Source organism: Martes martes, assembly GCF_963455335.1.
Source record: "Martes martes genome assembly, chromosome: 9".
Taxonomy (NCBI): domain Eukaryota; kingdom Metazoa; phylum Chordata; class Mammalia; order Carnivora; family Mustelidae; genus Martes; species Martes martes.
Window position 1 is genome coordinate 57,679,001 of NC_137896.1, and position 72,089 is coordinate 57,751,089.

Consider the following 72,089-nt stretch of genomic DNA (forward strand, 5'->3'; position numbering starts at 1 on the left):
ATTCAGAGGTATTTTATTTTGTTAAATAAAATGACTATGTGGAACCTCAAACTCGAAATGGATAAAAGACCTCAACGTGAGACAGGAATCCATCAGAATCCTAGAGGAGAACATACGCAGTAACCTCTTCAATATCAGCCACAGCAACTTCTTTCAAGATTTGTCTCCAAAGGCAAAGGAAACAAAAGTGAAAATGAACTTTTGGGACTTCATCAAGATCAAAAGCTTTGGCACAGCAAAGGAAACAGTCAACAAAACAAAGAGGCAACCCACGGAATGGGACAAGATATTTGCAAATGACAGTATAGACAAAAGGTTGATATCCAGGATCTATAAAGAACTCCTCAAATGCAACACATACAAAACAGATAATCACATCAAAAAATGGGCAGAAGATATGAACAGACACTTCTCCAATGAAGACATACAAACGGCTACCAGACACATGAAAAAATGTTCATCATCACTAGCCATCAGGGAGATTTAAATTAAAACCACATTGAGATACCACCTTACACCAGTTAGAATGGCCAAAATTAGCAAGATAGGAAACAACGCGTGTTGGAGAGGATGTGGAGAAAGGGGAACCCTCTTACACTGTTGGTGGGAATGCAAGTTGGTGCAGCCACTTTGGAGAACAGTGTGGAGATTCCTCAAGAAATTAAAAATAGAGCTTCCCTATGACCCTGCAATTGCACTGCTGGGTATTTACCCCAAAGATACACATGTAGTGAAAAGAAGGGCCATCTGTACCCCAATGTTTATAGCAGCAATGGCCATGGTCGCCAAACTGTGGAAAGAACCAAGATGCCCTTCAACGGACGAATGGATAAGGAAGATGTGGTCCATATACACTATGGAATATTATGCCTCCATCAGAAAGGATGAATACCCAACTTTTGTATCAACATGGACGGGACTGGAAGAGATTATGCTGAGTGAAATAAGTCAATCAGAGAGAGTCAAGTATCATATGGTTTCACTTATTTGTGGAGCATAAAAAATAACATGGAGGACAAGGGGAGATGGAGAGGAGAAGGGAGTTGAGGGAAATTGGAAGTGGCGGTGAACCATGAGAGACTATGGACTCTGAAAAACAACCTGAGGGTTTTGAAGGGGCAGGGGGTGGGAGGTTGGGGGAACCAGGTGGTGGGTATTAGGGAGGACATGTATTGCATGGAGCACTGGGTGTGGTGCAAAAACAATGAATACTGTTATGCTGAAAAGAAATTAAAAAAAAAAGAATTTTAACAAGCCTAAAAAAAAAAAATGGGTACAAGCAGTGTTGGTCTAGTTGAGGTATCTGGAAGGAATGAGCACTGGGGAGAAGACTGAACCCAGTTCCCATATTCCCCCTCACGTCACCTCACTGCCCAGGATGGTCCCTAAGGCACCATGAGGATCCCTAGAACTCCCAAAACACAATCTGGAACTCTATTCTTAACATGTTCACCATTGATTATTAAGCACACACATCAAGTTGTATGCCTTGATGTATAAATGGCGATAACATAAATCACATTCATGGGGTGTGTATGAGAAACCACAAGATGGACTGTAGAGATAAAACCTTGTTGTCACAAGCCTCACACAGAAATATACATGTTGGTCTCAGAGCCCCCACCTGGACTGTGGTTATTACTGGTGTAGCATGCAGGAAGGACCATGTACCCTGCCCGCAGTGTGCACGCACGCACGCACACACACACACACACACACACCCCATTTCCTGTTAGATCTGTGGCTTGCTCACCCTTTGAAGAGCCCTCCATTACTCCTAAACCCACTTCTCAGAGTAGCTTCTACTCAAAAAGATGGCTTCCCCCAGACACTGGGTCTCCTCCCTCAGAATGGCACTTCACTATTTCCTCCTAGAATTTAAAGCTACAATTCGACTTGGCCTTGGGCACTGGTTTTGCCATTGTCCCTGCTTTAGACAAGTATGTTGATAACTGCAGGGAAGCTCCTCCTCTCTGTGCCTCGCTGACCATCCTGGCCAACCATCAGCATCAACACAGCGTGAGCTCCTAGTACCTGTCAGAGGTCTAACTCCCTGTATCTTGGCAGATGCCACAGCAGACATGCTCTAGTCAAGTGTACATCTTCATCCTACATAGGACTGAGTGCTATTTCCCCCCTTTATCCTTATCCTAGTAGCCTAGAAGAAAGGCTGAAGATCCTTTATACTCTTTGATCCTCCTCTGAGCTAGTTCCTAAGTAGCCATGCTTCTACTGTGCAGGTTCTAGGGCAGAACCTAGACCCCCTTTGTGTAAGGTGCCCCCCCCAAGGAAAGTGTCAGCACCCTCCAAAAACTTGTTTCAAGACTCACTATCCAAAGGCTTTCAACAACTCTAGGAGTAAGATGGCAGAGTAGTCAAATACTTAAATATCCTCAGGTCCCAGGAGGTCAGCTAGATAGTTATCAAGCCATTCTGAGCACCTACGAACTCAACAGGAGATAGAAGAGAAGAGCTGCAATTCTAGGAACAGAAAAGCAACCACTTTCTGGAAGGTAGGACATGTGGAGAAGTGAATCTGAGGCGATACACGGGAAGATAGACCACTGGGGGAGGGGCTGGCTCCTGGCAAGTGAGAGAGCAGCAGAGCACAACATCAAAACTTTCAGAAGTCTGCTCCACTGAGGGACGTCACTCCAGAGGCTAAGCAGGGCAAGGAGTTGTGTGGAGCCCTCACAGGAACAGTGTGGTCTCAGGGCCCTCAGGGTCACAAAAAGACCAGGGGTGTCTGAGTGTGGCAGAGGTGCCAGGTACCAGATGGGGAGGCCAGCTGTAGAGATGGAGCTGAGGAGTAGGTTCTCAGGTCAGGGTTACCTTAAACCATGATCCAAGGCACAGTCAGAACACTGTTCTTCAAGTAGGGACCCCACAAGTGGCAGATCTGGGGAGACTCACCTTCCTCCTCTGGGAGGAGTGGCATGGGAGCACACTGCAGGAATCTGCTAGGTTTGGAGACTCCAAACGGGCTGTGCCCCAGAGACAGAAATGTTCAGTCACAGGTCAGGTGAGCTTGGAGTGCGGCTGGAGGCCAGGGAGACAGGAAGGATTGACCCCTTTTCTCTGAGGGTGCAATGAGGAGTGGGCCCAGAGCTCTTGGCTCCTCTGGGTCAGAGACTGGGAGACTGCCAGTTTCACTTCCCTTCTCCAAAGCTATAGGGAAACCATTCAGGGAACAAAAAAAAAGCTCCTAGCATGAACCCAAGCAGATTAATTAGCCTGGCCCCTGGCAAGGGCAGTGCAAGTCTGCCTCAGGCAAAGACATTTGAGAATCACTGCAACAGGCCCCTCCCCCAGAAGATCAGCAAGAACATCCAGCCAAGACCAAGTTCACTGATCAATGAGAACCACGGAACTCCAGAGTTAGGGAAAAGCAACACATAGAATTCGTGGCTATTTTCCCATGATTCTTTAGTCTTTTGAACTTAAATTTTTTTCAATTTTATTTTTTTTCTTATTCTATTTTTTAAACTTTTCCTCTTTTGTATTTTAACCTTTTTAAACTCTCTTATCAGTACCTTTTTAAAAATCTTTTTAAAATTTTCATTGTTATAGTCATATTCTATCCCTCCATTGTATTTAACCTTATTTTTTGTATACATATAGGTTTTTCTTTCTTCAAAATTTAGGGATACAGTTTCTTATAACAGATAAAAATATACCCTAAATCTAGTGCATGACTTTGTTCTAGTCTTCAACCTGATCACATTCTTTCCTCTTTTTTTCTTTTTCTTTTTCAACCAACTTCTTATCAACTCTTTTAAATTTTCATCTTTACAGTCATATTCCATCTCTTCATTGGGTTTACCCAATATATATATACATATATATATATATGTTTTTCTTTCTTTAAAATTCTGGGAGGGAGTTTCTTCTAACAGACCAAAATACACCCAAAATCAAGTGTGTGGATCTTTTCTGTTCACCAGTCTAATATATATATATATATATATATATATATATATAAAATTTTTTTTCTTCTTTCTTCTCCCCCTGATTTCATATCTCTTCTGATTTGGTTAGTGTATATTTTACTGGGGTCATTGCAACTCTTTTAGTATTTTGTTATCTCAGTTATCAGTTCTTATCTGGATAAAATGGCAAGGAAAAAACTCACCTAAAAAAAAAAAAAAAAAAAGAACAAGAGGCAGTACCAACAGCTAGGGTCCTAATCAATACGGACATTAGTAAGATGTCCAAACTAGACTTCAGAATGATTATCAAGGTGCTTGCTGGGCTCAAAGAAAGCATGGAAGATACTAGAGAATCCCTTTCTGGAGAAATAAAAGCCCTTTCTGGAGAATTAAAAGAACAAAAATCTAACCAAGCTGAAATCAAAAAAGCTATTAATGAGATGAAATAAAAAATGGAGGCTCTTACTGCTAGGATAAATGAGGCAGAAGAGAGAATTGGTGATATAGAAGACTGACAATGGACAGAATGGGAGAAGATATTTGCAAATGACATAACAGATAAAGGGCTAGTATCCAAAATCTATAAAGAACTTATCAAACTCAACACCCAAAGAACAAAGAATACAATCAAGAATTGGGCAGAAGACATGAACAGACATTTCTGCAAAGAAGACATCCAAATAGCCAACAGAAACATGAAAAAGTGCTCAACATCACTCGACATCAGGGAAATACAAATCAAAACCACTGTGAGATGCCACCTCACCCCAGTCAGAATGGCTAAAATTAACCAGTCAGGAAATGATAGGTGTTGGCAAGGATGCAGAGAAAGGGGAATCCTCCTACACTGTTGGTGGGAATGCAAGCTGGCACAGCCACTCAGGAAAACAGTGTGGAGGTTCCTCAAAAAGTTGAAAATAGAGCTACCTATGATCCAGCAATTGCACTATTGGATATTTACCCTAAAGATACAATGTAGTGATCCAAAGGGGCACGTTTATAGCAGCAAAGTTCACAATAACCAAACTATGGAAAGAATCTAGATGTCCATCAACAGATGAATGGATAAAGAAGAAATGGTGTGTGTATGTGTATATATATGTATATATGCGTGTGTGTGTGTGTGTGTGTGTGTGTGTGTGTGTATATATATATATATATATATATATATAAATGGAATATTATGCAGCCATCAAAAATGAAATCTTGCCATTTGCAATGATGTGGATTGAAACTGAGGGCATTATGCTAAGCAAAATAATTCTATCAGAGAAAGACAAATATCATGTACTTTCTCTGATATGAGGAATTTGAGAGGCAGGGTGGGGGCTATGGAGGGGAGGGAGGGAAAAAAAAATGAAACATGATGGGACCAGGGAGGGAGACAAACCATAAGAGACTCTTAATCTCAGGAAACAATCTGAGGGTTGCTGGAGGGGAGGGGAGGGATGGGGTGGTTGAGTGATGGACACTAGGGAGGGTATGTGCTATGGTGTGTGCTGTGAATAGTGTAAAACTGATGATCCACAGACCTGTGCCCCTCAGGCACATAATACATTATGTGTTAATTTAAAAAAAAAAAAAGACTCATAGTCCCAACAGGCAACTCCAAAGAGAAGAGACAACACCTCTCTCTGCCCCCAGCTGCCACACTAGCCAGTGGTGTGACCTGGGCCAACTCCCTGTACTTAGCCCGTTTCAGCCACCTGGGTTTGGACTATGTGGCTAATAAGCTCTCTCTTTAAGGGAATACAACTTTATTTTAATAAATGTTTCCAGTACATAATAGAGATGTACTGGCTGGCTATTGATGGATTCTCTGAAATGGCCTCCACAGTTTAAGGACACCTGTATCCCCAGAAAAGAATGCCATTATTCTATCAATAATAGTTGTTTATTGGTTCTAGTTGAAAGTGTTTGCACTTAAACATAAAAATATGCACATGAATTAACTGGCATGTGCAGAGCTAGTACTTGTGCTGTGTACTGAGTGTCTTCATAGCTTTGGAGAAAGGAATTCTCCTTTTGCTCGGGAAGGAAGGTGCAACAAAGAACATAGGTACAATTTAATTTGACATTAAAAAAGGCAGAAGAAGATAGATATAGGAGTCCATTTTGAATGACCCATATCTTATTAAAACAGGTGGGAATATAGAGAATGAGGAAGTGGAATCTTCATGTGAGTGAAAAAGGTTATCAAGAGGCATTCCAAAATTAAGACCACTAGACCAATGGTTTATTACTTTTATTTTTTTATTTTTTCAAAGATCTTACGTATTTATTTGACAGAGAGAGATCACAAGTAGGCAGAGAAGCAGGCAGAGAGAGAGGGGGGAGCAGGCTCCCAGCTGAGCAGAGCCCGATGCAGGGCTCGATCCCAGGACCTTGGGATCATGACCCGAGCCGAAGGCAGAGGCTCTAACCCACTGAACCACCCAGGTGCCCCTACTACTGTCTTTTAAAGCATATATTTATTATATGTATTTAACACACAATACAAAATACACTTAATGTATTTTACAGCACACACAATAAAAGAGAAGAGCAAAATCAGTCTATGTATTAGAGATTCTGATGATAGCAATAACATTTCTCTAGACCATATGTTTTCACACATAAAACATTAAGTTAGCAATCAAATCCTTTTACTTTTTTTAGCTACCTAAGTAGCACACAAAATTTTAAGCTCTAAAAAAGTAAATCAGTTTCTCACACCAAAAATCTAGTAAAATCTCAATTTGTTAATTTTCAGCAATATCTACTACAGCTGTTTTTAACCATCTCTGCTTTAAAACTCTCTGGATCTTTCACTCTGCACCCATACATTCTATCCAGGCTTCCAGATTTACTAAACCTTTTCTTTCTGTGTAAGATGGCTATCTGTCACTCACTCAGTGATTTGGGCAGCCATGACTGCTGACCCACCAAGAAGGCCTACAGTGCTGGACTCACCTTAGGGCGACAGACACATGACTGCCAAAGTCAAAAGTTTCACGCATCTAATGGAGAAATATCTACCGCCCTATTGATATGCTTCTCTCATATGCTTCCTTCTATATACAAATGTCCTCAAGTCAAAACTGCCCTCCTTCCGGATCTCTTTCCCTTTCCTGCTCTCTGCCTTCCAACTTAGTTCACTGCTAAATAACCCATCTAACAATTAATAATTACAATTAATACTAACAATTAAAATAATAGCAGTAATAGCCACACGTAGATTATTTAGTCTGTGACAAAAACTGTTGTAAGTACTTCCTTTGTATCTATTCATTTAGTTCCCCTATGAAGTAGGTACTGTTACTATAAATTCTAACTTTACAGATGAGGAAATGGAGAAGCGGATTGGTTCAAAAGGCTCCAGGGGTCCCCAAAGTGAGTAGCAAGCCCAGGATTCGAGCTCAAGTGCCTTGACTGCATGGCTCATGCTCAACCCCATGCCGTGCTGCCTCCACCTTAAAGGTATTTTTTTTTTTTTTACAAATCAAGCCAGTAACTATCATATTTTGCTGTGGCTAATGTATAATACTGACTATTGGCTAATATGGAAGATATGATCTGACATTGGGTCCATAAACATTCTTGTTAAATCAACAAATGTTTTAAATATTTTTATTTATTTATTTATTTGACAGAGAGAGATCACAAGTAGACAGAGAGGCAGGCAGAGAGAGAGAGGAGGAAGCAGGCTCACTGCTGAGCAGAGAGCCCAATGCAGGGCTCGATCCCAGGACCCTGGGATCATGACCTGAGCTGAAGGCAGAGGCTTTAACCCACTGAGCCACCCAGGCGCCCCAATCAACAAATGTTTTAGACCATTTTTGAAAAACCCAAAGAATTATCTTAATTCAGATGTGTGCCTTTCATGAAAGATAAAACAGTTTGGGGAAGTTCCCTCCAAACAGGCCCAAATAAGCAAGCCCTGAGCAGTGCTTCAGGGGGTGCTGATAATGGTGGGTCTGCAGCTGTGCCCAGAACACATTAAACATGTCCTGAGGCTAAGGCCCTGTCACACCTGGGTCCCTGGTGCACACACAGCCCCACCAGCTCTCTGCCATGTCTCAGGCACTGTCTGTGGTGCTTAGCTGTAGGCTGCACTGTGGGAGGGTGAAGGCACCATTCCCGCTATTATGTCACCTACTGGATCCTAGAAAATGCTTACAATCCGTTAATTCAAGCATTAGCATTAAAAACATAAAGATAGGCCCTTTTCATAAGGGCCTAAGGTATTCTGCTTCATGCCCTGCCTCACAGTTGCTGAACATGAATTGAGAATGAGCACCTATAGCCAGTTATCGAGGAGGGAGAAAGACGAGATGCTTTGCTTTGGAAGTCCAGGTTCCTCCGGGAGCACATGCGCACAGCTCAGTGTTCAGTCTTATCCCCGGCAACCTAATGACGACTGTCGTCTTCAAACTCTAAGTAGGATTTTCAGAGAGGTCAATATTTTCAATAGTGCCTTTGTTAAAAACAGGCCCAGCCACCCAGGCCCAGAGCGTCAACAGTTCTTCCCTCTGTTCAGCTTTCCTAAAGCTCAGGACCGTGAAAGAACAGGTAGGACTTCCGATTCAGCTCCATGGGTCTTGACCGTTTTTGCAGGCATCAGATAAAGAAGATTTTTCCAGAACCTTGAGTTATACGATGGAGGTTTATCAGCATTCCACTTCAGAACTCGGTGAGATTTCAAAAGCTGTAGTGATTGGGGGAAGAACGCGAAGTCTCTCACAGGTGTAAACTCAATTAAGATGACTTTAATTTTCCTTTCCACCAGCGCTTCATGAAGTCCGCTTTCAAGTTCGTACCTGACTTCATTAGACATGTAGCTTTTACTTAGGACAATGATCAGTCTTCGACTTTTTTCTATCAATGAGTGGATTTCATCAACAACAGCTGAAAATGCAAGATGTGGCATAGTAATTAAAGAGAACTAAAAAGGCAGACAGGAGATGAAGGTCTAATTTTGTATTATTTAACTCTACTTCACTAATAAGTTTTTCAAGACAAACCACTTATTCTCAACTTTTATACACTGTTAAAAACAATCATCCAGGTAACAGCAATAATGAACACTTGGCTCTTACTCTGTGCCAAACCCTCTTCTAGATGTTTTATGTATATCAACCCATTACACCATCACAATGACCCTACAAAGACAGTGTTGTTATCACCACCATTTTACCAGTGAGGAAGCCGAAGTACAGAATGGTTAAGCAACTAGACCAGAGTCCGATAGTCAGCAAATTCTAGAATCAGAATCAGGACCTAGGCGGTCTGCTTCTGGAGTCCTGTGATGCTATCTCACCTCTCGGCAGGCAGGGAGGAACACACTGAAATTTGAATTTAAAGATAAAAATATATATATCCCACCATGATTCTCGACCAGAAGTTGACAAACTTTCTGTAAAGGGCCAGAGAGTGACTATTTCTGGTTTTACATTACCCATCTCTGCTATTTAGCTCAAAGGCAGCCTGCAGACCACACACGAACAGCTCTTTGCTGCGTTTTAACAAGGCTGATGGCCTGGATTTGACCCATGGGTGATCGACTGTCAACTTCTGGGCTAGATCTCTACCCCTTCTCCAATAGAGGTTTTGACCCAAGCTATTTATAATTAAATATACATACAGTCTTTATTTTCATTTGAAAACTAAGAAGAAACCTATTTTATCTATCTGGGTGGCTCAGTGGGTTAAAGCCTCTGCCTTGGGCTCAGGTCATGATCTCAGGCTCCTGGGACCCAGCCCCGCATCAGGCTCTCTGCTCAGCAGGGAGCCTGCTTCCTCCTCTCTCTCTGCCTGCCTCTCTGCCTACCTGTGATCTCTGTCAAATAAATACATAAAATCTTAAAAAAAGAAAAGTAGTATGTTTTCTCCTTCTAACTGGTAGTATTTTCCCTTTCTCAGTTGTAATCTAGGAGGGGGAAAAACACAGCTATGTCTTATTTACTGCCATGTCTTCAATGCCCAGCTCAGAATTTGCCACGAGTATACGTTGGCTGACTGAGTGATGGCGGCAATAGAAATACTTATATCGCATCCTTGGTAATGCACCAGCACCTAAAGTATTCTGACACCAGATTTCAAATACTTGCTCTGGAAGACCTCAGAGAAAATACAGACATGTTACTTAATTTCTTGCCTTCGAACTGGAATTTGCTTCAATATATGTTTTATGGTCATTTGTATTCAGATACTAATAAAAAAACTGACCTGCGTAACTAAAATCCGACATGAATCCCCAATCGCCCTTTATTTATCCTTTTCCAACTCCCCTATCCACTACTATAATTTCCACACCAGTGTCAACCCAATAAGGAATGAGTATTTTCTGGTAAGAATGAATGGTGTTTATAGTCCAGAGGGTCACGTGTTAAGTCAGGAACCGATCCTGTTGTATAAAATATTACCAAGAGGGGTATTCCTACTGTGGGGCATTTCTAGATAAATGCCTCAGGACAATGCCAGTTCTGGGTCTGGTCCTGAAAGTGGAATGCCCACTCCCCAAAGGTTCAGAGAGCTAGGAAGCACAGTAAAGAGCCCGGGCCCCAGAGAAGCCACTCTCAGAAGCAGTGTATTTGGCTTGTCTTCTCACTATTGACTATATTGATTTAGCTGATTATTTCTGGTTTACAGGATCGTGTTTATTCCTTTGTTTTTAAGCAAAACAGGATTGCCTTTCATAAGGCTACACTATTCAGCTTTTAAAAAGAAAATCTTCCCACTGGTTTTCTACATGGTATTACTTTCTTACCTCCTCCAGGTACCACATCCCTTTCAAATATGCATAATTTATACCCAAAGTGTTTCTCTAACACCTCGGGCAGAATCTCCACAGCAAAGGTGTGCTCCTCTCCATTCTCGGGTCCACATTCTTTCAGGTAAGACACAAAAGCATCATATGTTTTTCCATCTAGGAAATAAGGTTTACTCTTTTAATTACAGTGCAAATAAAATTTGAGTGAAAGTTGTGAAAAATGGGAGTGGAACCATTGTAAAGGAAAAAAATTAAATAGAGTATCCTCATGTCCAAACTCATTAAATTGTACCCATTAAATATGTGCAGTTCCTTGTACATCAATTAGAACTCAATGAAGCCATTCAGCAAAAGGAAACAGAAAATATTTTTTTTTTGCCAGAAAACCAATTAAAAAACAAAACAAGCATGTTTAAATTATGTAACTCATAAAATCCACCAAATGTTTTTTGGTTCTATGATTCTTTTTAGGCATTATTCGCTCTCTCTGATTTTTTAACTTGTCAAAAACAAGAAATAAATTCAATTATTATTAAAGACACACAAAAAAATAACCTCCATGAACCTCAAATGCTAATCAAGCAACCAATTAGCAAATTGTTTTTTTAAGCATGTAGATTAAGATTCTCGCTGTTTGACACCATAGAGTGATGGAGAGAAATATAAGATATAAATCCAGGAATTAAAGTAATTTAAAGGCAACAAAAGGCCAAGGAGCCCAGCTATGTCCTTATTCCAGGAATAGAAAGCAAATCTCACCTCAGCTTTCTCTTATTACCTAATCCTACCAGCATCTTAATTTGTCTATACTCAAAATGACCCACTGGAAAGTGAAGACAGAAACAAAGCAGAGCGTTTACACTGGCAAGCAGGAAGAAACAATAGAGGTGATTTAAACACTGGGCTATCACAACACGTGCTGTGATATTTAAAAGTAAATATGGTCCTAGATGCCAATATGAAAACTTCTGGTCTATTGAAAGATTTTCATGGATAATAACATTGGTTCCTATTAAATTCCTGATAATAAAGCAATGTTCAGCAGGCTAATGGGACAAAGTCAAGATGAAAGTGTTACCTAAATAACAAAGACCACTGTACTAACTGGGAAACCACAAAATTATATACATGTCCTTCTTCTACCTTCTATATACATGTCCTTCTTCTACCTTCATCCAACCTATCTCAGAAGACAAAGCAAGCAAATGCAACAGCTTGAAGAAGTTTACAAATAACAAATTAGCAGGTGCAAGGCAGTGTAACAAAACCAGCAAAACAAACAGAATCAATGTGGTCAGAGACTAAAGAGGGATCTCTAGGGGACCTGCTTTATGAGAAAAGGAAATTTTGAGTCAGGTCCTAAATGACGCAATTGATGCTAACTGGGATTGGTAGAGGAAGAAGGGGAAGTGGGAGGGAAATGGTCTATCCCTGGTATGGTACAGGGGTTGAAGTACAGCTTTACTCTTACTCATGAAAGATGAAAAATGGTTTTTCAACTGTTGATTGCTTTGAAATGCTCAATTTCAAGCAATTCTCTTTTTGGTTTGGCAAAGCTTGTAACATATATTACAATTTATTTTAAACCCACGTAATTGAATGACTTGCTGGCTTTGATAACTGACAAAGTGAAGTGTTTAAGATAAGGTATTTAGAAACTAATAATAATTATTTTGGGTTCTGTATAAACAAAACCCTCATGTGAATGTATATTTGGGGCTTTAAGGAGTCAGGCTAGTGCTTCTCAAACTGTGTTGGGCGAATGAACATGCTTTCATTGAGTTTGACTGATTTGGGTTGTTTGGTTTCTTTCATTTCCAGTCCTTCAAAAACTAATACTTAAAACGTTCTTGGATATTGCAGCAATATCAAATTGCTATGAAAGTTTTAGTTTTTTTACTTATGTCTCTATTTCTGGCTTTTTCACGACTGATCACTATCACAGGTCACACTTGAAATAGAGCTGATGTAGAGCCCATCTGTAAATGTTTCTATGCACTGCCATGTTGGGAAGCAGGAAGTGTGAACTGAAAAAAATTATCTGTGAATTGGGTCAAACACAACAGAGGGGGGAAAAAAAATCTTCGTTGAAGATCAGAAAGGTATTAGTGAATGCCCATTTTGAGATATGTTCAGGTCCATGCAAGTAGAAACCTGTTCAAAAAGGTACCAAAAATAGACCTCTCAGTTATAGTGTTTCTCTCCATCCCCCAAAATGCATACACATAATTAAGCTCAAAGCTTAATTAATTAGCTTTGTTAATTTGATATTATTAACTAAAAGCTGTAAATGTGAATCATGAATCTAGAAAAATCCCACAGGAACAACATGAGACTTCTTTCGTAACTTGTGGTCAAGAAGATCTTTCTACTTGTGACCACAAATCTAGAAACCATAAGAGGATAAACTTGAGTACATTAAAAAAATCTTCCATAATGATAAAAATGTGTACCTGAAACTAATATAACACCGTGTCAATTATACTTTAATAATAAAAAAATCTTCCACATATTACACTAATATAAGCAAAATCAAAAGACAAATTACAATCTGAGAACAATATTTTCATTTCACAGTATAGATAACCGTAAGTTAACCTCCTTAAAACCTAAATAGCTCTTAGAAATACACAAGAGGGAAAAAAGGCCAAGTTTTTGGTCTAACTTTCTACTACCTGCATAGTATAGATAATAGTTAGTTAAGCTCCTTAAAATATAAATAGCTCTTTTTATTGGCAAAGGATATGAATGAGTACTTTGAGAATGTAAATACAAATGAGCCTTAAAAAAATGAAAAATTACACTCTTGCATAGTAAGTGAAATACAAATGAAAACTACACTGAGATATAACTTTACCTATCAGATTGGCACATAGCCAAAAGGTTGTGGGTAAGGCCATACAGAAAAAGTAACCCCCATTCTTTGAAGGTGGTAGGAGTACAATAGAAGGGAGGTCAAATTGGCTATGTCTATCCAATGAACAACTGTATCTACCCTTCAATATCACCAGCAATTCCACTTTGGGAAGTTTTTCCTTCAGTTACACTGCACACAGATGAAACGATGACTCTACGAAACTCTCTGTCACATCATTTCTGTAATAACAAAAGGTTGTGAATAACTCAAAAGTGACCAAACAAACAGGGATACATCTTCAGACATAAAACACTATACAAGTCTAATAAGAAGCTTTATAAACTGATATGGAAGGGCATCCAAGGCATAGCAAAACAAAGAAGTTCAGAAGAGTGTACATGATTGGCCAAGATTTGTTTTTAGCACAGGAGTGGAATTTGATCTCATATCCATATTCATTTGGATATATATACTATCAGTGGCAGATGATGTGAGAAACAGAGACATGGGAAAGGCTAACAGGTGACTTTCTACTCTTAGACTTTCTGTGTTTTGAACGGTGTCTTACACACTCTTACACACACACACACACACACACACACAGAGCAAGTGCAATGGATTAGACTGATTTGTTTCAATTCATGAATTATCTTTTTTTACTTAAGTATAGTTGACATAATTCAGTAATTATCTTGAAACTTGAGGACTTCTTCAAATTACCTTTAAAAATAGAGAAACCAGATAGAAAAACAGGGTCCTCAGATAGAAACAGCTGTAGAGAAAAACACAGATCTAGGAAGCTAGAACCCAGGTCATTTTGCTTCTAGTTCAGGGTTCTTATGTATCTATAAGATAGATAAGATACATACAAGATCCTTTGTCAGGTTAAAATAATGAACTACAATATAATTCAATTCTATTTAAATGAAGTTTATTGAATGTACACATTATATAAGATGCCCAGATCGTGTGTGAATAATGACAGTCCCTGGGCACAAGCATTTCACGGGGCATTTAGGAGGATATGACATACATATATAAAACAATTAACAATTGCTTGGCAAACAATTTTTGGCAACATACAAGTAAGCACAAAAAGATATGAGACAATGTTCATGATGGATGATCTGTTCAAACCAGTCTTTCCTGAGGAAAATCTCTCCCACACAGTAAGACAACAATATAATCAAAATGAAAGGAAGATTAATGTTTCTTTATCCAGTTTCTTAATGAAGCCATAAGATAAGAAATCCCAGTATTAGGATATCCATTACCTGTTAATGTTTCATCTTTTCCCATGAAATTTCTATAAAATAGGGCCAGGTCAACTCTATAAATGACACCCGTAATTACCAGGCACACAACCACCACTGAGATCAGAACAGCTATGATCATTCCTCTGGTGAAGACATAGCCTGGGATGTCAACCATATCTTCTAGAAAGAAAAAGAAAACAGGAATAACTAGTAAAAGACAGTTTACCAGTGTCCTCCAACATCACACCACAGTTGTCAGTTTTTACACTGAACATGAATCCAAGTGTCTTTCTAATACATCCCATCGACTTCGTCCACATGCCAGCCTTTGGTCCGGAGTACTGATCATTCCACTCCAGTTTGTTAAAGAATAAAAGTGTGTACAAGGACATTCAGAGACCTGAACTGAAATCATTGTGATATAGCCTATTCCTACCTGGAGAAGGCGAGTCTCTAGGGTGGTAAGATACCAGGGTGAAATGCAGAGGGACCCAAACCAACGTCTTAGCTAGTATATTGCGAACGTAAAAGGAACCGGATAGTTTTGAGAAAGCAGGTGCTGAACTGAGGTCATCTGGGCTCCCACCTGGCTCTATCACTTAGTCTGTGTCCTAGGGAAAGTCACTGATACCCTTAACTCTTAGTGTCTTTGCCATAGTATGAAGCCACTTCTGAGCAGCTACTGGGCCAATGGCCCTGGGTTGTACTGTACTGGCAGGGGACGGAGAGGGATGGCTCTGGAATGCTCCATCAGTCAGGCAGTGCAAAATTTTAGGAGTCCACTGATGTGACCCATCAACTGTCCACCCGCCAGGTCCAGAGACTGGAAGGGAGGCCTCGGTCAATCTTTGTTGAATGAATGACCACACCCAACGGTCCCCCTGTGCCCTGTGCCCAGCTAAGGTAGGCTGGAGGCAATAGTACAATTATTATCATTGACCTCACCCTACGCTGAGCTGCAAGCTTGCCTCCCATCGTCGTAGGCAAGCCAGAGCTGCCCTGCCTGCCTCCCCTTGACACCCAGCCACACATCTCTGCCTCCAGGCTGCGTCTGCTTCCCTGTTCAGGCCTCTGGTTTCTACCTGGGTCTGCAATATGATTGAAGGCGAAAGAATACTGTTTTCATTCTCTGCACAAAATCAATGCACAGGGGACTGAGCCCCAGTTTAGCCTAAATGCCTGTGACACAAGGTAGACCATTTCATCTCTCGGGATCTTGCTTCCTGGGGTGTAAAGTGAGAGAGTGGTGATCTTCAAGAGGTCTCTCGGCTGCAACATTCCGAGCTTCCACGACAAAACTTTCCCATACCTTTTTTCAACAAGACAAAGCTTATGGTGTCTGTGCCTCCCTCGCTGGTCACAGAACAATTATATGAAAAGTTTAGATTTTTTTCATTAATATTCTCAATTCTCAATATTCTTGATGCATACAATTTGCCATCTGGAGTCCTGTAAAAGAGGAAATAATTCTGTGATAGGCTTTGGTCATTGCCAGCAACATTACCCATGAGAGTGGAGTTCTCATGTGAAAATACTCAAAAGCAGTGGATCTGTTGGCTCCATGGAACCTTCCTTTTCTGATGGGGACTCAGGGTGTGGGCAACCATGAACCTCGACTCCTCCGGAGAGTGTCAGGTCAGACAGAAACAGCCCTCCTGAGACCACCTAGGGAATGATGCCATGCACTGTCCAGAATGAAAATGCTAGAAGGTAATGATGCTGAGTTGAAAACACAAGAAAATCATCTCTCAACTATTTCCCCTATTTCTCTTCTCCTAACCACTTAGCGTTCCTCCCACAGGGAGGTCTCCATGGATTGTGACAAGGCGGCAAATGGTTTGGCATAAATACAGATTCCTATCAAATTTCTCCATGCAATCCTGAAGATCACTTTTATTTTGTTCAGCATTGAAAATAAACTTTTGAATGACACTATTTGGGGCACCTGGGTGGCTCAGTCAATTAAGCATCTGCCTCTTGATTTCGGCTCAGGTCCCGGGATAGAGCCTTGTGTCGGGCTCTGAGCTCAGTGTGGAGTCTGCTTGAGATTCCCTCCCTCTCTGTCTGCCCCTCCCCCTCCTTGCATTCTCTCTCTCTCTCTCTCTAATAAATAAATATTTAAAAAAAATTAAAAAAGAATGACACTATTCTCAGACGCACCCACAGGCACATGAGAAATACCAATTAAGCTGTTCAGGGAGTGTCAGAAAATGACTTAGACAAACACCAGCAGCAAGTCGTCTTTCTCTTCTCAAAAGATCCATGTTGTGCTGTCGTTGATGCAAGACAACTGCTCATGACATCTGCTTCCCCGCCAGTGACAAGTGGGGAAAGCCCTCCCTGGGTGGCTCACTCACCTGCCACCTGCCTGGCAGCAGGTGTTTCCAGTACACAGGACATGGCACCCACCTTAGCCTTCAACTGTCTCAAACACAGGTTAGAACATACTTCTGTGCAGAAGTCACCAATCCAGGAATATCAACCATCTAACATCAGTGAAAGACCCCGAAAGTAAGGCATGAAAGGCCAGTGGCAGAATAAAGCTCATCACCTAACCCTAAAGAAAGACCACCTGGCTCCCCTAGCTTAGCTTAAGCTCCATTTCAAATAGTTTGGTGAGTTGGTCTTCTATCCCTCCAAAGATTAGCGATAGATCACTAGAAGGGGGACCTGCAGAACTCCAGTGAGGGTCCAATGCTGAGGAGAAGACACAATGGCAAGGCATCCATGCCATTCAGCGGGACCGACGTTTACACGTCTGCTGTCGGGCGAGGCCACACACCTGACACTGTTAGGAGCTCACCGACAAGTGTCAGCAAGAATTGACAGCTGTCAGCATGATGACAAAGAAAGTTCTAAAGTATAAAAGGGAGGAAAAAACCTCAAGATTGCAGCCAAGGTGACAGACACCTTGGGATCACGACTCACTAAAACCTGAGTGTATCAGTACATTATTAACTAGAGTAATGACCCGAAGTCATTCAGAAACACTTAAATGACCACAGGCTGAGCATGTTTTGTTTTAATAAGAGTGACCATTCCTTCCTGGAAGAACATAGGCAATGGAAGTACTAATACACAACAATTTGAAACTGTTTGAACCAAAGCTACCTTCTAGATATTTATATCTAACAATGCCCTCTTTGTTTTTTTTTTAATTTCTTTTACCTGTTCTTAATGTGTTTCTAATTTTCATTAATGGACTCCTGACAGCAAAATGTTACAGTAATAACTATGTTCAATGTCAATCTGCCAACAATAAATGCCACAATGTAGGTGATGGGGACATTAGCGTTTCCTTGAGACAAAACTTCCATCTGACAAGATTGGAGTCTCTTATATGATTACTAACCTTATCAGATACTTAAGTAAAACCCCCATCCCCATCATATCCTGACTGACCAAAAGCTACTTTTGTAAGCTGATGTGAAACAGCCTCACTGAACTTCTTTTTCTAGCTTAGATCTTGGGATTAGATTTCTGCATAATCCATCAACCTAGAGCATGGTGAAAGTATAAAATATGTAAATTATAATTAAAATGTAAACATACCTCAAACATCCGATCAGCCATTCAGGATTCTGGGGTTTGTGTTTGTTTTTTGTCTTTGTAATTGCACTACAGGTATTTACCCAAAGGGTTCAAACATACTGATTCAAAGGGGCATCTGCACCCCAATGTTTATGCAATAACGTCCACAATAGCCAAACTATGGAAAGAGCCCAGATGCCCAGCATGCTGATGTTTTTATATCATATATCTAAACACAATGTGATCTGTATATGTAGTGATAAATAATATATCACATATACATACCTAATTCTTGTTATGTTCTCTTCATGTACATTAGGTTCCTTTCCATTTTCTTCCCACACATTCCAATAAACCGCATCTTTTTCATTTGCCAAAGCAGAGCAGTTGAGTTCTATGTCTTTGCCTATGTGAAAGTTGACAACCAATGTTCTGATCTTAGAAACTCAGATTTCCCAAAGGTTTAAAATGAATATAATCAATACATGTTAATCTAATATGTAAAGCTAATACAGTGCTACATTCCAGAAACAGAACAGATATGCCTTGTTTTTAAATTTTAAAAAATGATACAGATGTAGTGAAAAGAAGGGCCATCTGTATCCCAATGTTCATAGCAGCAGTGGCCACAATTGCCAAACTGTGCAAAGAGCCAAGATGCCCTTCAACAGACAAATGGATAAAGACAATATGACCCATATATACAATGGACTATTACGCCTCCATCAGAAAGGATGAATACCCAACTTTTGTATCAACATGGACGGGACTGGAGGAGATTATGCTGAGTGAAATAAGTCAAGCAGAGAGAGTCAATTATCATATGGTTTCACTTATTTGTGGAGCATAAGGAATAATACGGAGGACATTGGGAGTTGGAGAGGAAAAGTGAGTTGGGGGAAATCAGAGGGGGATATGAACCATGAGAGACTGTGGACTCTGAGAAACAAACTGAGGGCTTTGGAGGGGCAGGGGTGGGGGGTTGGGTGAGCCTGGTGGTGGGTATTATGGAGGGCATGTATTGCCTGGAGCACTGGGTGTGGTGCATAAAAAATGAATCCTGGAACACTGGAAAAAATAAACTAAAAAAATGTTTTTTAAATTTATAAAGCAGAGAAATTAGTAGCAATTATAAGTCACCACCAAAATATGAATTGGTTTCTCTTCAAATGTTTACGTTTAAGTCAATTATTAAAAATGAGAGTGGCCAGTGGACTTTCTTTTCAACATACAATTTAGGAGGGAGTGTCAGACCAACACTCCCATGGCAATTTCTAGAAAAACAAAATGGATAAATCACACGTAAAAAAAAATGAAATTAGCTAAAAATTAAAGACCTCCGAGTGCACAGAAAACAAAGAAAAACAGAACAGCTGGAAACGCAGTCAGGAAAAAGCCCTTCTGCGGGGCGCTGAGATAGCCAGCTATCTTATTCTTGGGAGAAATTTGTTTTGGTTTGTACAGTGTAGAGGGAATCTCATAGAGAAAAGAGAGCCTAGTGGAAATTCTAACAGCCATATGGGCTTGTAGGATGCCTGCTGGGGAGGCTGCAAAGGCTGAGCGGTTTCTCCTGCAATCTCATAAGACTTAAAAGAGAAAGTTCCCCAGAGAGAAAGTGATGGAAAAGAAACACAGGACTGAGGTCCCACGCCCCTCCCCCACCCCCGCATAACCACACTTGGAGAAATCCCAAAGGAAGTTTTCAGACTCCTGAAAAATTATCCCAGATGAAAGCAAGGAACTACAGGAACAAATGAGGGCAAAAGGAAATACAAATATTTGCGTAAATATAAAAGACTGAGGATTACTTAAAGCACTGTTAATGCTGATCTATTGTGAATTTTAGCACATATGCTGGAGAGAAATATGTAACAGCACAACGGGAGATAGGAGGGACAAATGCAATGAACTGTTTGCAAGGTCCTCGCATGCTGTGAAGTTATAAATGTGCTGAGATTACGTCTGTCTGTTGCAGTCAGACAAGGATACACATTGTAATCTCTAGATCTACTAAGGAAGGATAATTAAGTATAACTAAAAAGAAAACAAAGCAGTTTAAATAAAAGAAAGAAAAATACTTTATGAATCCACAAGGAAGGGAGGAACAGCAGAAAGGAAGGACACATAAGCTAACTAAAACACAGGTAGCGAGAGGAGAGGTTGCACACCATCTCCATGGGTAATTCATAAAATGTAAATGGAAGACACACTATACAGACTGGGTTTCAAAAAAAGATCCAAATATATGCTGTTTATGTGAAACACATTTAATGTGCATTTGATTTACAAAGAAATGTTAAAAGCAAAAAGATGTGAAAAAGGTAGAGCCTGCCAACCTCAAACAAAAGAAAAGTGATATGTCTATTATCCGAGAAAGTAGGCACTCAGGAAGGAAGCATGATAGATAAAGAGAGAAATTTTATAATGATGAAGTATCAAGTCAACAGGCATCAATTTGTATGTGCCCATAAGGTAACCTCAGCATAGACAAAGCAAAGATTGATGGAACTAAAGGATAAATTGACCATCGTAGTTGGAGATGTTAACATCTCTTGATAACAGATAAAGAAAACACACAAAACTTGGTTAAAATATAGATGATCTGGGGGCGCTTGGGTTAAAGCGTCTGCCTTTGGCTCAGGTCATGATCCCAGGGTCCTGGGATCGAGCCCCACATTGGGCTTTCTGCTCAGCGGAGAGCCTGCTTCTTCCTCTCTCTCTGCCTGCCTCTCTGCCTACTTGTGATCTCTCTCTGTCAAATAAATAAATAAATAAATAAATAAATAAAATCTTTTAAAATATATATATATATATAGATGATCTGAACAATACCATTGGCTAACTTCACATAAGTGATATTTACGGAATGATAAAACCAAAACCTGCAGAATGCCTATTTGTTTTACATGTATTTGGAACATTCATCAAGACACACCACATTCTGATCCTAAAGCAAGTTACTACAAACTTCATGAGACTGAAATGATACAGTGTCTAATCTTGGACCAGAATGGAACTTAACTGGATATCGATATCAATATCAGCCACAATAAAACAACTAGAAAATCTTCCAAAGATCTGGAAAGTAAGAACTACAAATAATCAATAGAATAAAGAGAAATCACAAGGGAAGTTTTTTTTTCTAATGTTTGAACCAAATAGTAATGAAAATACAGCATACGTGTATTTCTTGGAAATAGCTCAAGTCGTGATTAGAGGGAACTTTGGAGCTTAAAATGCATGTGCTACAAGAGAGAATAACTGAATCTAATTCTGTCTCCAAAAGTGAGGTGCAAATTAAGCCCAAAACGAGAAGAAAGAAATAATAGAGCTAAGTTTGGAAATCAATAAAAAGCGGGCAAACCACAGTTGCAAATGGCAAATTATCCAAGCGACGCTTGGCAGATCCAGTCCCACAAATGATTGTGACAGGTGTTGGTCCTAAGGTGTGAGCTTAGGAAACAGTTAACAGCAACTTGAATCTCAGCTTTGCCACTTTTTACTGGTTTAACTTTAGACAAATTACTGAACCCTTCTGGACTTTGGTCATTTAATCTACCAGATGGGAATAATACCACTCGGAGTTGTTTGGAGGATGTAATTCAAGAACATATTTCAATCACCTTATACAAAACATGGTTTAGCATATGGGAATTTCTTCTTTTCCTTCCTTCTTTCCTTTTTGGAAAGGAATTAAGCACCTGGACACATTGATTTCATTAAGCCCTGTCTAGACAAATCTTAAATGTACAGTCAACTAAGTCCAATGACTCAAAGCCCATTGATTCATCAATCAAATGTTCAGACCACAGAACAAGTCTGAATCATTCCTCCAAAGCGTTCTCTCACAGTTTCATATTTAAAAGTGACCGTAAAGACTATTAGAGGAAAGCCACCACAGGGCGACCAAAACCCTATCTAAAAACCACAAACGGTTCTATAATGTTTTCAACAGACTGTTCGTTTTCATCAGCCAAAAAATGGCAACATTCAAACAATGACAGGCTTTTCTTCCCTTTGTAACGTTCTTCACTAAATCTGGCATGCGTGAGGCACACGCAATTGGGTTGATCATGAGTCAGATTTAGCCTTGGAAGACTCAGTGATACCCGCCTTCCTAAATGCAGAATATATGTACGTCAAAATATACCTAATTCCACCTTCACATGGTTCAGCTTTGGTCCAAGAAGAACAGGAATTATTTTGCTGCGATCTGAAAGTGAAAGAAGAAAAGAGGAATGTGTCAGCATGGCACTGAGCTCCTCTAAGAAAAGTATTTGCAGGAACGTAATATTACCCAATGTAACAAAGATTCTAATAGTCATCACTTTACACTTACTTCTGTCATATTTTCAGTGACTAATGGTTGAGGCTAACAGTGTTTGTCATTTGCCTTTCCGTCAACTCAAAGCTAACGTAATGGGAGAAAACATCCTGAATTGGGTTTCCCTCGGCTCAAATCTGTAGTTTCTGCAACTACAAGCCAGAGGAAGATATTCCTCCTGGCAGACAAACCCACCTGCAGGACTTAGATGTCAAGTCTCGGGGAACTGCCTCCTTTCTGCTCTGCCTTTATTCCTCCAGTCGCCATGCCCCAACTCCTCAGACAGGTGTACTGGGGACAGGGTCTCTACTCCTTGGGGTAGGCAAAGCACTCATTCTCAGGTGTCAACCCTTCCCGAGCAGGCACTCAGGGGAACACCCTTTCAATTTTGTGTTCCGGATGCCTCCCTTGCCTCAGTGCTGGCAGACCCTGTGGGGCTGTCCACACCTCCGGGATCAGCTCTGCTTCTATTCCTGAATGACTTCTGACCCTGACTAGAGGAACCCAATTCTGTCTGCCTCAGCCTCCTTCTGAATGCTGTCATAGAAAACCAAGGGCCGCTCGTAATTGCAGAACACTGAGAGCACACATTGAACCTGCTGTGTTGTCAAGTTCTTGTTAGTCCAATGATCAGCACTGGCAACTTTCTCCATGACTTAGACTCTACTTTTTGGTACAGCTGGTGCTTCTGGGGCATTTACAAATAATGTACAAAGCAGTCATTACTGGTGCTCAGCAAACTTCTGGGACTTACTGGTGCTCAGCAAACACAAGGCCTGAGCAAAAGGAGTGATGGGAGACTGGGGAGCTCTCCTGAACCAGCACCCCGACCTACCTAAGCCCTCTTAGGAAGTGTGGTGCTACAGAGTGAAGGGTAGAGAACGGATTGGTGAGTGTGTGGGTAAATCTGGAGGATGAAACTTGCAAAGTTGAAACTCCAGCCAAGTCAGGTTTGATTCTTCTGGGATTCAGACTCTCTGGGCAAGCCTGGAATACCGACAGGGAGACAGGAGAACCTGGATGCCTCCAGAGAAAGAAGGAACTCTCAAGTCTTGAGAATACTGACGGACATGAGTTGACTCAAGGACAAAGGGGTGGTTTTATGGAAAATTGCTATTGCTTGAGGGAGGAGTCAAGATGGCGGAGAAGTAGCAAGCTGAGATGACATCGGGTAGCAGGAGATCAGCTAGATAGCTTATCTAACCATTGTGAACACCTACAAATCCAATGGGAAATCGAAGAGAAGAAGAGCAACAATTCTAGAAACAGAAAATTGATCACTTTCCGAAAGGTAGGACCTGCGGAGAAGTGAATCCAAAGCGACGGGAAGATAGACCCCGGGGGGAGGGGCCGGCTCCCGGCAAACGGCGGAGCAACGGAGCACAAAATCGGGACTTTTAAAAGTCTGCTCCACTGGGAGACATCACTCCAGGAGCTAAACCTGGGGGGAAACCCAGGCGGGGTCAGCATAACCCCAGGTCCCGCGGGTCACGGAAGGACCGGGGGTGTCTGAGGGCCGCAGAGCGGGGAAGCTGGCTACAGCGACAGAGCCGAGGACTGAGCTCTCAGCCCGGGGTTACCTTGTGCCGGTTGCAGGCTGGGTGGGCTCGGAGCGTGGCCGGAGGCTGCGGAGAAGGAAGCGACCGGGCGCTTTTCTCCAGGTTCCAGCAATTGACTGCTTTCCTCAAGGTGCGACCGCAGGCCAGGGAGGCGGGGCGGTTGGGCGCTTTTCTCTGGGGGTGCACTGAGGAGCGGAACCCCAAGCTCTCAGCTCCTCTGGGCCGAGAGATTGGGAGGCCACCATCTTCATTCCCGTCCTCCGGAACTCTACGGAAAGCTCTCAGGAACAAAAGCTCCCGAAAGCAAACCCGAGCGGATTACTTAGCCCAGCCCCTGGCAAGGGCGGTGCAATTCTGCCTGCGGCAAAGACACTTGAGAATCACTACAACAGGCCCCTCCCCCAGAAGATCAACAAGAAACCCATCCAAAACCAACTTCAGTCACCAAGAACAGCGGAATTCCACAGCAGGAGAAAGCAAATCTTATCTGGACAAAAGGACAAGGCGGAAAAACTCACCTCAAAAAAAAGAACAAGAGGCCTTACCGAAGGCTGGAGACCTAATCAATACGGACATTGGTAACATGACAGATCTAGAGTTCAGAATGACAATTCTCAAGGTTCTAGCCGGGCTCGAAAAAGGCATAGAAGATATTAGAGAAACCCTCTCCGGAGAGATAAAAGCCCTTTCTGGAGAAATAAAAGAACTAAAATCTAACCAAGTTGAAATCAAAAAAGCTATTCATGAGGTGCAATAAAAAATGGGAGCTCTCACTGCTAGGATAAATGAGGCAGAAGAAAGAATTAGTGACATAGAAGACCAAATGACAGAGAATAAAGAAGCTGAGCAAAAGAGAGACAAACAAATACCGGACCACGAGGAGAGAATTCGAGAGATAAGCGACACCATATGATGACACAACATTAGAATAATTGGGATTCCAGAAGAAGAAGAAAGAGAGAGGGGAGCAGAAGGTATATTGGAGACAATTATTGTAGAGAATTTCCCTAATATGGCAAAGGGAACAAACATCAAAATCCAGGAGATGCTAAGAACGCCCCTCAAAATCAATAAAAATAGGTCCACACCTCGTCACCTGATAGTAAAATTTACAAGTCTTAGTGACAAAGAGAAAATCCTGAAAGCAGCCCGGGAAAAGAAGTCTGTAACATACAAGGGTAAAAACATTAGATTGGCAGCGGACCTATCCACAGAGACCTGGCAGGCCAGAAAGAACTGGCATGATATATTCAGAGCACTAAACGAGAAAAACATGCAGCCAAGAATACTATATCTGGCTAGGCTATCATTGAAAATAGAAGGAGAGATAAAGAGCTTCCAGGACAAACAAAAGCTGAAAGAATTTGCAAACACCAAACCAGCTCTACAGGAAATATTGAAAGGGGTCCTCTAAGCAAAGAGAGACCCTAAAAGTAGTAGATCAGAAAGGAACAGAGACAATATACAGTAACAGTCACCTTACAGGCAATACAATGGCACTAAATTCATATCTCTCAATAGTTAACCCTGAATGTTAATGGGCTAAATGCCCCAATCAAAAGACACAGGGTATCAGAATGGATAAAAAAACAAAACCCATCCATATGCTGCCTACAAGAAACTCATTTTAGACCCGAAGACACCTCCAGATTTAAAGTGAAGGAGTGGAAAACAATGTACCGTGCTAATGGACATCAGAAGAAAGCTGGGGTGGCAATCCTTATATCAGATCAATTAGATTTTAAGCCAAAGACTATAATAAGAGATGAGGAAGGACACTATATCATACTCAAAGGGTCTGTCCAACAAGAAGACCTAACAATCTTAAATATCTATGCCCCTAACATGGGAGCAGCCAACTATATAAACCAATTAATAACAAAATCAAAGAAATACATAGACAGTAATACAATAATAGCAGGGGACTTTAACACTCCCCTCACTGAAATGGACAGATCATCTAAGCAAAAGATCAACAAAGAGGGTGCCTGGGTGGCTCAGTGGGTTAAGCATCTGCCTTCAGCTCAGGTCATGATCCCACAGTCCTGGGATCGAGTCCCACAACAGGCTCCCTGCTCACTGGGAAGTCTGCTTCTCCCTCTGGCTCCTCCCTCATGGGCCCATGTGTGCCTGCTCTGTCTCTCAAAAAAAAAAAAAAATGAAAAGTTCAACAAAGAAATAAAGGCCTTAAATGACACACTGGACCAGATGGACATCACAGATATCTTCAGAACATTCCATCCCAAAGCAACAGAATACACATTCTTCTCTAGTGCACATGGAACATTCTCCAGAATAGACCACATCCTGGGTCATAAATCAGGTCTCAATCGGTACCAAAAGATTGAGATCATTCCCTGCATATTTTCAGACCACAATGCTCTGATGCTAGAACTCAATCACAAGAGGAAATTTGGAAAGAACACAAATAAATGGAGACTAAACAGCATCCTTCTAAAAAATGAATGGGTCAACCAGGAAATTAAAGAAGAATTGAAAAAATTCATGGAAACAAATGATAATGAAAACACAATGGTTCAAAATCTGTGGGACACAACAAAGGCAGTCCTGAGAGGAAAATATATAGCAGTGCAAGCCTTTCTCAAGAAACAAGAAAGGTCTCAAATACACAACCTAACCCTACACCTAAAGGAGCTGGAGAGAGAACAACAAAGAAAGCCTAAACCCAGCAGGAGAAGAGAAATCATAAAGATCAGAGCAGAAATCAATGAAATAGAAACTAAAAAAACAATAGAACAAATCAACAAAACTAGGAGCTTGTTCTTTGAAAGAATTAATAAAATTGACAAACCCCTGGCCAGACTTATCAAAAAGAAAAGAGAAAGGATGCAAATAAAAAAAAATCATGAATGAAAGAGGAGAGATCACAACCAACACCAAAGAAATACAAACAATTATAAGAACATACTATGAGCAACTCTACGCCAACAAATTTGACAATCTGGAAGAAATGGATACATTTCTAGAGACATATAAACTACCACAACTGAACCAGGAAGAAATAGATAACCTGAACAGACCCATAACCAGTAAGGAGATTGAAACAGTCATCAAAAATCTCCAAACAAACAAAAGCCCAGGACCAGACGGCTTCCCAGGGGAATTCTACCAAACATTTAAAGAAGAATTAATTCCTATTCTCCTGAAACTGTTCCAAAAAATAGAAATGGAAGGAAAACTTCCAAACTCATTCTATGAGGCCAGCATTACCTTGATCCCAGAACCAGACAAGGATCCCACCAAAAAAGAGAATTACAGACCCATTTCCTTGATGAACACAGATGCGAAAATTCTCACCAAAATACTGGCCAATAGGATCCAACAGTACATTAAAAGGATTATTCACCACGACCAAGTGGGATTTATTCCAGGGCTGCAAGGTTGGTTCAACATCCTCAAATCCATCAATGTGATACAATACATTAATAAAAGAAAGAGTAAGAACCATATGATACTCTCAATAGATGCTGAAAAAGCATTTGACAAAGTGCAGCATCCCTTCCTGATTAAAACTCTTCAAAGTGTAGGGATAGAAGGCACATACCTCAATATTATCAAAGCCATCTATGAAAAACCCACCGCAAATATCATTCTCAATGAAGAAAAACTGAAAGCTTTTCCACTAAGGTCAGGAACACGGCAGGGATGTCCGTTATCACCACTGCTGTTCAACATAGTACTAGAAGTCCTAGCCTCAGCAATCAGACAACAAAAAGAAATTAAAGGCATCCAAATCGGCAAAGAAGAAGTCAAACTATCACTCTTTGCAGATGATATGATACTATATGTGGAAAACCCAAAAGCCTCCACTCCAAAACTGCTAGAACTTATACAGGAATTCAGTACAGTGTCAGGATATGAAGTCAATGCACAGAAATCAGTCGCATTTCTTTACACTAACAACAAGACAGAAGAAAGAGAAATTGAGGAGTCAGTCCCATTTACAATCGCACCCAAAACCATAAGATACCTAGGAATAAATCTAACCAAAGAGGCAAAGAATCTATACTCAGAAAACTATAAAGTACTCATGAAAGAAATTGAGGAAGACACAAAGAAATGGAAAAATGTTCCATGCTCATGGATTGGAAGAACAAATATTGTGAAAATGTCTATTCTACCTAAAGCAATCTACACATTTAATGCAATCCCTATCAAAATCCCATCCATTTTTTTAAAGAAATAGAACAAATAATCCTAAAATTTATATGGAACCAGAAAAGACCTCGAATAGCCAAAGGAATATTGAAAAAGAAAGCCAAAGTCGGTGGCATCACAATTCCAGACTTCAAGCTCTATTTCAAAGCTGTCATCATCAAGACAGTATGGTACTGGCACAAAAACAGACATATAGACTAATGGAACAGAATAGAGAGCCCAGAAATAGACCCTCAACTTTATGGTCAACTAATCTTCGACAAAGCAGGAAAGAATATCCAATGGAAAAAAGATAGCCTCTTCAACAAATGGTGCTGGGAAAATTGGACAGCCACATGCAGAAAAATGAAATTGGACTATTTCCTTACACCACACATGAAAATAGACTCAAAATGGATGAAGGACCTCAATGTGAGAAAGGAATCTATCAAAATCCTTGAGGAGAATGCAGGCAGCAACCTCTTCGACCTCCACCGCAGCAACTTCTTCCTAGGAACATCGCCAAAGGCAACAGAAGCAAGGGCAAAAATGAACTATTGGGATTTCATCAAGATCAAAAGCTTTTGCACAGCAAAGGAAACAGTTAACAAAACCAAAAGACAACTGACAGAATGGGAGAAGATATTTGCAAACGACATATCAGATAAAGGGCTAGTATCCAAAATCTATAAAGAGCTTAGCAAACTCAATGCCCAAAGAACAAATAATCCAGTCAAGAAATGGGCAGAGGACATGAACAGACATTTCTGCAAAGAAGACATCCAAATGGCCAACAGACACATGAAAAAATGCTCCACATCACTTGGCATCAGGGAAATACAAATCAAAACCACAATGAGATACCACCTCACACCAATCAGAATGGCTAAAATTAACAAGTCAAGAAATGACAGATGCTGGCGAGGATGCGGAGAGAGGGGAACCCTCCTACACTGCTGGTGGGAATGCAAGCTGGTGCAACCACTCTGGAAAACAGTGTGGAGGTTCCTCAAAAAACTGAAAATAGAGCTACCCTATGACCCAGCAATTGCACTACTGGGTATATATCCTAAAGATACAAACGTGGTGCTCCGAAGGGGCACGTGCACCCGAATGTTTATAGCAGCAATGTCCACAACAGCCAAACTGTGGAAAGAGCCTAGATGTCCATCAACAGATGAATGGATAAAGAAGATGTGGTATATATACACAATGGAATACTATGCAGCCATCAAAAGACATGAAATCTTGCCATTTGAGATGACGTGGATGGAACTAGAGGGTATTATGCTAACTGAAATAAGTCAATCAGAGAAAGACAACTATCATATTATCTCTTTGATATGAGGAAGTGGAGATGCAATGCGGGGGGGTTGGGGGGAGCTAGGAAAAGAATAAATGAAAGAAGATGGGATTGGGAGGGAGACAAACCATAAAAGACTCAATCTCAAAAACAGACTGAGGGTTGCTGGGGGGAGGGGGGACGGGAGAGGGTGGTGGGGATATGGACATTGGAGAGGGTATGTGGTATGACGAGTGTTGTGAAATGTGTTAACCTGGCGATTCACAGACCTGTACCCCTGGGGATAAAAATACATTATATGTTTATTAAAATAAAAAATTAAAAAAAAAAGAAAAAGAAAATTGCTATTGCTTTTATTTTTCTAGATCTGTCTTTTGCTCCCCCACTGCCCCCCCCCCGGCTAGGAATGTCAGTAGGAGCCCTGGGGGAGAGGTGGTATAAAAGGGTATCTTTAAGACAGTATGCCATCCACTAAAACTTGAAGTGTATTATTGAAAACCCAGAGCACACTGTCCTCGGCATGTCCTCCTGCCCACCTGTCATGGTCAACCTCTAAACTCAGCTCAGAGTCCCCTGACTCTGATCTTCCTCTGACTCTCTCTGCATCCTAAACACCTCACAGATGAATCTGGTTTCATAAGTGAGGGTACTCCTACATGGTTTACCAACTCTCCTGCCTGTAATCAAATTCCTCTTCATTTCCTATTTCTCTGCCTCCTTTACCTTGATGCTCAGTACAGTTTATTGCATATAGACACTTTGACAAATATCTGTTGGGCGAAAGCATATCCTAAACCACAAGAGATTTCACAAATTCCTCCATGAAATAAGAGCATTGGCTCATGGGAGGCTAACATATATAAAGGTCATTTACTACCACCGACCCCGCCAAGCCAAAAAAAATCTTTCCAGTGCAGTAAATGATGCCCCAGTGATTTGACCCTTATATTTGAGCTAGTGATGTGGTCACAACTCCAAGTAACTTGCCTCTGGATTCCTGTGCTACCTGACAAAGAAAACTCAGTTTTACAAAGATGCGTTTGTTTCTTTCTGATTCTCAAATTTCTCTTACCTCCAACTACCGTTATATTGTAGGTTTTGGTGACATGAAATAGTTTTCCATTATGAGGAATGAAATACACACAAGTGTAATATCCCTGATCTTCAAACTCTGCATTCTTCTGTAAAACTGCGTTTTTATTGTTCTCTATCTCTTCACAGTTCTGTTTTATAAAAAAAGAAGAAGCAGCAAGTTAAAATATTTTAAGTAAAAGCAGTATCATATAACATTGATTCAAATTTTTAAAAGATTTTTATTAAAAAGGGGAAACAGAATGAAAACTGGCAATTTCTGAGTCAATGTCCCAGTGCTTTGGGATTGCTTCTGTGGCAACAATGAGACACAGTCCCGTTACTGTTATTATCATTGTTATTAATACATGCTGGGAAACAGAATATAGGGGGGTGCTGTAGCTGCTCCTGTCATTTTCTTTTAATTTCTCTCTTTTACACATAGAGGGTAGGAAGGGTAAAAAGAAAGGGAGAGGGAGACGGGAGGAAGGATGGAGCTAAAGGAGGAGAGAGAGAGAGAGAGAGAGCGTGCACGCATTACAACAAAAAAATTCCTGCTTGGATGTAAACTTTTGTACAACTCTATTTTGTAACACTTTTAGTCTAAGTCCATATACTCAGGACTACCCGTCCTGGGGGTGGGAGCAGAATTACATGCATACCTGAGTACCTAGCAGACCACCCACCCCCTTGATGTCTTCCACCAGAAGTCAGTGGACTGATTAGAAGTTTATCAAGAATATTCAAATCCATAGGCACACACAAACATGTCTCTCCATCACAAATTTCCATACAGGTCACAAGAAGGAATAATAAAATAGCCACCTTCTTCAATCTAGCCATCGGCCACCCATAGAAGAGGTTCTGAAGTGATCTAAGACCCAGATACAGAATATGGAAGCGAAACTGCTAACTTGACTATGCTATACCATCTCTGCAAACAGCAAACAAGGAGAATGTACTGCCCACAGACCTCTCTTGAAGGTGCCAAAGCTGGCAGCAACTGGGGCTAGGCCCAGAGGGGTGCTTAGCATGGGTTTGTGATGCATTCACATGTGTTCTCACTTCAGTAAATTGTTTCTGTGTATGTCACACATACACATGTGTGACCCCAAAGGGTTTTTAATAAGGCACATTAAAATATCAAAGACTCTTCACTTTTATTTCCAATCATTTGTTTTCTGATTTAGCTTCCCTGCTCCCCTCCCCTCAGGCAGGCCATGATCTGTAAATAGGCTGAGAATACCGAGCCCTGTGTTTAATCATCTAGCTAGAAATATCCTCAATAGATATATTTTCTAAATTTAAATATCTACATGTTGAGATTTCTTGAAACCTAGTACACTGAAACTCACAAATTTATATGTACTGTCAAATATTTGCACTTTTGACAGGAAATAGAGTCAAGTAAACTCAGGACTGACTCAGACATTTAGAAAGCATAAGAGCTCTCCTTCAAAAATCACTAGTAAACAGTGGTGAACCAAAATATGCAAACAAAGTTTTCTAGGAAATCATCTGTAGCTTCAACTCTCTGAAGGGCTTCTGTGTGGCTCATTCTCCCATAGAATTCTTTAAAATTTCTGTAACAGAGTTACATTTGTCCGGTTTGTTCTTCTAGAGAAATAATATAATTTCTGTTGGATGTCTGATTGTATGTATGTTATGTATGTAAATGTATTATATATACACGTATAAGTTTATATATGATACATTTGTGAATGTGTATATAATCTCCATGCTATTGTCTAAAAAAGCTCTTACAATTCAAGTAAAAGGTACACCAGCTGAAGAAAATAGATAATCCACAAAAGAAGTAATACTAAGATGTAATAAATATATAAAAATGTTCATTATTAAGAAAAGAAATGGGGAAAAAACTACTAAAAATTACAGAAACTGTGCATGTCAGATTTCACAGTGTGTGGTAGTGGTTGAAAAGAGGGTTTTGAACTAGCATAGCTCCCCAGAGAGTTGTTTAATAATGTGGAGCAAAAGCCATAACTGTACTCACAGCCTTTCAGCCAATAATTCTACTTTAGGGATGTGATTGAAGAATAAAATCATACATACACCCTAAGACTTATGAGAATGATATTTATTTTAGCCTTGTAAATAATAGTGAAAAGTAGGAAACTAACAAATGCCCAATACCAGTGGAACAGTTAAACACAAGTGTAAGAAACAACAAAATCCCATGTTTGGAAGGATGTTTAAAGATGTAGGGGAATAATTACCGTATAATTTTTAATGACTAGAGAAAAAATATAAGCCATTAAAAATAGCATTTTTATTTTAAAAAATTTTTTGTAATTACCACTTTTTAAAAATAGATGTTCTCACACACACACACACACACACACACACACACACAAATCCCAAAGTCTCTGGCTGGTGGAATTCTGAGTGAGCTCTGCTCTCTTTACTGTGCATTTTTCCATCTTCCATTTTTACAAAAGGAACTCATATGTTTAGAAAAAAAGTAGATATACAATAGAATTTAAAATTTTAAATATATGTGGCAGAAGAAAATGAAAACCCATAAGCTTGCATTCCTAGAAATTTATCAAAAGAGAAGGAAAATGAAGGAGGGACAAGGAAGAGGAAGCTGTTACCATTTACTGAACACGTAACATGGGGCAGGAGCTCATCTGAGCAACCCTGTTGGGAGCACCTTGCTCAGATGGGCTGGCTGAGCTATCGAGGGGTCAGACAACTTGTATGTGACAAGACAAGGATGTCCACAACCAGGAGATTCTCATTTTGGATTTTTGTCTTTTTTTCCTCAAGTCTTAAGTTAAAATATTTTTTAAAGACTTATTTATTTAAGAGAGAGAGAGAGAGGGAGACTGTGGTGGGGAGGGTCAAAGGGACAGGAGAATCTCAAGCAGACTCTGGGTTGAGCCCAGAGCCTGACGTTGGGCTCAATCTTATGACCCTGAGATCATGACTTGAGCTGAAATCAAGAGTCATACACTTAAACCACTGAGCCACCCAGTTGCCCCTTAAGTTAAAATATTTTAAAAGTGCTACCTTATACAGTGATGTTCTGTTGGCCAGTTTTTGATAGTGTGTATTTATACATTTGACTTGCAAATATTTCTGAACTTCCACAGTTTTACTAATTAGTAGTTTTTCAGCAAAACATCTGTGTTTACTTCTTCCAATGACATTTAATTTCCATTCACGTGTAACATTTCTATGAAATAAAGGTTTAAAGATATTTTATGATTAGTACCAAGGCTTTGCAAATACCACCTTTTAGTAACCAATCCACCCAGTGGAAATCTTTCCTTATTTTCATATTAAGAGGCTCATTCACTGATGCCCAGACCCTGCTGTGTCCCATTTTGGTTCAGTGCAGCAAGAAATTTAACAATTGTCATGGTACAAGGCTAAAGGGCATTGAAAGAGAAAAACCTGAGCAGTTCTACATACACAAACACACTCACCCTATGCAGAGCATATATTATGGGTGTCTGAACAGAAATGTCTAAAACTTCAATGATCTTTGGAGATGGACAAGTCCAAAGATTCTCAACTCAGAATGGGACAGTAGCAGTGGGTTGATGAGGTCCACAAACAGGCTCCTGAATTTGTTTTCTATAAATCTGTATAAATGCACTGGGTTTTATATTTCTCTGGGTGGTTTCTTCCAATCCTCTTCTCTTACTGTTGATTAAAGCCAAGTCTGGAGTGACTGCATAGCTATATTAGCACTCTACTAAGCAAACATTAGTTTGAATAGATTTTATCGATGTTGTTCCTTCTGATTAGAAATTAGTAATCTGGGAGATGAAACAACTTTAACACAGTTTTTAAAAAGGAGCTTCTAAACAAGGAAATGTTTGCAACCTGAAGTTTGTTGAAACTGCATATATGACATATAGATCCCCATACTAAATACAACAGACGTGTGTTAAGTTGTCCTCTGTGCCTTCTGTACCCACCACAGGCCCTCACAGTCCCCCTCTAGGTCTACAGGAGCGTGGAGGGAAGACTAGTGCTCACTGAGCTCCAGGCATTGTACTGTGCATGGGCAACGGGGATGACGATTTCTCTTATGCGAAATAAGAAAGCTAAACTTCACTTAAAGCTGAGTACCTGGCCCAAGTTCCCACACCAGTCAGCAGCAAGGTCAGGATGCAACACAATTCGGTTTGGCCGAATTGTGCAGGCCTGCAGCCCAATACTATGCTCTCACAGTCAAGGTGGGTCTGGCCCTTCCCTTGGGTGGGTGTTCATACAAGAGTGGTCAGGGCTGGGCGGGAAGCGACGAGTGCACTGACAAGCTGTCCTAAAGGTTAAAGGCAGTAGGTCAAAGGCCATGGACTATAATAGAGCTACCCGGCCCTTGGAAAGGGTTCAGAATCCCATTGACATCATCTTCTTCTCAAATGTGTCTAATTTTTTTTTCCAACTTCAGCACTGCTGAGCTGGACAGAGATGTATTTCTAAATCTTTCTGTCCTGTTGCTTCTGAGGAAGAGAGTATATGCATATTTCCAACTTACTGGGCCATATTGTTCTCTATCTCTGCAGTCCCCAATTCCTAACACCCAGTAAGTACTGACTGGCAGAATGCCTCTGTGTCCTAGCCACCGCACTGGGAATGAGGAAACAAGGGCACACCGTCCTTGCTCAGGGAGCTTGAGGGCCACTGTGACGCTGAGGCCAACTGACCCAAAGCTGTGACCATTCCTGTTACCTTTCAAGGCCATCCATTCCTGGCCACAGGAGCCCCTCCTGCCATACAAGAGGGGATCTGTAAAGCTCTAGCCCATTCTTGGGAGGCCCCTTACTAAGCCAATCTAGAACGTGATTGTGAGATTTTTGCGTGTGCTTTTCTCTCTATCTTCATGCCTTTCTCTCTAGCATGAAAAACCCCTCTCTCCTGCATCCCCTCCCTTCTTGGTGGATTTCCTCCTTAAATTTGATCTGACTTCACAATTCAAGTATCAGTCTCCAGGGACCTTTGATTATGAGCTGAAGATTCCTGAAAAACAAAAGGATTATGGTTCTAATGGAGGGATGCCAGGGGGTGGAATCTGGTCTTCAACGGATTCCATGTGAAATTAGAAAGACTTATACACCTAAATCTGTGCACACATGCACACATGTGCACACACACAGGTGTCCCAAATTTAAAGAAATCCCCATCTTCAATGCCCCTACATGTCCAAAACAACCTGTGTAGGTTCCCATTGATTTTCTCTTTTTTTTTCCTTTTTTTAAAAGTTTTATGTATTTATTTGAGAGACAGAGTAAAAGAGAGAGAGTGACCACAAGCTAGGGGAGAGGGCGAAGCAGACTCCCTGCTGCAGGGAGCCTGATGCGGGGCTCGATCCCAGGACCCAAGATCATGACTGGAGTCAAAGGCAGATGCTCAGCTCAACAGACTCAGCCACCCACGTGCTGCCCCCCGCCGCCCACCCACTGATTTTCAAAACCACTGTCAAGGCTCTCCTCATTCCATCACTTTAGTCTCACATTATTGCTCAGCCTCCAACACCTTTCAAAGTTCATCACCACAGCCACGGAGCAACCTTGCTTTTCCTGCCCCGTCAGATATCTTCCTAGATCTCCATACTTCTCCGACAGCCTGTTTCTAGTTGATGCTTCCACTTTGCCTTCCTAACCCAGGCTATGTTCTTCACTCTCCCTATCAGAGAGACAGTTAATGGCTTTTGTCCCTATCTGTCTCCAAGCGTCCTCTGTGGATAACTGGCTCTTCTTCCCCTCAATGCGTTCTTCCTGCCCTGTCCGGGGTACTTCTTCCATTTAAATCATGCCTTTATTTGATCAAGGTTACGGAGATTTTTTTTTTACCCCATTTGTGAGTATTCATTCTACCTTAGTGCAAAAACACCCAGTTGTGACCTACTTCTAGAATCGTCCCTCTTCAGGGAACACGTAAAATTTATAACAGGTCAAAACAAACAACAGGAAAAGAGTTCTTGAATTTCTTTCTGACTCCTGGGGGTTCCTATGTATAGAAACAAACCTAAATGACCTCACTTTGTGCAAAACCACACAAGTGATAACAAGGTTTCACCAGGATGCCTCACTCTGCTCTCAACACCACCGTTGATAACAATCGGGACCCACCCCAGAAATCTACTACACCCAAGAGCATACCACCACCGCTCCCTCACCTGGCCCTGAGCTCTCTTCCACCAGATCAGATCTCAGCCTCATATCTCTATAAAAAGACACATAATCAAGACCAATAATCCATCAACAGAACATTGCTGTCCCAGTTGCTCCTTCCCAGCCTACCAAAGAAAGTATAGAGAAAACTTAGTTCAGGGATAGTCACTGAAACATTCAGTTGGTTTTTCTAATTTCATAGAACTGATGACTCCTAGACTCTTGATTATGAGTGTCCTGGCATAGACTACAGGGGTCTGTCCCATGAAGGTCACGCAAAGCTTTTTCTGTGCTCTTCTCTCTCAACGCCCCTGGCTATAGGTCTGTGGTGGGCTGTAAGGCTCACACATCCTTCACCCACACTACCACCAGATACCAAACAAACCCTGGAAAACTGGCTCTGGATGAGTCTACACCCCTTCTGACCCTGAGCCCGAGCCCGAGGACACCACCTGGGAAGCTGACACTGCCCCCCCTCACCGCATGGTCATTAAGGAGTCTTCACTGATCCCATCTGACCAGCGACTCTACACCATAGGAGCAGCTGAATTTTAAAATGAATTTCATTTGGCACCCACGTATCTTTGGTAAGGATCCCCTAAAAGAAATATTAAGGTCCTCTTTCACTAAGATCACTAAGCAGATAAACACAAGGGCAAATATTTAATTTGATTTTTCCATAACGAAGTATTTATTGCACGGTGTAGGAAGGGCGGGGGAGAGTAAATGCACGGATTATCCTCTCTGATTGTTGTATATCTGATTTGCTGAGCTAAGTCCAAGAGTGTGATGAACAACGCTGACACAAAGAGAAGCTATACTCACCCCATATGGAAAAAGTAAGATCCACTGTCCTCCAGTTCCACTGGCCAAAACTCCAAAACATAATCGTGCAGAGAAATTCTGGGAAAACTGCTTGAGTTTAGCTCAATGCGCCCGTGGGATCCACTACTCTTGTACCATCTTACGGCAGCTGTTTCATTCTTGGGCTCAGATGCTGATGAGCAATATTTCAGATAGAAAGGCTCCCCTCTGACTGCGGTGATGTTAAAACGTAAAGTACAGGTTTCTTCATAAGATTAACAAAGTAAAAGAAAAAAAAATGAGAATGACAAAGGTGAATGTTTTTTCTTTCCTAATGGATGAGCCGAATAAGCCAGGTGAGTAAGAAAGTTCTGAGCAACCCCAACGTCTCAGTCTTGTGAGTTCTCATTTTAGGTTCAATCTTTCCAACACTAAGAGACAGGTCAATCTTTCCAACACCAGGACACTCTCAGGGCATAAATGAAGACAAAATTTCCAACAACTTTTTCCAAACAGGGCAGCACCAAAACCTAACCTACCAGAGCTAGAAGACAGATGAATACAGTGAAAGCTTTTCAAAGAAAATGTTATACATGACAGCTTCCTCCTAAGGAAAGCTACAGAGGTCACAGTGTTGCCACACCCACCCCCCAAAAAATGTCGCTAGCTGGGGCATCTCCATGGAAATGAAAACAAGAAATCTAGAGGCCTCAGAGTTCCTCACCTGGCTCACTAGAAGTGTACCTTCAATCAGTTTACCTGACCATTCCCTGGGCAGCCCGGGGGACAGTTAAGGGGTTCCTGTGTAGCTCAGAGTGTGTGTGAGCCCATTATCTCTCCAAGTTACCACATGAATCATCAAGAACTGATTAATACAGTATCACTCCAAGTCTAGGTATCTGTTAATTCCCTCCTTGAGTGCTCTTGCAAGCTTGCTCTCTCCCTCCCTCCCTCTTTCTCAATCAACCCAGGTACTCTGGCAAGTTATCTGATCCTTTCAGCTAAGAGAGTCATCATTCCCCTTGTTTTGAACTTCTGATAGTTCAAAGTCAGCCCTCATGGACCCTTTCCATATCCTGTTCTCCAGTGGCTCCAGCGTGCCCTTTTATTTTATTCAAGTATAAATAACATACAGTGTTATTAGTTTCAGGTGTACAACATATTGATTCAACAATTCTATACATTACTTGGTGTTAACCATCATTCAGTGTCGTCATCCTTTATCACATACAATGTTATTATGAAATTATTGACCATACTGCCTATGCTATAAATCATCCCCATGATTTATTTATTTTATTATAATAACTGGAAGATTTACTTCTTATTCTCCTTTATGTATTTCACTCTCCCCTGCTTCCCTTCTGGAAACCACCAACTTGTTCTCTGTATTTTAAAGAGTCTGCATTTGCTTGTTGGTTTATTCATTTATTTTTTAGATTCCACATATAAGAAAATTATATGGTATTTGTCTTTCTCTTTCTGACTTATTTCACTTGGCATAATACACTTTAGGTCCACCCATGTTGTCCCAAATGGCAAGACCTTACTCTTTATTGTGGTTGAGTAATATTTTATTGTGTGTGTATATATATCCACCACAATGTCTTCATCCATTCATCTATCAGTGGATAGATGGCCATTGTAAATAACACTGCAGTCAACATAGAGATGCATGTATCTTTTCAAATTAGTGTTTTTTTTCCTTTGGATAAATACTCAGAAGTGAAATTACTGAATCGTATGGTCTATTTGTAATTTTTTGAGGAACCTCCATAGTGTTTTCTGAAGTGGCTGCATCAATTTACATTCCCACCCATGGTGCCCTTTAACTGAATTTTGAGAATGAGAATCCTTAAATTAAGTAGAGCATTTCTCTGAGGGCATGGAGAAAATGTCTCCTCTCCAGTTAGGGTCTATTTCTCAAAGCAACGATCTGGTTTTAACTCGATGTTGTTAACCACAATGTCAAGAGGAAGTGGCTCAAACGGTAGAAGCATTCTTTGAAAACATGGATGTCAAATTTACCTCAAAGTACAAGTGTTAATGTATACCAACCTTGAGTTTGGTGGTTGTTATAGAAACTCCATCTTACATTTCACTACTTCAACACAGAAGGTGTGATACATGTGTACGTGTTGGTGTTAGTTTTAATTGACATCCGAAAGGATGGCATGTCAAAAGCAATTTCATTTATTTTCCTGTTTCAGGGATGTGATATACATAAAACAAAGGACACAGATCCTACAGTCTCCGAAAGACATCCGTGTTGCTGCATGAAGCAGTGATTTGTCCTTTTCCTCATAGTTAGTACATCCAGTTGTGTTCATATTTGACAATTTATCCATTCCATGGGTGTTGAACATATGGGTTATTTCTAGGTTTTGGTCCCACTTAAAAAAACCCAAATACTTCTATAAAGACCTGTGCCTGTGTTGGGATAGACACATCTACCATTTCTTTGAGGGAGGACCTATCATTTGCAGAAAGTTAACCTGGCTTACAGATTCTCCAGGGGTAGATGGTTGGAGATGAAAGTTCATGCTCGCCTAGCAGCTAACGGCTTCTGCTACCTAATCTTCGGCTTCACACTATAGGCTTTGTAGATTAGAAATGGTTTTTGATTGGAAAAAAAATGAATGGAGTTCAAAGTGTATGGACTGTCCAGAGCAGGTCCTTCCATTCCTCCATGAACAGAGAGTAAGAATCCAACAGGGTCAACAACCTAGATCCTGTGGAAGGATGGGTGTGTTGGGAAATATCTAGAGTTTGAACAATATATGGGATATTGTCATTCAACTTCTACTAGGTTAAATTAATCCTCATGTGGAATATTGTCATATTTGCCCAGAGTCAACCCTTTATGAAAGGTGCTCTTCAGATACCTGAAAGGACAAAGAGCTGGGACCTTAGTAGCCTTATAGAATGGGCTATCTGACTATTTTTGAACCTGAAACATGTGTCATAGTAACTTGGGAGCAAGGTTATTAGTGCATGTCTATGGAACAAGGAACCCACGGTGCACGCTTTCTTGCATCTTGCTTTTTCACTCTGCAGTTCGTAACAGATTAGTCATCCGGCATCAAGAGGAGCACATCTACCTCCTTCCTTTTACATCTGGGTAGTATTGCATTATCTGGATCTCAACAAAAATGGACCCACTTAAGTAAATATGAGACTGGAATTATTTGAAAGTATCAGTAACTTAAATTTCCTATTTTGTCAGCAATAATTCTCAAAGTAGGGGATATGGGCTCATATGTTACCCCCTCCTAGATAACAGAACAAGGCAAATCAGTATTTGTGTTCCCACCTGGTCCTCCAAAGCATAAGGAGAAACTTCTAATCAGTCATGAATCTCTTCTCCAAAGAATCCTGATGAACCCACAGAATCCTTCTCAATAAAAGTCTCCAAGCCATCACTGCTAATCAGTTTTAACTTGTACCTGCCACCTGATATAAATCCTACTTGCTTTTCCCAGTCTATGCAGTCTTTCTTATGTACTCTTTCTAACTGGAATATTTCCCACTCACTGCCTTCACTACCTGAATAATGAGATGAATCTTGGCCTTCATGTTGGAAGAAAAAGAATGTGTGTAAAACTTTCTAAAAATCAATAACAAAGATGGCTGTGAACTTTTCAGTTTTAAATAACATAAAGCAGATTTTCATCTCAGACCAGTGTTATTTGTTTCCAGAAACAATCCTGCTCTCTCTGCATAAACTCAGAGAACTTTTGTTCTCTATATCAGGGACATCAAAGGGTTGGCAACTTTCACAGTAAAATCTAAAACCACTAATTTTAATAAATTCAGCATCCTCAATAGCCACCTCCACATACAGAAGTGAAACCTTGCTAATCCCTCTAGACTACCCATCAAGTATGCTTGTGAATGATTATGCTTACTTACCTGAGGTGCTTGTAAACATAAACACCAAAAATGTCAAGAGTAGTTCTACACGATGCATCTTGAGGATTCTGCTTCTAGTGGTTTCTCTGGAAAACAGAATAAGACAGGTTCAGCCAAAATTGGCAAACAAACATACACCTGTCTCATGAAGGATATTTTTAAAAAATCTGGCACACAGACTTTTTAAAAATCAGTGAAGTAATTTTTCATATCTCTTTATATACTCATCAAGTATTCTCAGAACTTTCAGCCACATAGAATTCATAAAATTTCAAGGTAATGAACATCCAGAAAAATTCCTATGTGTGCAATTTTCTAATACAAGTGAGTATGCTGTATTTTGAGCCTGGTCTACTAAACCTTACCTCGAAGGTCAAAGGTGAGAACAAAAATACTTCCAGAAAATCTACTGCTCTATGAATAGACAGTCTGCGGTATACTGAGATATGTATGGCAGGTCTGTCCATGTATAGATGTGTGTGTCTGTGTGTGTGTCCTTTTTTCTCTCATCATACCAAAATGCTCATCATGATTTTCATCCATGGCTTGAATTTTTTTAAATGATTTTATTTATTTATTTATTTGTCAGAGAGACAGAGAAGGAGAGCATAAGCAGGCAGAGTGGTAGGCAGAGGCAGAGAGAGAAGTGGGCTCCCTGCTGAGCAAGGAGCCCAATGCAGCACTCGATCCCAGGATCCTGGGATCATGACCTGAGCCGTAGGCAGCAGCTCAACCGACTGAGCCACCCAGGCACCACTTGTGGCTTCAATTTTTAAATATCCATCTCCCTTCTTCAGAACTAAGTTCTTTATAAGTTAGGCACTGAGTCTATTTTGTTCACTACTGTATCACCAGAGTCCAGAACAATGCCTAGCACAGAATAAGCATTAATACTTGTTACACAGGAATAGGTGTATGGGTGTGTGTTTATTTGAGGGAAATGGAGAGACAAAATAGGAGTTTCCTATACTCCAAATGCCTAATCTCCATGAACTCAAATATGTGTTGAATTTCAATCCTACTCAATCCATCTTTTATCCTATGAATTACAGATTTAGAGAGTAGAACGGAGGAAGGGGGCATTGGGTCTCTGACACTAGTGTGAATATTGCATAAGCAGTCCCGTGTTCCTTACGTAGCACACACCAAACTCCATCGGGTGGACAGAAGAGCTTGCTTCCTGGGGCACACAAACCTGGGTGGGCATTCCAGCTTGAGCCTTGACTACTGGTGTAACCTTAGACAAGTTACTTAAAAGACTCAGATCTTATCTACTCATTACCAAAATGGAGATGAGGAAGAAGGCCTATCATCAAAATTATTGAGTCATTAGATGAGCTAAGTAACAAAAGCTTTCTGGATGCATGGTAACCTCTCAGTCCAAAATAATTCTGTTACCAACTGCCACTCATCTCCCATATTTAAAAAAGAAAGAGGAGGAGGAGGGGGAAGGGGGGAAGACCCAATTCCTGGATGAAGTTTAGTGGCCAAGGGGTCAGACTATTTACATCAATCTTAATGAATAACAAAGCATCTGCTGTAATTTCCAAGAGATAACAATCAATAAAGTAAAGACAAAGAGTTAACTACATATGGAAAGTACAAACTATTCAAAACCAAATTAGATTTCTATGGTTCTATGGTTTGAAATCAACCCCTACCCCCATACACATACACACATTTATTATTAACTATCCACTCTCTTACCTCAGATAGAAAGAAAAGTATTGTTTCCTCTGGTTAAGGTTGACATAGCTTTGTAAAGGGCACTGCTGTTTCTTTCTTGGTTTGGGTTTCTGTTAATTTTTAGGGTCTACTGAGAGATAAAGTTTCTATGAAATAATTCACTATTCTGATAGGTTACCTCTGAGTTTCAATATGAAACATGTTATGATCCCAAATTAGCTGATATTGGCACTATTCTGTGTGTGTAGATACATAAATTTTAATGTACTAATTGTAGATTTAAAAGATCAAGATATTAAATAATGGAACTCATTTCCAAAAGAAAAGCTATTCTAAGAAATGTCACAGATAGCCTAGTATTAATAAGATATACATGGAAGAATATAAATATTAAATTTCTTGCGTGAAGGAATTTGGGGGTATTTTTTAGTGTTATGTTTTATATTGATTTTTTTTTGCATTTCCATAATTTTAAATTTTTTTTCTTTCTTTTCTTTAGCTCTCTTTCTTTTTAAAAAACTGTTTTTGATTTCTAAAATAGTATAATGCCCAATAGAAGACATTATAAAATGAAGATTGAAAAGAAGAAAATGATCTCGATATGCATAATACTTTAACATGCTTCTTTGTACTTTTTCTGCATGATTTTCAAATAATTAAGATGTTCAAAAATGTTCATATCCTGCCTTTTCCACTTAATCAATGATCACTTTGCTGAGTCACAAAAATCTCTTTGTTAATATCATTCTTAATTGCTACATATATCCCTCAGGATGTGTCTAGTATAATTTATAAGATATATTTTATTACAAAAATAACCCCTATGACTATCTTTTTGTGTTAGGCGGTACAGATGAGGTTTGGGAGCACAGTCTCTGGCGCCAGGCTGGTTGGATTTGAATCCTCGTCCTATTCTTTCCCAGCTGAATAACTTTGGACAAATCACTTATCCTCCCTGCTCTTCAGTTTCTTTATCCAGGAAAGAGAATAATAATACCTCCTCCTGGAAGTGATGTGAAGGTTTCATGAGTTACTATCGCCAAGTATCCATGTGTCATAAATATCACTTCAATGGTAGTTACTTACCTACCTTTTTAATTATTTTCTTGGTGTTATGACAATGGCAATACAATTTATAGGACAGAGAATATCTTTTAAACATGATAAACACGTACTACCAAACTGCATTCCAGAAATGTAATAATTCATACTCCTTAGTTGTGGAAGATAATATCCATCTACCACACCCCTATAAGCATTGGGTGTTTTCATTCTTTAAATGTAATTCACTCTTCAAATTGGTAATGGTGTCGCATGGTTTTCTTAAACCTGCATTTCTACTGATATAAATAAGGCAGAATATTAAGCATATAGTTTTTAGCTATTTTATTCCTGTGTGTATGAACTATCTTTTCACGCCTTCGGTCCAGTTCTTAGATGTTTTGTTTTGTTTTGTTTTGTTTTAATTTGTTGAGTTTACTTTCAAATCCTTCTTTTGCTGTTTTCACATCTGGGAGACTTTACATTTACGCAGTCAAGCCCACCATGTTTTCCTTTGTAACTTTTCCATTACTTTTCCATTGTTGAACATTCCTTTTCCCTCAGTGGTCAGATGCATACTCGAGGTATACTTTCTTCATTTTTATGGCTTAGGGAGCTTTTTTTTTTTTTTCTTACATTAGAATTGTTTTATCCATTAACAATTTTCTTGTTTGTTATGAAGCTAGGTCTAACTCAACTTGTTTTTCTCAAAGAGCTACTAGTTCCTTCTCTATAATTAATTAAAGAGTCCCGCCATTCCTTTACAGTGTGCTGACAGTATAGTTAATCACGTGTGGGTTGTCTGCAAGCACTCTACGGAGATCTAACAGCATGACCGCTTGGGAGCAAATACGTGCACTGTGCATGCATGTGTGTGCAAGCACGTGTGCGTGCCCACGCATGCGCGCACACACCACTCTCTCCTTCCTCTGTGCTTCGTTTTTCCCTTCGTTTTCCCTTCCGTTTTAGCATTTGTCCCTAACTGACATACTTTATGTTTGTTTATTATTTGCTAAATCGATGAATACATTCAATTCATTAAGTATAAACAGTTTGGTGTCTTAGGTGATGATCTGATCCTCTGTGACATCTGCCTAATCTTACCTTTGAAATACTTCTTATATCATGACATCTCAGAAAATACGTTGTAACAACTGATGTGAAGTCTAGGGCACTCATCGCCCCCTGGAACTTAAATAACAATAACAACCACCACCACCATCACCACAACAACAACACCTTGGTCCCCAGCCAGACAGCTGAGGTACAGTCTAAGCATCCTGACTGCTAAAAATCCTCCAGGTGATTCTAATATGCAACCATGGTAGACACTAATCTAGTCTAGGGGACTTATTTGTATACCTAAAAGTAAATTTAATATATCAGAAGTATGTATTTTTAACAATAAGTTACTATCTAAGACATATTGAGTATATGTACATATATATTCATGTATATTTACATGTAGGTGTGTATGTGCACACACACACACACACACACATACAAAGAACACTCACAAACTTTCCCTAAATCACCGGGTGGCATGAAGTTTGCTTTAAATGAAAGAGGTTTTCTTGTAAAAATTGTGTGACCCAGGGTGAGGGTCAGATACAAGTCAACTGTTCTCTCTGACCCCCCAGGTTGTATAGTCCAGGCCCCTGCACAGTGTCTCAATATTCATCTCCTGAGCCCCAGGTTCTGCCCACCAGCTCTGTTTATAGACCCCACCCTGAGCAAAGTGACCATCCTCTAAAAAAAAGTAATTCACAGAAACCCACAGTTGTGAAGCTACTTCAGAATTCTTTCCACTAAGGCACCTGGACCAGGTGAAGTGGTCTAGATTCTGGAGAGTGACCCTGACTCACACATGAATCGAAGTAGATTGCCTCAGTGTAAATCACTCTTATCAGCAAAACATAATTGAGCACCTCCTAAGATATACTGCCTTGATAAAAATCTTAACACCAGTGATTTTAAAAATAATTCCCTCTCTACAATGTCTGAGGCCTAAGGGTTTCACTCACCCAGCAACTGAGATGATAAAACCATCAGTGCAAAAAGGCAAAAATGATCTTGGGATAAAACACACACACACTTCTGCTCTAAGGAAAGCAGAATATATGCTGAATTATATTTTTCATCTGGAAGGCCAGGAGCATCATTCTGACTCCAGAGTCCTGTCCCACAGATGGTGTCCTGATGTCTCTCCCACCTCCTCTCACGTATGTGCTGGTCCTGCTCCCCAAACCCTTCTTGCTTCTAACCGCGGTGTCCTGCAGTCCTTATACCATGGCTCAATGGTTGTCTTCTCAAGGAAGCTCTCCGACTCCTAGCGTCCCAAACGGCGTTTATCCACACCTGTCTCACCCTGCATTTCCCTTATTCTTGGATCCATCCCCACTCCCTGGGAGCTCCCTGAGGGCAAGGCTCCTGTCTTTCCATGTTCCCAGACCACTTGTTCATAGCCTTTGTATGTGTTTTTATGCTGGTAACAGGGGAGCGGTGACCTTGTCCCAGAACATGCAATATACCCAGTTTCTCCCAAATTTACTCCCTTTCAAGCCCTTCAAGGGTTGAGAAGTGTGCCCCATATCCCAGCACGGCAGAACACCAAATGAGTGTTTGCCAGGGTTCCCAAGAACAGAACAAAAGATGGGGGTGAAATTAGTACCAGAACCTCAGGTATCTAGACCTAACTGGGATCACTCAGTCGTTCGTCTGGTAACCGCAATGCAACTTGCTCGGGGTTCCAACTCCTGGAAGCACCTCGAATTAAAAGCAAACATTTTGGAATCAGAGAAATCTTGGTGAGACTCTATGATCTATTACTTAGTGAGATGTATGCCCTTGGACAAATTCCTAAACACCTCTGTGTTTTGGTTCTCCTCCCTTTATTAAGCATAATGATAGTGCCTACTTCATTCCGCCTGCAAGAGAATTAAGCGAAAACAATGCATCTAAAAGTTTTCCACACTATGTCAGACAAGAGGTTAATTAGTAAAAACTACCCATTATTTTAGCTGCTCTCGCTTTTTCAGGAAAAAAAAATATTGGCAAGTTTTAACCTCTGAAATTATACTATCAGGGAAAGTTGATGATGCTCAATCACCAATTATTTATGAGTGTGTATGCATGCACATATATGTGTGTGTATATGTAGACACATGAATATATATATATATACACGCTCAATATTTAAAACTATACTGATGTATATACATATCTGCATGTATATATATATATATATATATATATATATATATATATACAGCCCCTACATATGATGGCTCCACTTAGGTTTTTTTGATTGTGTGATGGTACAAAAGAGATACACATTCAGTGGAAACCATACTTGGATTTTTTTCCCAGGCTAGTGATATGCCCTATGATCCCCATCAGCTGCAACTCCTAGTCCTCGTGGGGATCATGAGGGTGAACAAGAGATACACTTACAACCACTCTGTACCCAACCAACCATTGTTTCTCCCTTTCAGTGTACTATTCCACCAATTAAACAAGATATTCAATTATTATTGATGCCTTATTATGAATTAGATGTCGTGTTAGAGGCTTTTGCCCAACTGTAGGCTGCTGGAAGTGTTCTGAGCACCTTCAAGGTAAGCTGGGCTAAGCGTGTTGTTCAGGAGGTTAGATGTATTAAATGCATGTTCCAGTGACAGGCTATTTCCAGCTTTGGCGGGGTCTTTCAGAACTACCCCCATCAGAAGTGGAGGGAGATCTGTACACATAACGGCACTCGTTCTTAACCGATCTTGTTTTCAGAACCCCTGCCCCAAGGCTGGGGCGCCTCTTGCCCCTTCCCTGGCGGGCTGGCGGCAGAGGGCAGTGGGAAGGGGATGCGGCTGGCAGCGGGGCGCGGCTCCTTACCTTCAGAGCGGAGTTCCGCGAGGCCGCGGCGGGGGCGGCCGTCCCTCCTGCACTCTGGTCGCGACGGCGGAGGCAGGGGTTCCAAAAGCAGGTGAGAAACTGCGGTGCGCTGCCTCCCTAGTACTGGGAAACACGAAAGGAACGAGAGGAGCCACAAGTGTGATTAAAGATGTAAGGCAACTAGAGAAGGTCGGGGAAAGAAAGAAAAAAAAAAAAAAAAAAAAAAGGAACAGAGTAAGAAGAAAGAAAAGGCGTCTGGCAGCCGCGGAGGGTGTGGGTGGGACGCAGCTCCGTGTCCGCAGTGCTAGGTGGGGCGCTGTTCTGTCCCGCGGAGTGTCCCGCGGAGTGTCCTGGGTCTGGGATGCTCCAATCAGAGATGCTCCTCGTCGGGGATTCCTCCCAGTGAGGGGCGGGGGCCGCGGTGTTCCTAGGTGGGGGCGGGGGATACGCCCTGTTCTGGATGTTTTGGCTCCGGGTGCTCCTGGTCTGGGGCGCCCCTCGCAGCGTGCCGGGTATACGGACTCCTCCACTGGGCGCCCCGCCTCTGAATTCCGGGAGCCGCTTGATCGCGGGCGCTACTGCACGAAGCCGGAAAATCCCACGCCTCGCCCTTGCGCCGAGGTTGGCTGTGGTCCCAGCCGCTCGCGGCGAGTTTCGGGAGCTCCCGGGCGGTGGGCGGTGTCGGCGGGACCTGATCGGCCCGGGACGCTCGGTGCTTGCTCCTTGCGCACCCTACAGGCCGCCGAGAGGTTTGCACCAGAGTCAGGTTGGGGAGGAAACAGCCTGCACTGGGCAGAGGGGCACCACCTGTGGTTAAGGGGAAGGAGCTGGGGAGGGCTGCAGACAGGAAGGAGGCTAAGGAAGCGCCCCCCAAACACAGGAAGTCTCCCTGGGGTCATCCAAAGTGAAGAGGAGGCCATTCTCTGAGGCATTCAAGTCTCAGATCTGTGCTGAGGACTTCTGTTTAGGCTTGGGGGGGAGGTAATCTCTTTTAGGAAGTCATAGAGAGGGAGCAGAAGTGTTGAATTGAGATTTTTTAATTGTTTAGAAGAAAAGGAGGCCAAAAGAGAACATGTGTTTCAAAGTTTTTAGATTGGTCTGTAGTAGGATCTTTCCAACAAAACCGAAGAATGAAACCTATGGCTGACAATGAGAGGGTTTAATGAGACATTGATTTTCATCCCCTTTCTTCAGTCAAAATAGTTCATCATAAACTAAAAGAGGAAGATCATACAATTATCCCAATAAATGCAATAAGAACAAGCATTGACAAAATTCAACAGCTTTTCCTTCATTAATAACACTTGGAATACTGAAAACCAAAAGGAACATTCCTAATCTGATAAAGCGGAGAACAAGATAAAGATATTGTCTCTCTTTTTGTGAAAAGTAAAGAAATAAAAATAGAAGTCATGCAGATTGTAAAGGAAAAGATAAAACTACTCTTTCTGATAGACGGCATAATTTTATGTAGCTCGCCCTTCGAAATTTACTAAAGAGCTGCTGGAAGTCATAAATGAGTTTAGCAAGATTGTGGAATAAAAACTCAATATACAAAAATCAATTATAATTCTATATGCTGATAATGGAAATTTGAAAAATGAAATTTGTTAAAAATACCATTTACAATACCATAGAAAATCAAATATCAAAGTATAAATCCCACAAAATGTGTACAAAATGTCTACTACGAAATCAACAAAATACTGCTAAGAGACATGAAAGACATAAAAATGGAGGGATATACCATGTTTATGGATTGGAAGATTCATTGTTAAGATATCGATTGTGCACAACTGTGGAATTCATAGAGTCTATACATTTCTAGACTCTATAGGTTATAGAGTCTGTATATTTCATGCAATCCAAATCCCAGGAGGAATTTTCAAAGGAATTGAGAAACTAGTTTTAAAATATACATGAAAATGCAAATGATCTGGAACAGTCAGAACAATGTTGGGCATAAAGAACAAAGTTAGAGAACTTACCCTGACTTGAAGACTTACAGTAAGGAAATACTAATCTTGACAGTGTGATATTTGCATGAGCATATAAATGAAAAATAATAGAAAGTAGAATAATAGACCCACACATATACAACCTAATGATTTTTGACCAGAGCACCATGTCAGTTCAATAGGGAAAGAGAAGTCTTCCACAAGTGTTGCTGAAACAATTGGGCATCTCTATAGGAAAAAAAAAAAAAAATGAACGTGACCCTTACCTCATTCTGTATGCAAACATCAACTCACAGTGGACCACAGACTTAAATATAAAAGCTGGACACTGGAATATTTCATAAAGATACATGAAGAAATATCTCCAGACCTCGAGGTTAAAACAAACAAACAAACAAAAAATCACTTAGCTAAGGCACAGAAAACACTAACCATATAAGAAAAATTGACCAGTTGTGGGGCACCTGGATGGCTCAGTCATTAGGTGTCTGCCTTCGGCTCAGGTCGATCCTGGGGTCCTGGGATCGAGCCCCACATCAGGCTCCCTGCTCAGTGAGAAGCCTGCTTCTCCCTCTCCCACTCCTCTTGCTTGTATTCCCTCTCTTGCTGTCCCTGTCTCTGTCAAAGAAATAAATAAAATCTTAAAAAGAAAAACTGACCAATTGAATGTTACCAAATTAAAAATGTCTGCTAATCAATGATACCATAAAAAAATGAAGAGGTAAGAAGGTAAACCTGGAAAAAACTGTCACCTTATACCAATCTGAAAAGGAATTCGTATCCAGAACATATAAAACATTTTCACACATCAACAACATGAATAGAAGCAACACAATCTTAAAATGTGTAGAAGATTCTACTTTCATTGAGTGATACATGAATCTACCTGGTGAATAAGAGAATGAAAAGTTCAACATCATTAATCGTCAGACAACTGCAAATTAAAACCACAATGAGATTCTTTTAACACCTACTGAAATAACTAAAATTCAAAGAAACCTGACAATACCAATCATCAGTGAGGAGGTAGAGCAAGAACGGTCTCGTACTTAACCGGAGGAAACGTAAAATGGTACAATTAGTTTGTCAGTTTGACAGTTTTCTAAAAGGGACCACTCCTTGGTATTAAACCAAGAGGAGTAAGAACACATGTCCGCAAGAATGTTCACAGTCTCCATATTCACGAGAGGTACCACGTGAAACAACCCATACGTCCATCACCGGGGAGAGGTTAAACTGTGTCCAGCCATACAATGGAATACAACTCAGTGACACAGAGGAAAGAAGTATGGACACATGCGAATCATGGATACATCTCCAAAACTTTACCTTGTGTGGAAGCAGGGAGTCCCAGGGTTGTCCGTCTGACTTTATTGATAGAAATTTCAAGATCTGACAAAACTAATCCATGGAGATAGAAATCGGAACATTGTTTGCCTCCGAGGAAGGAGAGGGATTGGCTGGAAAATGTCAGGATGGAATTTCCCTGGGAGGTGATAGAAATACTTCTCTTTAAAAAGAGTTCTTATTTATCCCTCTATTTGAGAGAGAGAGAGAGAAAGAAAGGATACAAGTCGGGGCAGGGGTAGAGGGGGAGAATCTCAAGCAGGCTCCCCACTGACTGGGGAGCCCAACGTTGGGGCCTGATCTCATGACCAAGGAGATAATGACCTGAGCCAAAATCTAGACTCAGACGCTTAACTGACTGAGCCACCCAGGTGCCCCTGATGGAAATATTTCTACCTGATTTGAGATGGCAACTACACAGGTATGTGTGATTGTCAAGACTCATCAAAATTAACAATCTGCATTTTATCACATGGAAATTTGATCTGAGAAAGGGCAATTACTTGTGTTTTTATAATTCACCAGAATTTTTACTAGGATCCTATAGTAGACACCCCGCTGGTTTTGGCTGAATTCATTCTATTCACATTACCTTGTGTGATAGGCGAAGCATCTGTTACTGTCGCCGCACAGAGGAAGAAACCAGGTGAGGTCAGTGGTGTGCTGGCCTGAGATGCCAGACTTCTGGCGGTTCTGCAGCCGCTCTGTGAGCATGCGCTTGGAATCAGCCTCTTGGAGCTGAGGAAGCCCTCAGAGCTCTTCTCCTCCATCCTCCCATGATTTAGTTGCAGAAACTGAAGCTCGGGTGACTTGGGAGGTGGTGTGTAGGTTTGGGAAAAAAGAGCTCAGCAACGACAGAATTTGCCCTGGGGCCAGCCCTCTCTGAGTTCTGTGAAGTTTTTCCCTCATCCCTCTGGGTTTCCTCAATGGATTCAAACCCCATAACGTTAATAAGGAGTGTGCCTGATTCCCCTGCGTACCCCTCCACAGCCTTTCTTCTCCCTGCCCCTGTCAAAGAGATACACAGCTCACGTTCAGAAATTTGTAATTGTTAAATTACAAAGCAGCTTACAATATAGACGGTTAAAATACATTCAAAAGTAAAATATTAAAAAAAGAGGAAGAGATTATTATAACTTGCTTGTTATGTCCTATGTACCTGCTATAGAAAGAGCCCAAGTTGGGCTCTGTGTGTCCAAGTAGCTAACTGAAGAGGAAAATAAAATCAGTTGTAAAATTATTTATGTCCACATATCAAAACCAGGTCTGTCAGTCTTGGTGGGTGGGGAAGCAGGATGAAAGGCACATTTCTTCCTGATGGTGTTACTCATAGTCACAAAGCCGACTGATAGCAGAGGATGGCTTGTTGATTCCATACTAAGTGATGTTAACCAATCAACTAGACGGCATCCTTCCCACAGACTAGTTGTTTTAGCAGTTCCGTAAAATCAAATATCACCATATAAAAGCACAATAACCGACCAGAGTAGGGCAACCAGATTTAGCAAATAAAAATACAAGAGTTCCAGCTAAATTTGAATTTCAGATCAATTTCAGATGAAATTTCATTCTTTGAATTCAACCAATGTCTTGTGTTTTATCTGGCAACCTTTATCCGGGGAGTATACATTCAGGTTATATGGTATATAAAGGGATGGGTAACTACAGATCCTTTAGGCAATCTTCCAGAAATACAATTTCTTTTCAGGCATTGAATGACAGTTCAAAATTATACTCCCTGTCGAGGGGCTGGAGTGCAGTTTTCTTTTGCAGTTAAGCCCCAGATCAGAGGGGCAAGGGTGGCTCAGTTGGTTAAGCGTCTGCCTTCTGTTCAGGTCATGATTCCAGGGTCCTGGGATTGAGCCCCACATCGGGCTCCCTGCTCAGCTGGGAGCCTGTTTCTCCCTCTCCCTCTGCCTTGTGCTCTCTCTCTCTTTTTCTCTCTCTCTGTCAAATAAATAAATAAAATCTTTTTTTAAAAAAATCCCCAAATATACACTTTTTAAAGAAGCTCAGCTGGGGGGTGCCTGGGTGGCTCAGTTGTTAGGCAGCTGCCTTCGGCTCAGGTGTCATGATCCCAGGGTCCTGAGATCGAGCCTCGCGTCCGGCTCCCTGCTTGCTGGGAAGCCTGCTTCTCCCTCTGCCACTCCCCCTGCTTGTGTGCTCTGTCTCTCTCTTGCTGTCTCTCTCTTTGTCAAATAAATAAATAAAATATTTAAAAAAAAATAAATCTGTTTCTTTATTAAAAAAAAAAAAAAACTCAGCTAAGGGTAGGATCTCCATCCACTGTAAAATCTGAGCTCTCACAAGACTCCCAGCCTGAGAAGACACTGCTGGCACTGAGGGCATTGAACTCCTTTAGGGAATTAATGGCAGTGGTATTGACTGTGCACCTTACCTTCACGTCTGCTAAATGGTTCTGCCAAAATGCCCTACGGATTTCATAGAAATGTTGCAACAAACCAATTTCTTAAATTAAAAAAAAAATCGTAATTGGGAAATATAAGATATACTGACATGGCCATTGAAGAATTATTTATTATTATGGCCATTTTCATTCAACACAACTCAAATATACAACAATAAATGAGGTACATCAGCTGTGGCACAACCATGAAATAGAATTCTATGAATATTTAAAATATTAAAATTTAAGTGACACATCAAAATGCTTTTCTCATGATGTAAAATAGGAAAAAATATAAAAACTACACACTGCATGAGCTCAGCTACATAAATGGTATGTTTTAGCACAAACTCAAATTTTTTTCAAATACATATTTACCACAATGTTTAAGAGTCATTATCTTAGGATGATGGATTTATGGATAATTTTTGCTCTTTTATTCTTTCGTATTTTCTGTTCTTCTGTAAATTTTAGAGGGAGAAAAAAATTTCTCTCTCTCTTTTTAAAAAGATTTTATTCATTTATTTGACAGAGAGCGTGAAAGTGAGAGAGATCACAGAGGGAGAGGGAGAAGCAGACTCCCAGCTGAGCAGAGAGCCTGATGCAGGACTCAATCCCAGGACCCTGGGATCATGACCCAAGCCAAAGGCAGATGCTCAACCGAGTGAATCACCCAGGCACCTGGAAAAAAATATTTCTAAAGAGAACGAAAATCTCTGAAAGAAATTTTATAGCAGCAAAGTCTTGATTATAATGGTAACTGGGTAAGCCCCTCCGATAACATCGACAACATTGAGATGAAAAAACCCAGCATCCAGTCAAATAATATAGAATAAATTCTGGTCTGGTTGGAAATGAGAAGCACTATTACTGTTTTGCTTGTGGGAATCTGAGTGTTCTTCAAGGTTGCATGAAAATTTAGCTCTAATACTTCCAGCTTGAAGTTCAACATGTAAAGTATTGACAAGGAATAAGGAGCAGGAGAACAGGAAAGAGAGAGAAAGAGAAAAAAAAGCATAATAAAAAAAATACTAGGCCACATGGAGGAAGACCAGTAAAGGGAGAAAAGGCAGGAAAAGTGGACTGAAGAAAGAGGGGTCGAGAATAGAAATTTCTGAAGGTTTTGCATCCCCCCCCAGAATCAGGAAAATCAGTAAATTTGGTAGATGAAACCAGAGACCAGCCTCCTCTAGACGTCACCACCCTCCTGTCCCTGCTCCATTGTCTGGTCCAGTGTCATCATGCAGGAGGAGGAGTTCAGGTCAGTGGAAACCGGGTGCCTTACTAGCACACCAAAGCCAGCACTACTGCTCCTGGGCGCTCAGGGAAGCCAAACTGGGTGTGTTCCCCGGGGGTTGGTTGGGCACAGGCATGTGGTACCTCACGTGTTTCCAGAATTTGGAATTCAGTGACCATTTGTCAGCCATGTGGTCTTGCCTCCACTTGATGGTACCCTGCACTTCCACGAGGTGCCGCAGCGACTCCTGAAGCTCCCCAAACTGCAGTCCACCAGGCTTGCTCAGAGCCTCCATTTCTATCAGGATCACCTTGGAGTCACTCTGGATGAGGGCGCTGTGTAGGGCGATCTCCTGCTCGTAGGCAAACTCCCTGCTGTGGACCAGCTCAGGAGTCAGGATAAAAATCTGCCGCCGGCTCTTTCGTATGTTGTTCTCCATGGCAGTGGCTGCATCTGGGAATAAAAGACCCGGATCACATTTCCCGCTGCTGCATTTTAAAATCTAATGCTTTGATCATGAACGTTCTGGACTTAAAAAAAATATATATGGTTTTAATCCGTTATGGGATTCTGACGCTGATCAGTTCTTCATTCAGGAAAGGGGGAATGTGCTTGAAGGGACAACCTGTTATGTTCGACTTTTACACCTCTCACTGTGAGCACATCAGTCCCAAGCCCCTCTTCCTTCCCAGGTAGGTCAGTTCTAACTAAAATGAATCCTTGGAGTTAAGTGGCAGGTAGAGATATTTAGTGGGAGAATTAGAATTCAAGTTCATTAGCTATGTATTATCTTCTTAGAATATTAGCGTATGTGTTTTACCAGGGCTTAGTACTTTCACTCTTAGGGACTGTTGCTCCTCTGAACTGATTAAAATCTCTAAGGAAGTCCTGGATTCACGTCACTCCCCAATGTCTCTGTTTGAGAAGTTGATTTGATTCAGACTAGAAAGATCTTAAGGAAGACCAGATCCCTTTATCAATTTAGAGTTTATACAGCATCAGCTCCATGGTGATGGCAGGAAACTTCTGGGCAGACTTAGAAAGAACATGTAAAAGACTCAGCTCTCCCTGCAAGGAGGGAACAGAGAAATCAAAGAAATGCAACCATGAACGAAACCACTCAAGAATTTTTTACAGCAGAACAGCCAAAAGACTGCCAACCCATGTAGTGTGAACTAAGGAAATAAATGTTGAATAACGCCAGGTAGACACTTCATGTTGGTCAGGATCAAAACAGAAAACTCAGCACACTCAAAAAGACTGACTTAACAGAGGTTAATGAGAGGAGAATTTATAAAAGATGTGGACAGAGCCAAGAGAAATCAACAAGAGATGCCTCGGAACCCCAGCACGAGAAATAGCCAGGGAGGCATTACCCCCCTCCAGGTGTGAAGGGGAGGGAGCAATTATGAAAGCTCAGGTGTATAAAAGCAGGAGCCCATGTTCTGGGAGAGAAGAGCCCAGCTCCCCTGGCAACCTTACCCGATGCCTGCCTCTGTACTTCTGCTTCCATTGGCCAAACCCAGCAGGGAGCAGAGGGCAGGGGCCTGATAGATTCCATAATGACCAGCTCCTCCCCCCCGGGGCCACTGGATGGAGCAGGGTGCAGAGTAGATTTGAAGGGGCAAAGCTCCAGAAGGTAACTAGCATGGGAAGAAATACCACTGATGCAGTCATGAACTTTTCCAAAGGGACGAGTGAAGTTTGGTGTTGTTTTGTTATATCTGACCTTCCTTGGGTTAAAGTAAGGTTCAGAGGATATGCTTGAGGGAGAGGGAGTGGGAACGTTCCCAAGTGGAAAACAGCACGATGCAGGCCATGCAAGCTTGAGTCTCAGCGTGCTGGTATTTACTCTGGGCTGGAGAGAGGTAGAACTAGAAAGGAGGTCGATGGATCTGAGACAAAACGATGAAGGGTTTGCAGCCAGATGTGGCAGGTGGTGTGATGTCACAAACAGCTGGGGTCCCTGCAGCTTCCTGAGCAGATGTGTAACATGAAAAGAGTGTTTGAGCACCGCGGCTCATTTCTTTCCACTGGAATGAGTAGCCAGGGGGAGAGCTGGAGGAAGAAGAAAGCTTCTAGAGAAAACTGGGATTCCATTTTCCTGACTCATTCATTTTACAGAGTTACCCACGCCATTGTAGGGGGATTGACATTGCCCAAATATTCCAGGACGAAGTAGATTCACCTGCTGGGTGTTCCTTTATGTCTACAGATGCTTGAATCCCTCTTTGCAATGGAAATGCCAGTTTAAATTCACAGTCTACTAAGCATTCACTTTATTGGACTTACCCTCCGTGATGGTCCTGCCTCAGGAACATTCCAAACACTTCCTGGTCTCTGAGGAATTCGAGAAGAGCTATAAGGAGGGCTCATGGGTACTTGACATAAATATAGAGGGAGGAGGAGAACAGCTACTGAAAGGCCAGAATTGTGACAAATGGAAGGTACATGGAATTGACCAAGAAACAGAAGACAGCTCTAGTGGATGTGGTGAGAATACACATTTGCAAATGTTTCTCCAATACAAGGGAAAGCATGAAGACTTTCTGAATCCTTGCAAATATTTCAGTCAATGCCTCTAGGTATGAGAACACATTTCTTTGTTGTTGTTGGGTTTTGTTTTTTTGTTTTTTTGGTTTTTTTTTTTTTGAGTCTTCTTTCAGCTCTTCTAGAGAGAATTAAGATGTATGTCAGTTATCCTAGTAATGGACATGGGAAGTCAAGTAGGGGCCATGTCTTGCTAAATCCACATAACAGTGTTCTCACATCACTGATAGTCTTTTTTTTTTTTTTTAAGATTTTATTCATCCATTTGACAGACAGAGATCACAAGTAGGCAGAGAGGCAGGCAGAGAGAGAGAGGAGGAAGCAGGCTCCCTGCCGAGCAGAGAGCCCGATGCGGGGCTCGATCCCAGGACCCTGAGATCATGACCTGGGCCGAAGGCAGAGGCCTTAACCCACTGAGCCACCCAGGCGCCCCCATCACTAATAGTCTTATGAAGACCTCATGATCAGGTCGGCTATGGGGGAAGGACAATCAAAGAATAGTATCTCCTTCTTCTGGAGAAATATTTGAAAACTCTGGTCTTAAGGCCTGGAATAATGATTGTATTTCCTTATCCAACACAGGGATAAGACCACCTATCCTTGGCCTTCTGATGAACGTGACTTTCTGTCCCCGATGTGTGTTGATAGCTTTACCTTCTCCCGGTAGCAGATCTCTCCCATAAATGCATAAGTTATAGCCACATTTATTTTCAAGAACTTCAGGCAGAATCTGGTGAACAAAGTGGCCCACGGCATTGGCCCTCTCGGGACTATTTTTATAGTTCCGCGGATAGATAACGTAAGCATCGTAGATCTTTCCATCTGAAAATGAGAACAAGAAGTACAACTTTATTCCTTGACTCTGGAAATTCCCATTTGACTCTTCCTGGACATTCTCCCCTGAATTTTATCGTTGTTGGTGTGTGTATTCCATCTCCCCAAATATTCTAGAATCCAGAGATGGTGACCACAACCCACTACCGCAAAATGTCATCAGAAAATCAATCCTAATCTGCGAGTTGTCTCCCTTTACTGCCTCAGACTGACTGGTAGGGAGGCAAGTCTAGCACACACCATATTGTCAAATTTAATTAATAATTTATTGATAAATATCTGTCATGGATAAGGGATCTTCTGTTGTTTGACGTAGATCTCAGTTGTAGCTGTTGTTTTCCCCTAACCTAGGAAGTGAAAATGCAAAAGGAGAATTTTTTTTAAGGGATCTCTATTTCCCACAAATCAAATAATTAGCCCTAGTTGAGTGGACCGTATGGAAAATGTAGAGTATATCTGCCTCCAAAGGAGAGAATGTTGTCTGATTTAGCAAGCATAAATGTATTATTTCAGGTGTATACTTGTGCACACAGGTAGGGCTCTGTAAGGAGTGGGCTTTCTGGTAAAATACACCTGCCTTCTGATGGCTCTGTCTAAGCTGTTCACATCTGGAAAGCAGGAACACTTTAGTTAATGTTTTGAATTCCATGAAGTTTTACCAATACACGTTTTCCAAAATGATTAAACTTTACTGGGCTTGGGCTGACTCTGTTCTTGATTTAGCAGGAACAGCAAGCCTATTAGGGGAGGAGATTTGAGCTGTTGAGATGTATCTCAGAACCATAAGGAGCAGCAAAAAAGGACAGAGACTGGCCTCTGAGTGGACTGAAAAAAAAAAAAAAAGATCTACTAACAATATGTTAGCCAGCAAAATCTGGGTTTAGTACCATAGCTATTAAGAGATCAACAAATGAGCCACCAACAGCCAGCATGGATCCTTTTCTTTGAAGAAAAATATGGAACTTGCCACTTACCATCCCTCGTTTTGTAAGGTCTAACTAGGTCTCTCCAGAGCAGATTAACCTCAATCCAGAACACTTTCAGCATTATGGCCATGACATTGATTAGCATTAACAAGGTGCTAAATCCCGCCAGGATGTAGTAGGTGCTTTGCTTGTCATCTATTCAAAAGATAAGGGGAGGACAAAATGATCACTGTTATTCCTAGAACAAGGTAAAATAAACAGACCTCCACTGGGAGGACGAGAAATTCATACAGGAGATGCCTACCTGGCATTTGCATGGCTGCTTTACGAATCAGTAAGTGAACATTTACTGAGTGCCTCCCCTAGGCAAGGCAGCAAGCTAGGCATGGTAGGGGCTTCTTAAAGCATACAAGGTGCGGGTGCAAATGTAAACTTAACTAAGATAGGAGGTAAATGTGTCATTGGAGCTGGCAGAGGTTTTTATGAGTGCTCCCTCCAGTCTGGACTGGGTAATGGAGGCTTCCTGCAGGGGGAGAGAAGTTTTAGAGAATCAGGAAACAAGAAAAATGTACTCTTGACAAGAGGAGCTGCTGTGAGCCCGAGGGCAGAGATGTGGTGTGTTCTGAGGAACCAGAGTAATCCAGCGTGGGGAAGTAGTGGAAGAAACAACAAGAAATGTGTGTCAGGGCTCGGTTCTGACCAAACTTGGGGCTCCCGTTCAGGCTTTTTGCCTTTATTCGGGAAGATCATGGGAGCCACTGATGAGTGTTGAGTGGGGTTTAACAATGAAAGTGGTTGACAAGCAGGATTAATCGGAAGATAGGGGAAGATTTGTCTCTGTGGGAAGAGACTGTAATTACTTAGAAGAAAATGGACGGGAAGTTTCTGCAATACTTGTGGTGAAACCTAAGGAGGGTTCAGACCTGTGTAATAATGAGAAAAGAACGGATACATATGGGGTTGGGGCATTAAGGAGAACGAATCAAAAGGTCTTGGGGTCTTACTGCTTAGGAAAGCAGGGAAGAGACAGGGGCCATGTAAGTTTCTAAAGCATAATTGATGGGGAAGTCATATTCCTGGGGTGCTAGGTTCTAAACACACCCTTTATTTTTCTCATCACTGAACTGCGTCTCGTACTCACTGTTGCACAAAGTGTATACGCGAGATGGTTCCCGATTTCAAGGACTTGGAACAGAACGTACAAATTGTATACAAGCATTGTACTCACTAATGGTATTTTTTGGCTGTTTTGTGTTTACTTCTCTCTTTAGAATTAAGTCTCCTCTTACAAGTAGTCTCGCTTAAAGATGACCATGAGAAGAATCTCAAACGAGATTTGTCTCTTGTAACACCCTCCCTGCCTTTTTTGTCTAAAATCTCAAAGCATGGGGCTCCAGTCTTGCCCTAGAAAATCATTTATCCATATTCACAGATTCCTCCCATTGTTCATCAGCACCCTGAGGATCCAGAACCGTGAAATCAAGAATGGCTAAGGCAAAGAGATTCAAAACGGGGGAGCAGGGGGGCATGGTGGAGGAGGCGTGTTGCTGAAAATTGGCAAAGAGCTTACTATCTGCACTGTCATCAGTTTAAATGATAAATATGCCCTAAGGAATGCATTTCAACAGGATTCCCCTTCAGGTCACTCTCTCTAAAAGTCCTATCTGGATACCCTCTGGGAACGTCCATTTCTTGGGGAGATCAAGGTGAAATAACTGTGTGTGTGTGTGTGTGTGTGTGACCACTTCCACTGGGAAGAGAGAAGTTAATCTAAGACAGTAAAGAAAGTTGAAGTTCAGTATCTTTCTGTTAATGACTTTAAACCTGTGTAAATAACTCTGTATGTGGTGACTAAACACTAAATACTTTCTGAAAGTGTTTATAAACAGGAAAACACTGCCTAAGTTTGAGTCCTGGCTCTAAGTCTAATTCCTCAAGTTTTTTAACCTCCCCTTGTTTCCTCATCAGCAAAACTGGGTGATAGTAACAGTCTCTTCCTTGTGGGTTATTGATCAAATAAATAAGAAATGAGATGGGAAATAATCAGAGAGGCCCAAAGGAAACAATGAATAAATGTTTACTTCTATGATTAGGAGTGTCAGGTATTTATTTAATCACATCAAGGAATACGGGAACATAAGCTTTTAAAGTTTTTGTTGTTGAAATTCGAGACAATGTTGTAATTTATTTTGTGATGGGAAATAAAGGAATTCATTGTGATGATTAAACCGCCATAGCAACAGTTTTTGTTTAATGTTCACAATTCTCAAAACAGAGCGTAACCACGTTAATTTGAAGAAAAACAGGGGAAGGGTAGCACGTACAAATAAACTAGAAGGGAAAAAGTCACCAAGTACATGTAACGTGAAGACAATTCCAATACACAGGTCGTCGGAGAACATTCATACAGGGACAACGTAAACAAGTCAAGCGGATATCGAGGCAATGGCAGTTCCGGGGGGAAGGGCACAGCTTCCCCCCTCCTTGAAGATCCACTGTGCCAGCTACCGCCCTGATACTACATGGTGACGTGGTCCATATGTCCTGGGGTGATTCCATTATTACTGGTAGAAACCCGGCGACCCATGGAACTCGATAGCGCTCAATGTCATGATTCTGTTTGTTTTACAGATTGGTGATTTGAGTCTAAATTAAAGCAAAACTTCCAAGCACCATCTCAGACAGAGATTTAACCACAAGCACATGAACTTGGTGGTCTGCTTATCTATTACCTCCAATTTTTTTTCATCAGGTTGTGCCTCTGTGTGTTTATTCAAATTAATCTGGGCTATGTCCCACTTAGGGGTATAAACTGAAGACTTAAATCTCCCTTTGACTATGTGACAAACACATTAAATAATTTCCATGTAGTTGTGCATGGAGTGACAAGTGTAAAAATACCATATTTTTCTCCCCATTTATACTGGATTCAGTGTTTCATCTGACAAACAAGATGTCTTTGCCTGGAAATGCAAACAAGGGAGAAAGTTGACAGGTGCTCAGGAAGGAAATGTTTGTAAAACTATTTTTGCTGACATCACTGCACGCAACGACATACCAAGGGAGGGGGGGGGAAGAAGCAATCTGTCCCCCAGAGGACAAGTGTGTCATCACTGACATTGGTTGGTGTTGTCTGGGTAAGGTGATGATTAAAAGCACAATGACTCTGGGGTGCCCAGGTGTCAGTCAGTTAAGCATCTGTCTTTGGCTCAGGTCCTGATCCCAGGATCCTGGGGTTGAGCCAAAGGCCCTGGAGTTGAGCCCTGTATCAAGTCCCCTGTCAGACTCCTTGCTCAGCAGGGGTATCGCTTTCTCCCTCTCTCTCTGCCCCTTCCCCCCACTTGTGCTCTCTCTCTCACTCACTCTCTCTCTCTCTCAAGTAAACTTAAAAAATCTTAAAAAAAAAAAAAAAAAACACAATGACTCTTAGATGGTCTTATTACTGCTTCAGATTCTTTACAGACAATGTGTCCTCTTGTTACCTATACCCAAGATGGATCATTCTCTCCATTTAATTTTAAAAGATTATATATAGTATCCGAACCTACTGAAGGATAGTCAGTTTCCTGTTTTTGTCATACTTATATCTTATTGCATCAAATTATAATGAAGTCATTAAAGGCACAGTAGATTCAGATAAAACTATTGGGAAGTTATTAAACAATTTGGCCTTTCCAAGTTACTGGGAAGTTTATCCAACCTAACAAACATAAATGTAAGCTGTTGCTTTGTTGAATAATTAAGCCTTATAGCCAAAGCAGTGGAGATGTACAAAAATCATTTTCCTTGATACCTTTGGTATGCATTCATTTATTCATTCAACGAATTGTTATAGAGTACATGCTATAGGTACCAGAGGCGCTGCGCTACAGATGGAGGACATGAAGACGGGTGAGACGCCATCTTGCCCTCATGGAGCTTAGAGTCATGTTCAGCAGACTCTCAAACAGATTTTTGTTAAGTGTGAGGGGTGTAGAGATAGAGATAGGGCCCTACAGGAACACTAGGAAGGAATATAGCCCCCAAACTGGTGGCCAAGGAAGGCGCCTCATAAAAGGTGGTACCTGAATTGCTTGCTGAATAAGAGATACAGTAAAGAAATGAGCTGAGCTACCAGACTTCCTGTGAGTTTCACCTACACTGAGATTGGTAATTACCAGGGGTAGAGGTGGGGGTGGGAGAAATAGGTGAACGGGTTGTGTTTTCTTTTTTTAGTTTAAATACATTGAACCTCTAAAAAAACAAAACAAAACAAAAACGAACAGAAAAAGAAAGACATATAGCTCAAAAATGTATTTGGTGAAGTAAATGATGGTTTCTCTGTATAATGGGATACTATGAAGCCATTAAAAATCATGGTGTAGAAGAACATTTACTATTATGGAAAGATTTCTACTATACATTAAGTAATTATAAAATAAGCTATAAAACTTTCTATGTAACTTGTAGCAAAGCATGTTTATAATCGAAATATATCTGAAGAGAATTTATGTGGCAATACAAAGGTCAAAGAACAACCAAGACAATCTTGATGAAGAATAAAATTGGAAGATTTACTCTACCCAAAATCAAGGTTGACTGTACAGCTACAGGAAATAAAACAGCATAGCATTAGAGCATAAGTGTTTTTCTTTTAAAAAGAGACAGGATGTAAGGGATCACACGCTTTTTCTGGAAGTGACCAGAGAGTAAATACTTTAGGTTTTGCAAGTAGAAAATAAATAAATAAATACATAGATTTACTATTTTATAAAGTTTAACAATAATGTCACATGATGTCTTATTACAAAGTAGTGTCTTACTATCTTCTTCCTAGAATGGGCAGTAATTATGTACTTCATCTTGTCATCTACTTTGCCAGCCTCACTAACAAAATGTGCACTCTTTAGGACCAAAAAAAATTTATAGAAGGGAACATGTTTATAACGTGCCGTAAAAGTCATGAAAGGTAACAAAGAACATATTCACATTTCATATATAGTGAGACAGAGAGAGCTAATGAAAGCAGAAGGATGGCCAAGGAAGCAGCTGCGTGTTAAAGAGGAACCAAAATGAGAAGGTAAGGGTCGGGGGGGGGGGTAAGGAAAGGAGGAAGGGGTGGGAGGAGGGAGAGAAGGAAGAAGAAGAGGAAGGGGAAGAGAGGGAGGAGGGGTGAAGGCAAAAGAGGAGGAGGGTGGGAAGGGGGAGGGAGAGGAGGGGAAAGAAAGGAGGAGGGGGGTGGGGGGGAGAGGAGGGAAGGAGATAGAGGGAAGGAGATGGAGGGGAGGAGAAGGTGGAGGGAGAGGAGAAAGGGTAGGAGAAGGGAGAAGAGGGAGAGGAGGAGGAAGGGGGAAGTAAAGCTGTAGAGAAGCAACCAGGGAAACCACACTACAAAGGTCAGTGTTCTTTACAGGAGAAGCACGTTCTATGAGGTGGGCCATGTCCATTGTCGTCAGAGATTCGCCCTGGAACCACAGGCCAACACATTGTTCTCTAAGCAAATGATTTCAGCTTACAATGGATGCAGCTACCTCGGGTGACCAGTCTCAGGAACACTCCTTACTTGGCCTTTTCCTCTTTAGTCTTATGGTGTGCCGTATCCAACCATGCAAACTCTGAGCCAGACATTCGTACCGCAGCGACAAGTCCTCCTCTCTCACATCATCTATTCTTAAAGTGGTGTTCTGACAAGTCAGCTCATTGCTAGAACTAAAAAAGCGACATGTTACTTTCAGCGCTTACTGAGCCGTTGGAAATTGTGTGGGAGGAAAAGGGGATGTGTCAGCCTCAATATAAAAAAAAAATACCTTTGATTTTGCTCCTGTTCCTCTTGAATTCTTGCTTCACCAAAGTTCTGAACTGTGGTTCTGTTCACCTTCCATCGGACGCCAGCCATGAACCGAGAGCCTTTCCCAAAGCAAGCAGAGCAGAGTATGTTTGCTGGTTTTCCTGGATGAGAAGCGAAGAAATTCACCAATAAAAATCAGTTCTGCCAGTAGTATTGCATTCAATGTGAAAAAAGTCATTGAATACTTGGGTTGTGCCCGGAACTGATTCCATTCCCCTTCCTTATCATTAACACCCTCCTCCCTACCTCAAACCCTCGCCTTGCCTCCACCCCCTTCATTCACAGTTGGGAGGAAGCTCAGCTCCCTCTCTCCCCTCACCTGCTGCATAAACTCAGCAGGTAAATAACTCTAGCTTCATCAATCCCACTTTATAAGGAGGGGCTTCTTTTTACTCTAAATTGGAATTTCTTTGTAACTTCCTTCTTCCACATCTTTCTCCCTCTACCGAATTCTCTTCATCTCTCTGGAAGCCCCTTTGTTGGTAAAACTGTGTTTTGCTGGACCCAGCTACAATCTCAGCACTGAATCCTTCAAGGGAACTCTCCTTTATTACTCCTCCTTTTACTGGATGCTTCCTCTGCCCTGAGCTGAAAGCATGAGGGCTGCCGCCCACCTGGGGACATGCATTTAGCCATCCCTTCCTGAGCCCTTGGTTCCTGGGTCAAGAAGTGTGCAGATGGATGAGGAATGCAGAGTATCTCAGACGGTGACAATGGCAGACCCAAATGATTAAAATACAAGGTACTCTAGTCTTCTATAGAAAGACTGACAAATGACATGGGAATACAGAGGGAGAAGTCATCCTAGGGAGCAGGACTGCCACGCTGTATAAGAAAATGTTTTCCTTGGACCAGATTGGATGGAGGCTCTGGTGGTGCCCGCCGGCAGGCAAGGAGGATGGCGTTGGGGAATGGTATTTAATTCACTGTTGAGAGACAAGAAGAAGGAACAACATGGACAAAGGCAAGAAAGTATATGGAAATGCTGCCTTCTCAATGTCACAACTATGAGGGGGTCAGGGTGGAGGGGACACAGAGCATATGGGGTTAACAGCTGCAAGTAAGCCAGGATGCAGTGAGAACCAGTTCATGAAGGGACTTATCTTACGGGCTGTATCTCATTTCTGGTAGGGAACCAGAGAAGGCAGAGATGGGCAGAGTCAGAAAGCCTGGGTTCTTATCCTTCCATCACTGATTATTCACAACCCTGGGCATGTCATTGATCCTACCTGAGCCTAAGTATTCACACGCATAAATTGGGAACGATGTCCACCTCCAGGAGAGAAGTAAGAATGAAGTAAAACAGTGCCTGTGAGAGCATGTACCTGAGTTACAAGTACATCGCAAATGTAAATGGTGGGTATTCCTAATATTTACAAGTACCCAGATGAATATTTCTACACATGACATTTCATTCAATCCCCAAGATCCATCATGTTAACTGCCTGACCCATGCTTGGGAAATTCAGATCAAGAGTCCTATGGAAGGATTCTCCAAGTAACATTTATAGCATTCTTAAAGTTTTCTTACCAATTTCCACTTCTTTTGTTTCATTTTGTGGAGGGGCTATAATTACTGGAAACCAAGAAGAGCTTTCTTCCTCTTAAATCAAAGATAAAGAGATTACAAATATTAGGGTTAAAACAAATGTGAGTCCAACACATTAAATAAATTGCATAACTTGGCAATTGCTAGAAAACCACAATTCTACAGAACAAGCACAGCACTACAGGAAAGAAGATTTCCAAAGCTCTGTGAAACACTAGCATATATAAGGTACTTAATAAATGCTTATTGAATGAAAAAAAAAAAAAGCTCTATGACAACGATAAACACGTAAGTCCACACTTCCTGTCATAGATTTGCACCACTGTGGAAATTCTAATTGCTGTGGCACTGATGCCTAGGGACAGTGAAGGGGGTCTTCTGGAGCACTGCTGCATTCCTACACCCCTGGATTCTCATTTATTTCAGGATAGTGTGAAGCTAAGGAAACCCTGAAATCTCCTCATAGATTTGAGAGCCTTGGTGGTGAGGTATTTTTATAGACTTTAACATTTGAAAAACACTTTTAAGAATCAAATTATCTACTTGAGGTCATTGATAACATAGAAAATACTGCAAACCAGGATTGTGTGAAAGGCGAAATGGAATGGTGTCACTTACGTCAAGGGGGTTTGAAATGGAGCCAGGAGACCATTAAGGAGATGGGTCCCATGACCTCACTGGTGGAACCATGAACTTTTGAACTAGTGAGACTACAAATATTTCTTTTTTTTTTTTCTTAAAGATTTTATTTATTTATTTGACAGACAGAGATCACAAGTAGGCAGAGAGAGAGGAAGGGAAGCAGGCTCCCCGCTGAACAGAGAGCCCGATGCGGGGCTTGATCCCAGGACCCTGGGATCATGACCCAAGCCGAAGGCAGAGGCTTTAACCCACTGAGCCACCCGGGCGCCCCGAGACTACAAATATTTCAAGACTGAGCCCAAATATCTACAACTTGGTACAATAAGAGACTTGCTTTTGATAGCCTTAGTCATCAATTGTATTAAGTGAAGGTTAGCTTTCTACTGCCAATATTCATCAGAATTCTTTGTAAACAACGTCTACACACATTCCCTCTGTGCTTTAAAATCACCTGACTTCTGCTCTCTAGTGGGACACTAGTTGGGTTGCTACTCAAATCTGTGTACCCCAAATTACAATTCTTTGATCCCCAATAAACACTCTTGCTTACTTATTGCCTCCTGATAACTTTGGGTTCACAATTAAAAACCACCCAACAATATCTATCCATCCCCTTACAGAACCTCTCACTAAATTTCTAATCCAGTTAATTACAGTAGAGATTAAATAGATTTTTTTTTTCTATTTACAGAACTTCTCACAACAAATTGGGAGAAGAAAAGTTAATCTTGCTCTGCAAACACTTGTATTGCCATCCCCAAATAAGTTTATTAAGTTAGCATTCAGATCACACCATCTTAGGAAAGTTTAAGTCATATAGGAGAGAACAGATTTGATTTCAGATCAGTAGCATAAACTCCCTCTAAAATTCCTGAAATCTTGAGAGCGCATTTAGAAAAGTTCTTTGCTCTGTTGTTGAGAACGTGCAAGAGGAGATGAAGCCGGAAGACATATCGGGACCATGAAGTATGGTCGCTGTTTTTACTTTTCACGTGGATACGTGGTCAACCTCAGTCCGTAAAGATTACATTGAAAATTCCAGAAATAAACAACTCATAAATTTTAAATTGGTCACTGTTCTGAGTAGCATGATAAAATCTCACAATGCCCTATCCAGGAAGTGAATCGCCCCTTTGTCTAGCAGATCTGTCCTGTATCTACCGCATGTCCATTAGCCACTTAGTAGCTTTCTTAGTTATGAGCAGACTTTCCCGGCATCCCACTCCTTGTGTTCAGGTAACCCCTATTTTACTTAATAGTGTCCCCAAAGCACAAAAGTAATGATGCTGGCAATGCAGAGAAGCCAGAGAAGCCATTAAACACTTCCTCGAAGTAAAAAGGTGAAAGCTCTCGACTTTAATAAGGAAAGAGAAAAACATCATATGCTGAATTTGGTAAGACCTGTAGTAACTTTTATTATGGTATTTTATTGTAATCATTCTATTTTATTATTAGTTATAGTTGCTAATCTCTTACTGTGCCCAGCGTATCAATTAAACCTTATCATAGGTATGTATGGACAGGAAAAAAACATAGTATATACAAGGTCAGTACTATCCCCTATTTCAGGCATCCACTGGGGGTTTTGGAATGTATCCCCTGCAGATAAGGGGGTCTGCAGTCAAGGAAAATCAACAAGAAGGGCACAATTCCACCCACATTATTATTTTTTAAATATTATATATTGTTAAGTTCAGTAGGCTTACCTTTCACGATGAATGATCTGGTTGTTGTGACACTGTAACTGACTCCATTTTCATTGTGCATAAATTTGCATGTATAATCACCTGTGTCCTTGCTAGTTGCGTTGTCAATCAGCACATAGGTCTTGTGTATGTGATACCTTGGTCCGTGAAGAGCTTTACAATTCTGCAAGGAAACATTCCATTCCATGTTCAGCAACTCTTTATTTGCCTTTGTTTTGTGTAATTTTCAGCCATTTCCCCCAAGTGTCCTTTTACCTTAAACCACTCAACAGGTGCTGTCCAGTTGTAGAGGTCAATTGTAGGACAATGTATTTTGGAATTTTTTTCTGATCCTGATGTTGTTGAATAAATCAGATGATCTGGAACACTGCAATCTGGTTGTTTTCTATAGATGGTGACATTTACATACCCAGTCTTGTTGGAGGTAGGACTAAAAATAAGTCAAACGATTTAAAAAGTTACTCAGCATTATGAAATGACTTCATTCAGTTCTAAGCTTTTACTTAATACTGCTTTTTTTTTCTTCTAACAATTGATGTACAGGAATTGTTTTCTTATTTAAGAACATCTATAAAAATTTAGAGTTTTAATGAAACAAGACAAAAGCAGAGCGGGAGATAAACAATAAGAGACTCTTAATCTCAGGAAACAAAGGGAGGGTTACTGGAAGGGAGGGGTGAAGGGGGATGGGGTGCCTGGGTGATGGACATTGGGGAGGGTGTGTGCTGTGGTGAGTGCTGTGAGTTGTGTAAGACTGAGGAGTCACAGACCTGTACTCCTGAAACAAATAATACATTATATGTTAATTTAAAAAATTTAGAGTTTTAAATATTTTTTGTGTTGCATTTGAAATAAAACATATTTCTTATATTAGCCCCGAAATGACTCCCTCGCCATTTCTTTATACACTAGATCTGCTGTCATGCCAAGAACAGGATTTTATAAAGATAATTGGTATTTAATGATGTTAACATTACATCATTTTCTTCTCATAAAGATGTTTTGAAGTAGGTTATGTTATCGTATGTATTTTACAGATAAGGAAAGAGAAGGACAGAGAAATCACTTGCTGACATCACACAGCCAACTAGTGACAAGACAGGAATTTGAAACTAAGACTGGTCTGACCTCCAAAGCTAGATGCCTAACTAATCACAACCCACATTTTGATGTAGTTCATCTGACATATTGTATGTACCAAATACAGGCACAAGATCGGAACATTTAACAATATATATGTAAATAATTTGCAGGCACACAATCTTACACAACCCTCTTAGGCTTACCCCTCAGGTTTAAGGCACTCGTAACAGCCCTTTTGTTCCCACGATAGGCCTCCTTGATGCCCAACATCTAGATTACTGGGTCTTTTTGCTGGTTTGTTCCTACTTCCAGCCAAAGTGAGTGACTGCTCTCAGTTTTCTTAGTGACTACAAAAGCTAGGTCTTTTCCTAAATGGACGACAAATGCTTACAATTCTATCTTTAAATTGTTCATAATCACCCAAAACCCAAACAGATGGTGTTCCTAGAAGTACCCTTCTATTCAAACCACTTTATAAATTCAGCTGTCCCACAAAAGTCTAGAAAGGAAAGGAAAGGAAGGATAGCTCACACCATCAACTAGCAAAGAAAAGGGAACAAGCTGAAGATTATGGTGACTGCCTTGTTAATACCTTCTGATAATACAAGTATAAATTCCAGAATCATTGACTTTGGCAGGGAGAAACTTAAGCCGTTCCCCGGCAGCCAACACATGATTTCTTTTCTGGGTGGTTATACTTCTGTTGGTTTTCAGGTAATACCAATCCACAGGGTATCGAGACTTTCCTTGCCTAGGACATCTCACAATTAAAGCCTCATTTTCCAGGCCCCAGGATGATTTGCCTGCAGATAGAAAAATCAAACAAACAGAACATAAATAGGATCCTGAAATGACCAAATAACAATATTATATTCTTATATTGTAGCCTTCTGGGATTAAATATAGAAATGGACCATTTTCTGTGACACTTTCACCGTGAAAGAATAGTAAATGATGAGTATCTTCTATGAAATGCTCTAATGCATACCACAGATTAGTGAATTAACTTGCAGCCAATCCTCCTACACTGCTCCAGTGACAAAGCAGCCACATGTCTCTCTGTGAAGTATACTGTGGGACAACAAATGCTTACAGCACCTCCTACATGTGGGCTGCAAGATAAATTTTGATGTATTTAAATATGTAAAACTAAAATTATGATATACTTGTTGTGAAGAATTTGTCCTGATATATTACTGATAAAGAATGACTGCGAAGCATAAATGAATTTTCCAGAAACAACCAGAAGCAAGCAGTTTAAAACAGGGCAAATGATGGGGCGCCTGGGTGGCTTAGTCAGTTCCATTAAGCCTCCTCCTCCAGCTCAGGTCATGCTCTCAGTGTCCTGGGATCGAGCCCTGCATCAGGCTCCCTGCTCAGCAAAGAGTCTGCTTCTCCCTCTCCCTCTGCCATTCCCCATGGCTCGTGCTGTCTCTCTTACTCTCTCAAATAAATAAATAAAATGTTTAAAAAAAAAAAAGGTCAAATGTTTTTGGAATTACTTAATTTTAAAATTTTATAATCATGCCATCTCTCTCAAATAAATAAATAAAACCTTTAAGAAAAAAACAAAGCAAACATCTTTGGAATTACTTAATTTAAAAATTTTACAATTTCAGTTGAAAAACAGTACTTACTAAACTTAGCTGCTGTGAAATGTACAAGAATTGTTAGAAGTGCCAAGACCCAAAGTCTCATTCTCAGCTTATCAATCCGGAGCAAGTGATGGTAACTGATTGTTGAGATTATTCAACGTGAATCCGTGACATACGATGGTGAAGGTCTCCCCTAGGAGGTTGAAAGT

The 72,089-nt window shown here is 41.0% G+C and overlaps 2 protein-coding genes across 2 annotated transcripts; both read right to left on the reverse strand.

The window, feature by feature from the left end:
* Positions 1-7,405: 7,405 nt before the first annotated feature.
* Positions 7,406-41,804, reverse strand: IL18R1 (interleukin 18 receptor 1). The gene is made up of 10 exons (XM_080814417.1): positions 41,605-41,804; positions 37,714-37,957; positions 33,773-33,938; positions 30,741-30,891; positions 22,475-22,537; positions 18,610-18,730; positions 16,103-16,242; positions 14,812-14,973; positions 10,678-10,836; positions 7,406-8,816 (listed from the first exon to the last, which is right to left on the reverse strand). The coding sequence occupies exons 1-10, from the start codon at positions 41,660-41,662 to the stop codon at positions 8,461-8,463; spliced, it is 1,620 nt and encodes a 539-aa protein (XP_080670543.1). The 5' UTR covers positions 41,663-41,804; the 3' UTR covers positions 7,406-8,460.
* A 13,431-nt stretch (positions 41,805-55,235) lies between these two features.
* IL1RL1 (interleukin 1 receptor like 1) lies at positions 55,236-71,983 on the reverse strand (the record flags this gene model as incomplete). Its single annotated transcript, XM_080813871.1, has 10 exons — positions 55,236-55,621; positions 58,373-58,540; positions 59,527-59,673; positions 65,021-65,166; positions 65,265-65,406; positions 66,837-66,908; positions 69,203-69,365; positions 69,458-69,632; positions 70,878-71,088; positions 71,923-71,983. 10 exons carry the CDS (start codon positions 71,981-71,983, stop codon positions 55,236-55,238), a joined length of 1,671 nt encoding a protein of 556 aa, XP_080669997.1.
* Between the last annotated feature and the right edge of the window lie 106 nt (positions 71,984-72,089).

Bases quoted from the DNA above. Each gene is read 5' to 3' on its own strand.
- IL18R1 (XM_080814417.1), bottom strand. From the start codon at position 41,662: ATGCATCGTGTAGAACTACTCTTGACATTTTTGGTGTTTATGTTTACA. The intron at 18,731-22,474 runs GTATATTTTGAC...ACTTTCACATAG, and splicing joins CCATGTGAAGGTGGAATTAG to GCAAAGACATAGAACTCAAC. The intron at 8,817-10,677 runs GTAAGAAAGTAA...TTGCATTTTCAG, and splicing joins GGATGTGGTACCTGGAGGAG to CTGTTGTTGATGAAATCCAC.